General features: G+C 35.8%; 6 protein-coding genes and 1 long non-coding RNA gene across 16 annotated transcripts; 3 read left to right on the forward strand and 4 right to left on the reverse strand.

The window, feature by feature from the left end:
- Positions 1 to 1,482: 1,482 nt before the first annotated feature.
- Positions 1,483 to 5,112, forward strand: LOC147544954 (LYR family of Fe/S cluster biogenesis protein). The gene is made up of 4 exons (XM_086632752.1): positions 1,483 to 1,622; positions 2,014 to 2,197; positions 4,597 to 4,715; positions 4,874 to 5,112. Exons 3-4 carry the CDS (start codon positions 4,610 to 4,612, stop codon positions 5,011 to 5,013), a joined length of 246 nt encoding a protein of 81 aa, XP_086488878.1. The 5' UTR covers positions 1,483 to 1,622; positions 2,014 to 2,197; positions 4,597 to 4,609; the 3' UTR covers positions 5,014 to 5,112.
- A 2,187-nt stretch (positions 5,113 to 7,299) lies between these two features.
- LOC147544955 (chromatin-remodeling complex subunit) lies at positions 7,300 to 11,507 on the forward strand. Of its 6 annotated transcripts, none has more exons than XM_086632748.1 (4): positions 7,300 to 7,528; positions 9,654 to 9,837; positions 10,445 to 10,512; positions 11,190 to 11,507. In XM_086632748.1, exons 2-4 carry the CDS (start codon positions 9,663 to 9,665, stop codon positions 11,319 to 11,321), a joined length of 375 nt encoding a protein of 124 aa, XP_086488874.1. In that variant the 5' UTR covers positions 7,300 to 7,528; positions 9,654 to 9,662; the 3' UTR covers positions 11,322 to 11,507. The 6 variants fall into 6 exon arrangements, with proteins under 6 accessions (XP_086488874.1, XP_086488877.1, XP_086488873.1 ...); XM_086632751.1 differs by having other exon boundaries at positions 7,302 to 7,528; positions 9,660 to 9,837; positions 11,190 to 11,483; XM_086632747.1 differs by having other exon boundaries at positions 7,391 to 7,528; positions 9,657 to 9,837; positions 11,190 to 11,483.
- Positions 11,508 to 12,920: 1,413 nt separating this feature from the next.
- Positions 12,921 to 16,442, reverse strand: LOC147544956 (putative prolyl 4-hydroxylase 3). 2 transcript variants are annotated; one of them, XR_015223396.1, is made up of 8 exons: positions 16,018 to 16,436; positions 15,810 to 15,894; positions 14,979 to 15,076; positions 14,774 to 14,871; positions 14,049 to 14,178; positions 13,748 to 13,935; positions 13,436 to 13,593; positions 12,921 to 13,399 (listed from the first exon to the last, which is right to left on the reverse strand). XR_015223396.1 is itself a non-coding variant. In XM_086634701.1 (8 exons), exons 1-7 carry the CDS (start codon positions 16,227 to 16,229, stop codon positions 13,520 to 13,522), a joined length of 885 nt encoding a protein of 294 aa, XP_086490827.1. In that variant the 5' UTR covers positions 16,230 to 16,442; the 3' UTR covers positions 12,921 to 13,340; positions 13,507 to 13,519. The 2 variants fall into 2 exon arrangements, 1 of the variants encoding a protein (XP_086490827.1); XM_086634701.1 differs by having other exon boundaries at positions 12,921 to 13,340; positions 13,507 to 13,593; positions 16,018 to 16,442.
- An 882-nt stretch (positions 16,443 to 17,324) lies between these two features.
- LOC147544957 (Pseudouridine synthase family protein) lies at positions 17,325 to 21,805 on the reverse strand. Its single transcript, XM_086672754.1, has 8 exons — positions 21,250 to 21,805; positions 20,889 to 21,032; positions 19,544 to 19,804; positions 19,166 to 19,368; positions 18,580 to 18,658; positions 18,180 to 18,355; positions 17,984 to 18,080; positions 17,325 to 17,671 (listed from the first exon to the last, which is right to left on the reverse strand). Exons 1-8 carry the CDS (start codon positions 21,685 to 21,687, stop codon positions 17,654 to 17,656), a joined length of 1,416 nt encoding a protein of 471 aa, XP_086528880.1. The 5' UTR covers positions 21,688 to 21,805; the 3' UTR covers positions 17,325 to 17,653.
- Positions 21,806 to 22,676: 871 nt separating this feature from the next.
- LOC147544958 (V-type proton ATPase subunit B2-like) lies at positions 22,677 to 29,008 on the reverse strand. Of its 3 annotated transcripts, none has more exons than XM_086672755.1 (15): positions 28,666 to 29,008; positions 28,050 to 28,116; positions 27,488 to 27,543; positions 27,286 to 27,384; positions 26,792 to 26,851; positions 26,254 to 26,365; positions 25,929 to 26,137; positions 25,467 to 25,595; positions 25,175 to 25,312; positions 24,792 to 24,942; positions 24,598 to 24,680; positions 23,974 to 24,021; positions 23,795 to 23,848; positions 23,625 to 23,708; positions 22,677 to 23,129 (listed from the first exon to the last, which is right to left on the reverse strand). In XM_086672755.1, exons 2-15 carry the CDS (start codon positions 28,099 to 28,101, stop codon positions 22,944 to 22,946), a joined length of 1,461 nt encoding a protein of 486 aa, XP_086528881.1. In that variant the 5' UTR covers positions 28,102 to 28,116; positions 28,666 to 29,008; the 3' UTR covers positions 22,677 to 22,943. The 3 variants fall into 3 exon arrangements, with proteins under 3 accessions (XP_086528881.1, XP_086528882.1, XP_086528883.1); XM_086672756.1 differs by having other exon boundaries at positions 28,468 to 28,674; XM_086672757.1 differs by lacking the exon at positions 28,666 to 29,008 and adding an exon at positions 28,511 to 28,663.
- Positions 29,009 to 39,772: 10,764 nt separating this feature from the next.
- Positions 39,773 to 44,490, reverse strand: LOC147544959 (putative protein phosphatase 2C 60). The gene is made up of 5 exons (XM_086634225.1): positions 44,030 to 44,490; positions 43,164 to 43,581; positions 42,190 to 42,557; positions 40,931 to 41,167; positions 39,773 to 40,443 (listed from the first exon to the last, which is right to left on the reverse strand). Exons 2-5 carry the CDS (start codon positions 43,480 to 43,482, stop codon positions 40,174 to 40,176), a joined length of 1,194 nt encoding a protein of 397 aa, XP_086490351.1. The 5' UTR covers positions 43,483 to 43,581; positions 44,030 to 44,490; the 3' UTR covers positions 39,773 to 40,173.
- Positions 44,491 to 56,022: 11,532 nt separating this feature from the next.
- Positions 56,023 to 58,547, forward strand: LOC147544960 (uncharacterized). 2 transcript variants are annotated; one of them, XR_015239603.1, is made up of 5 exons: positions 56,023 to 56,219; positions 57,121 to 57,187; positions 57,279 to 57,345; positions 58,075 to 58,243; positions 58,353 to 58,547. It is a non-coding gene; the product is annotated as an uncharacterized LOC147544960 (long non-coding RNA). The 2 variants fall into 2 exon arrangements; XR_015239604.1 differs by having other exon boundaries at positions 56,083 to 56,219; positions 57,279 to 57,378.
- The last annotated feature ends 7,980 nt before the right edge of the window (positions 58,548 to 66,527 follow it).

Raw genomic sequence — 66,527 nt, forward strand, 5'->3', positions numbered from 1 at the left:
AGGAGACAGAATCCATGGTTTGTTTGAACTTGGGTTACTAAAAGATATAAGTAATGTGGTTCGTTGGGCTTTAGGCCAGTAGTTTACTTGGGCTTTAGACCTATTTGTTTCGAAAAGTTCAATTTCACGGTTATTGTGCTTATCACATCTTTGATGTATCTGTGCCATATTAATGACTTACAAAATTATTTTCATTCATGAATTTTTATGTATTCTAAGCAAAATTGATACTTGAAACTGACTGTGATATTCGGTGTAGATGAGGCGGTTGTGATCCACCGTTTAGGGAAGTTTCCTACCGATCGTAGTTAGGATTTTCCTTTTGGTTTATCTCGTATCTAGGATAAATAGAAGTTCCTATGTTCAAGGATACTTCGTAGATATCCGACCGAGGTGATAAATCTTCGAGGAGATGTTTCCTCTTTTGAGACTCATGAAGTCCAAGTTTGCTTAAACACTTAAGATCTTTAATTGTCTGAGATCTTTAAGAAGATATCGGGATTAAGTCAATAAGCATGTGGCGCTTCTACCTTCCCAGTTTAAGGCGTAAGGCATCAACCTTGCTTACGTGGACCACCCTTGTTCCTTTGAGAATCCCAAGGCTGATATGACTGTGTTGTGGGCGAAACAGTGCTGGAACCCCTTAGTTGGTCCTGGCCGACCTCCCAGTTCTGGGCGTAGGTGACGGAGCGTTGAAGGTCCAACAATTATGTTGCCTTAAGCCGAGTTGACTCGTTGGACTTCTGGTCTATTCTTAACTTATTGATGTTAGCCAACGTCTGGACATTTTGTGCATCATCACCAGTCTCGCAACTCCTTACTCGAAAGCAGAGAAACTAAGGAGTAGAAGTGACTCTCAAGTTTTGACATTAAATATCTTAAATAAGGTTGAAGATAATAGGTATACCTGGACCAGAGTTGTTTTGTGAAGCTCGATAATTCTCTTGATTTATTGAGCTCTGTGTTCAAGGGGCGATCTTGCCTGAGCTGTTTCGAAGCCTTGTCTCTTGTAACTGTGCTGATGCAATTTTTGTTTGTTGGGGCCGCTTCAGTCTGAGCAGGCCAGGTGGTGGATTCCAAAGGTATAGCCACGTATCGGATTACGCGTGACACATTTTGATTTTGTGCCTGAGGAGATAAACTTCTACTTTCATGCTTAATTTTGTGATGTCACATGTTTGATCTTCTGATCACGCGCTTTCGGCGTTGATCTTTTGGGTAACCGCCATGTTACCTTTGTTGTCATGCGTGGGGTAGGTGGCGTCTTTTAATTGCAGGGGCTAATGAGTCTTGTCGAGTCTCATTAATTCTATTCTCTAACTTGGTCAGTCTTCAGCCGCGATTTGACGCCCAATCATTATGACTTGGTGTGTTACTGAGGTTACTTTTTTCCTTCTTTCTTTAACGTCTTTCTCTCTTTGTGAGGGTCCCTTGATATTCTTCTTCCACTATAAATAACGTCATTTGGCTTTGAATTTTTTCGACAAATTTCTTCAATAACTTTTTTCTTAGTTACTTTTATTAGCTCCTCTTAGTGATAAATTCTGACAAACATCTACATTTATTTAGTGCATCTAGATGATAAATACCGAGATTCGATCCCAATATCTCATGGGCTTAGAGCATCTCCAATGCAACACTCAATCTTAGAAACTTTAAGTGCCACTTAGGATTTTTAGAGTTTTTTCTTAAACACCATCTCCAATGCAACACTCTATTTGGATCTCTATTTCTAGAGTGTCCTCTTGAGATATCTCTAATTGTCCACCTCATCAATATTTGATTTTCAACCATTAGAAATCGAGTCTTCTATATTTTCTAAAATAACTAATTATTTATTTATAAAAATAACTATGACACATAAGTAAATAAGATAAGTTTCGAGTTTTGCATTGGAGACACAAAAAAGTTGAGGATTTTTATTGACGCCACCTAGGAGTGAGAATCTCAATTGGAACTTGACACGTAGAATGAATAGAGATTTTTTTGAATTTTGCATTGGAGATGCTCAAGGGAATGTCCTACCACCGAATAGGTGGTGGACTTATATCATGTATGTTGGCTCAATAGAACAATGGGATTCCAAGAGTTATAGATCGGTTGAAATTTGAGAACCGGCGAAAGCTGAACTGAAAAATCACACCGGTTTGTAGACCTAGCCGACCAACCAGAGGGAAGGGGAAGAAACAGCATAAAGGTATCTCTCTCTCTCTCTCTCTCTCTCTCTCTCTCTCTCTCTCCCATTGTTCTCTTTCAACTGAATGAAACTCCTAACATGCTTAAATAGAAAGAGTGGTTCTTTTAAATGAAAACCCTAACTTACTTCATTTAACTTGGGGGAAATTTGAAGCTTCTTATTCAAATTACTGATAGATTTTGGGTAATTTGAAGTTTGTGTTTTTATTAATTTGTGTAAAGAGAGCTTATTGTAGGATCAAGTTTATATTTTGATGTGTGCAATCAATCTAATTCAATGCTAAGAATTTGGGAGAGACAGTTATACGTTTAGCTCTCTGTAAAGTATTGATCTTGAATGTTGCCTGAAACCCATATAGAATTTTGATAAAAGAAAAACTAAGAATGATTCAGAACTGATTAATTCATGTTCATTTAATTGTTTATAAGTTTATTTATTTAGTGGTTATGTCATGTTTTTAGAGTCTTTCAGTGACAATTTTCACACAGTAAATGTCTGGGTTCTGGCTTCCAGATTGATTTGGATACTCCTTTGTTCACTAATAAGTGGTTTTGGTTGGACTTGGAATTGGCAGAGTAGTGCCATGTTTTCGATGATTAGAGCTATTTATTTGTCTAACTTTTATGCACAGGAGATAGCTAAGTGTCCGAGAACAGTCCTATATGTAAAGAGAAGTCTCATGATTATAAGTATAACATCTAGGGCCTCTCTCGTCATTGGTTTTGAGTTGGACGCGGACGAAATTTATTAGGACATTTTGCGTTATAGAATTTAGATTTGTGTGATTATATGTTAGGAAAGAAGAAGAAGATGAAGGGTTTAGGGTGTGAAGGTTTTCCTATGTGCTTAGAGATCTTTGGAAGGTAGGTTGCAGATTAGGTGCTTAGAAATTTCTCGCCGTATCGAGGGGCAAGTTTGGGGTAAAATGCCATATTGGATATATACCAATAGAATAAGTGTGTCTTACTAAGACGGCGAAACCCCTTGTCAGTAATCCCAGAAGAAGCTTCTGGTTGATTTGTGCTACCTATGAGAAAGGTGGAGACTTTGAATCAACCCTGTTCTGGCATGACTGCTGGTGTTCCTCTAATCCTTTAAAACTTTCTCATGCCAAACTTATATAGCATTGGTAATAAAGAGGGCTTGGTGTCGGAGCACTTGGCAATGTCCAAGATGGCCAACGGCCAACCATAGAATCTTCATCTAAGGCGTAATCTTGGGAGATTGATGACACAATCTCTTTACCAGAGCCGATCAATCCTATCGTGATGTACAATAAGGAGGCCAAATTAGTTTGGAAGGGTGGGGAAGATGAGAGCCTTGCACTAAAAAAAATGCTATCAAAGACTCATCAATTGGCTTAGAGGATCCAGATACCCATATCAAGAATCTGTGGAAAAGGAACTTTCCTGCAGATGCAATTAGTGTTGTCTTTGCAAAATGGAGGATGAGAATGTACCTCACCTCTCCCTTCATTTTAAGATTTCATTTGCTGTGTGGCAGTTCTTCTTAGCAAGTTTTGCATATCCCCTGCGGTGCTCCCCAAAGAACCCATGGGGCATTTCAGCATTGGGATGAACTGCACTTTCCTAAGCAAGGCAGGAAAATGCGGTAGGTAATCCCCCAAGCCGTTATCTGGGGCATTTGGAAGGTGAGGAACAATGCAAGCTTCGAAGGGACAAGAATTAGGACAATAAAATAATTGAAGACGTCCAAACTCTACTTCACCGTTGGAGTAGAGAGGAGTAATTGGTTAAATTTTGTTCATTCCTAGATTTTTCCGTATCTTGGGATGCTTCAATAGATACATTGTAATGTAATTTCTTGAGTTCTTTGGCTGGCAGAAGCCTATTCTGTTCCACCTCAAGCCCAGGGCTTAGGGTTATATATACAAACATACAGTAGATGGAAACAATGTTATGATTTTTTCCAAAAAGAAATTTTGTCTCTCATATCCTTCGAGACAAGGTTCATATCAGCTTTTACTGCATTGACATAAATTTAACTATAAGAATTATTAGTTCGAAGCTCCTACCGAGCTCATGTCGTGGAGAATTTGCATACATAATTCAGTCCCTTCTGAAGATAAAGAAACAGTGAACGTTTAGTATTTGGCACATGAAGGATTCCGTAGGAGTTGATGCCCAATAAAATCATGTTAATTTTAACATAGTTGTGGAATATCTCCAGACAAAGGAGATGAAATATGTGTTGTAATATCATTTTTATTTTAAACAATTGACGTTTTTCAGAATATTAGGCTTGTAAATACAATCTCTTATGAATATTGTTCACAGTTGTATTGAAAAGGAGTTGATAAATAAAAACATTTGTTGGTTTTGATAATACTGTATTTCATCTGAATATACACTATACTGATTTGAAGAAACATATTTCAGAAGAGAACCGGTTATGGTTGCCTCTTTTGACTTGCAGACCTTCATTTTACGCGCTCGGGTACTGAAACTCTACAGACAATCACTCAGGGTTGCTGAACGAGCTCCTCCTCATGCTAGAGGTCAATAACATTTCTCTCTCTCTCGTCATATATGTACATGTAATATGTTCTCAGTATGCCTCCTAGACCATCATAGATTGCATAATTTAATCGAGATTTCCATAATTTGTTCTGTAATCTGTGATGAGATTTACTTGATCTGTCAATGGTTTTTACAGCTGACCTGAAAAATACAATTCGACAAGAGATGGAAAACAACCGGAATTGTAACGACAAGCAGAGAATTCGGTTCTTGATTAGTGAAGGACTAGAAAGATTAAAAGGTTTAGATGAAATGCTTGATATGCAAGGTCATTGATTGTTGTAGACAATGTAGTAGAGCACTGTACCTTATTTCCCATGTTTCGCTTAATCAAATTCAGAATTTTTGTTTATATCAATCGAGTTTTCATCCTTATATCTATGTTCGGAAGTCGAACACAGTAAAACAGTGGTGTTAAGCACACGGTCTTACTGTATTTTCACAGCTGAGAGCGATTACAAGGGGAAATCTCTATTAAGAAAAGAGAAAGGACAATTTCGGTGAGTATTCTCCCTCCCTAAGTGGATATCATGACGGCTTTTGTGCTCATAAACCTCCCAGCCCTGAAAAGGGTTTCCATCCAGCTCTAGTGTGCTAGAGAACAGATTGCAGAAAGAAAGTTTAAAGTTTGTTAAATCTTTTTTCTTGATATATCCTTTTTTCCTAGACTTGAATTACTGAAACAGGAAGTGGAGTTTTGTTTCATATAAATCTTTTGGTTGTTGAATCTGATATGTTATTTACTTGTGAAAGTAGAGTTCGTGCTAATAAAATTATCATCTAGATCGTCTTTTCTTCATTCTTACTCAATAATTTCTCTCATTTCCATTTTGTGTTTGAGTTTACTTTGCCATATAGTTTACGATATCTTGAACAAGGAGACATACCAGTGGTCGAAGATTGTGATGAATATGAAAGGGTTTTTTTCCTCCAAAAGAAAACGAAATGTGGAGTTCTGAAATAAAAGCATTTCCAATTTTCCATAGAATCCAAAATCGTAAGAGGCAGCCCTTTTGAGTTACGGTCCACAGCTAAGCCTTCCTACCATTGGCCAAATTTTATCAGACGCCCGACTCGATTGTATTGGTCTCGACCAAGTTGTCTGTCCCTCCCTCTCTCTAGTCTCAGCTATGGCAGTACAACCCTAGTACCAAAAAGTTCCTATTTCTCTATCTTTCTCTCACCCAATTGGGATTTGGTTCCATTTTTCGCCCAAGCGTTCTCAGAATTCTGTTCCGTTAGGTTAAACACGATTTGATATCTAAATATCACGTCACTCTGATATACTTGCACTACTAAGACATAGTCGATCACTACATATAAGTTGCTAAGTCACATATTTTATTTTGAAAGGGTTAACCAAAATAGCTCGTGCAGGGTCGGCCCTGACTTTTCGGTGGCCCGAAGCGAGGTCTGAAAATGTGGCCCCTTCTATCAAATTGTAAAACGTATAAATGTATTACATGAAAATCGTAAGTACCACAAAATATTTTCATCAAATTTATATAACAAAAATAGTTTTTTTGATAATTACTATCACTGAAATTTTGTTCTTCTTAAATTTTTCGATGCAAAGTCACTAATAATCGTCGAATAATCAAGACTGACAGCCACATACTTCTCAATAGATAATATAGCCAACCCGTTTAACTGTTCTTGCGACATAGTAGATCGAATATAAGACTTAATCAACTTCAACTTAGAAAAACTTCTTTCTGCAGAGGCAACAGCAATTGGTATGGTTAAAATAATTCTATAAGAAACCCATGTGTTCGGGTAACAACCTTTCATATCTTTCAAAAAATCTAGTACTTTAATTGGTCTTTTGATCTCATTCGGTAAAAAATGCTTCAACAGTTTCAGTTCAGAAAATAAATCTAGTTCGTCTATGTCATATGACTCATTATGCTTGAAAAAGGTTTCAAAGCGACCACATGAATCTCTTAAATCACCATCATCTTGGGTAACTTTTTTAACTCAAATAGAAAATAAAATATTTCTTTGTACTTCTGAAACTAAACAACTTACAACGAAAAACAATACACTTTGTTTCTAGAAATTGAATAAGCAGTCTGGCTTGACACTTTGGCTTGAAGAAAGGAAGGGATATTGAGATTTCATGATTTGGATATCTAAAAAACATTTTTGTTTCATAAGTCAAACAAACTGTTAGGGCTCGCCATTCATTTAAAGATCATCAAATTTGGTGGCCCTTTTTACTTAACATTTGTTAAATGGGGCCCTTATAATTTTCTTCGAGAGTTGGACTTCTTATATATTTCTTAAAGAAATTAATGTTTTGGTGGCCCCTAAAAATCGGTGGCCCGAAGCGACGCTTTGTTTGCTTTGGCCCAGGGCCACCCCTGAGCTCGTGAAAACGTAGTACGAACACACATCATATATATATGTATATACATATATTATATGTATATAATATATGTATATATATACATGTATATATATATGTATATAATATATATGTATGTATATATATATGTATATATATATATATATATATATATATATATATATATATGTATATATAGATACACAAAATAGGTCATGGTTTGGAAAAAAACATCTTATTCCAAATTTGGTCTTGAGAGTGGCGCTAAAACACTATGAGGTGGTGCTTTTAGAACTACCAATTCATCAGTAGAAGTGTAGAACAATCAGATTCCAGAGTTATAGGTCGGATCAAATTTCTGAACCGGCGGAAGCTGAACTGAAAAATCACACTGGTTTGTAGAACTAACCGACCAACCAGAGGGAGCGAAGAGACAGCATAAAGGTAACTCTCTCTCTCTTTCACTCATTGGTCTCTGCAACTGAATGAAAACCCTAATAGGTTTTGTATAATTAGGGCTTATTGTAGGATCAAGTTTGTGCTTTTATTAATTTGTATAATTAGGGCTTATTGTAGGATCAAGTTTACATTTTGATTCAGAACTGATTAATTCATGTTCATTTAATTGTTTATAAGTTTGTTTATTTATTTAGTGGTTCTGTCATCTTTTAGAGTCTTTCAGTGACAGTTTTCACACAGTTTTCCCATTTCTATTTCTCCCTATAGTTTACGATATCTTGAACAAAAGCCTTATCATCTTTAGAGTTGTCTGACAAACTCGAGCATCTTTCACAGAGTAGTGCTTTTCGAATAGATAGCAGACTTAATTTTGTTGACAGTAAATCACCGAAACAACTAATTCTCTGTGAAAAACGCTAAAATTCATCACTTGAGCACCATTCCAACATCAGCAACTTTCATATGCATTTTCTATTTTCTTACCCTTTATTTTGTTACATGCATCGATATAATTCTTTGTCGTTGCCTATACATCATTTTCCTAACCTACTCATGATTAATAAGTCTAATTCATTCCACTCGAATTTTCGACCATCATCACCACTTCTCCAGCTTCTTATTATGTTTATTAGGTGATTTCACTAAAAGAGTACACCATTTGACTAGACTATGATCATATATTGCAATCTCAAAGTAGAAAGGTTGTTTTTCTTGACAATTGCAAGTTTCCTTTCGTTGATTTCATAGGAATTGATGCTCAATGAGATCGTGTTGATTTAAAATGTAGTTGTGGATTTCCTCTCTTATACTACTCTCTATCGTCATTAGCTGAAATCAGAGGGTTTCAGACGAAGAGGACCGTTTACGACTTTCAGTCCAAAATTACGTACCCTTGTTGAGGACCCTTCGTCTCAAACGAAGGGGTCTCAGTTATCCATAGATAGTAGAGAAAGAGAGGCGTGACGAGGAGAGATATGAGAAAAATATGGTGGTGGTGGTGGTGTAAGATGGTGATGAATATGGAAGTGATGTTTCCCCAAAAGAAAAAGAAATGTGGAATTTTAAAATGAAAGCACTTCCATTCCCATAGAATCCAAAAAATTATGAGGCATCCCTTTTGAGTTACGGTGCTCACAGGAAGCTAAACCTTCCTACCATTGGCCAAATTTTATCAAACGGCCCGACTCGATTGGATTGCCCTCGACAAGTTTAAGCTGTTAGAACTTAGAAGTCTCTCCCTCTCTCTCTCTCTCTCTCTAGTCTCAGCTATGGCAGTACAACCCTAGTACCAAAAAATTTCTATTTCTTTCACTCAAGCGGGATTTGGTTCCATTTTTCGCCCAAGCGTTGCTACAATTCTGCTCCATTAGGTTAGATACGAGATCTTTTCTTTTTTCAATGAACCTAATAAGTTGTGGTTTTGATGGAATTGTTACATTCGGAATTAGTAGTGATTTCATAATTAGGGCAATATACATGCAGTAAAATCGAACTTAGGATGGATTTAAGTTGTTGTTGTTCATACATTATAGTGTGATTTTCCTGATAAGATATTGCCCTACAGTCTAACTTTTGATGCCAGTTAGGTTTTACTGGTATCATAGCTCTTGTTTGTTTTCTCCTACTTGTGCAGATTTGCTTCATCTGATTTTATATGTATTATTAGAAACAACTGGGAGTTTAAGTAACAAAATCATATCTAAACATGATCTGTTTATATGGGTGAATCGTCGTAGATTTTGAATTTGTCAAAAAAGTTTGATACATCATGATTTAACTAATCGGATATCCGTCGTTAAACATAAATGGCAAAGGGTTTGTGATTTAGTGAAATTTCTTCCCAATTTTCGCAAAATTAACATACAGACCATAAAATCATGAGTCCGACAAACATCAACTCGATCGGTCTACTTTGGGGATTATGTCTAGATTCTTAACTAGGTTATTCGTAGATCTAAAGGGTTCTTGGGCAAGGCTGGGGATTGAAGTTCTTAGACAACAGCTTAATTTTTTCTACTTTGTCTGGTCAATAGTTTTTGACTTGTGATTGCTAATGACTTGATTATTTGGTCTTAAAATTGATTAATTGTTGAATTCTGATCAATGTGAGTAGTAGGAGATGGAGGCGGAAGTGATAGAATCAAATATATTGTTGCCTCAGCATCTTAGTTTCAAGAAGGTGCAGACATCAGAGAAATACCCGAAAGGGCAAGCAAGAGGAAGGCATTGGAAACATCTAAAGCAAATCCTTCAAGTTGAAAATTATCAATCTTATTCTCCAAATGAACCAAACTGTAAGTTAGTTCAAGATTTTATTTCTAGACAATATGTATATTATATCATTAGTGCATAGTTTTATTAGACAAAAATGAGATATAAGTGCTTCTAATCAAGGAGGGAAATTTCGGTTCCTGTGAAAATTTTAGTGGACATGGAAATATTTCGTTCATTTCGACCAAAATTTTGAAATTTATTTCCTCGACAAGGCATTTGTTAACAGAAACTTAGGTAGGCATTGAAATACAAATATTTCAGTCACTTTGACCGAAATATTTCAAAATTTATTTCCTTGCTCCTAAGATGATTTCTTACTTGAGCGTGTTTTTCCAACAACTCTTGCACCTTGACAGACATAATACATGCTTTGGTTCCGCATCAGGATATCAGCCTCCGAAATACTTTCTCGCATATGTTTTGAATGAGAATATTAGCCAATTTTGCTAGTATATCGGACTCTGGTAGTTCTACTTTAATCAGAGCCAGATTTGTGAATAATTTTGTTGAATAGAACACTTTATTTCCGCAGTAGACAATCCATATACATTTAACATTAGCAAATTACTGATATAAGTACTAAGTTGGCAAAGCTTTTAACTGCTTCATGGTTATCCCACTCCTCAGATGTTAACATCGAGACACCGCCCTCGATGTATCCATCGAAGAAGTTTTGTGATATTACAGGGTCTGAGGTATGATTACTTAAACTCCGCAATTTACTTCTCGATACTATTTGTTTTTATAATGATTCATTCAATAGTACTGCTTAGTGCTTAGTATTTGTTTCCTTGTCTTTTTATCGTTAAAAAGAAAAAAAAATCAATTTCTAATTTATTTATACTCAAGTTCTTCCTCAAGATCATAAATACTGATTGCACGAATATACATCATCATTGTGCAACTTCAGTTGAACACGGCATTTAAATATCATTGTGTTCGGACTGTGGGTTTTATTTTGTGAGAATGATAAGATATTCTTCAATGCATTATGATATGGCTTCAAGAATGCTAACCCTCAAGCCACATTTACCACTATAAAGGCACATGCATCAACATATATTTGTGTTTAAGTAAAACCGAACAAGATCCTTATTTTCTTTTTCTGAGTTTGATGTTCCCCAGTTCACTAAGTTTGGGCTATTCGTTTAATCCCCCGGGCCAACCATCTCCGGATAATTATTCTGTCGAAAATGTTGTGGTTTGTGCTGGCGGGACTAGTATTAAGATTTGTATCTGGTTAATGACTCAGTAATATCTATTATTTAAAGAGCCATGAAATAAGTCACCATGAAATTCTGCGAAAGTTCTTATGATTGGTACTCAAGTTTATATGTATATATGTTCATGACATTTGCTTGTTTTGCTGCAGGCACCTTACATAGACCCAAGGACTAATCTTCGTTATGCAAATACGGACGTCTTCAAGCGTATAAGAATGCTTCCAAACGAGTACGTTCAGAGGTATCTGGCTCTCAGAAATGCTGCCGTAGTGCTGAAGTAACTTCAATGGTTTATCGACCAAGTTATGGTACCTATTTTGTTAAGTGATGTAAAAAAACAAGTCACCGTTATATGATTTGCAACAAAAAAGGATTCTTGGTTCTCTTCTTGGGGAGGTTCATTATCAAAAGAAACTATTACTAGATTGTTCAAAAAAATTAAACTATTACATAGACCCAAGGACAAATCTGCATTATGCAAAAACGGACGTCTGCAAGCGTATAAGAATGCTCCCAAATGAGTATGTTCAGAGGTATCTGGCTATCAGAAATGCTGCCCTTGTCCTAAAGTAACTTCAATGGTTTATGGACCAAGTTATGGATACCTTGTTCAAGTGATGTTAAAACAACTCATGGTTGTATAATTTTGGGTTATTTCTCAAATAGCCCCCGACTTTGTGACCGGTTCCTGCCTAGACCCCTACACTTTGTCAAAAATATCCAGATGACCCCCCTTTTTTACTTACCGTTATAAAACCGTTAACCAGTCAACATTTCTCTCTCTTCCATCTCATCACCTCTCTCTGCCACCTCATCTTCTCGCCACTTCATCGTCTTCTCCGGCAAGGTCGCCGAGGCCGGCCAATTTCTCGTTCGGCGACCTTCAAGTATTAAAGAAAAAAATTTATCTTCTCTCTCCTTTCTAAAAGAATTCTTTTTAAATATTTGAAGATCGCCGGTCGGAAAATTGGCCGGTCGGCGATCTTGCCGGAGAAGACGATGAGGTGGTGAGAAGATGAGGTGGCAGAGAGAGGTGATGAGATGGAATAGAGAGAAATGTTGACTGGTTAACGGTGTTATAACGGTAAGTGAAAAAGGGGGTCATCTGGGTATTTTTGACAAAGTAGGGAGCTTCACAAAGTTGAAGGTTATTTGGGAAATAATCGTATAATTTTCAACAAGAAAGGATTATTGGTTCTCATTTTCGGAGGTTCATTCATCGAATGAACCTATTTTGCTTGTTCAAGAAAAAGAAATCAAATGGACCTGTTTGGATAGATGTTGTTAGATGCTTTCAAAGAAACCGAAGTGTTACCACCTCTAGTCTGAAATTGATATGGTCCCTTGTTCTAAGTTAGAAACTGAGGCGAAAATAACGATTATTGGACTTGGACATGTAAGCTGTTCCACTTAAGTTCACTTGCCCGCCCAGGTTCTAGCTGTTCCACTTAAGCTCACTTGCCCGCCCAGGTTCTAGCTGTTCCACTTAAGTTCACTTGCCCGCCCAGGTTCTAGCCAGGGAAGTTAGCGTACTCATTCTACTCCCCTTTCGGGTGACGCAGTCCAGAACGTTCTTTCGCATGTGCACAGATGATGGTGGTTCCTGAGCGGCCACCCAGTGTTGATTCCCAATTATCCTTGACGTATTCTTCACTCACGTTCACTTACCACTTATTTCTCTGCTCTCCTTCAATAGATGAAGGTGCACTTCTTAAAGGATTAATTCCTGTTTGGTAGAGACAGAAGAGACTGAATTGAGCTCTTCGGGGAGAAATAATTAAGATTTTTCAACAGTTTAGTATCCTTTAATACTTGTTTTTTTTTGTTGAAGTGATTACATGTTGCTTTAAGTTATAATCCAAGCATCGTGACCCTTAGAATTTCAACACATTAATCCGTTCTAAACCACGTGTAAATTAAATAGTTGTACATGTACTTCTCTGAAACAAGAATACAAGATTATGAGAGGATTTCTATCCCAAATTTGGGATCTATAGACAAACAAGGAACATTTAAAAACTAACTAGTATTCTCAATAACACTACAAAATATTCTTTCTTATAATAGTATGTGGAAAGTAAGATTTTGCTTCGATTATAATTTAACCAACCTCTAAAATATATTCATTAAAATATAAATAACCCCAAACTTATTTTTCTTAGTGACAGCGGGGTTAATTTCTCAAATGAATAGCTTAATGACTGCCCTTTCGAAAGGGAAACATGAACTGTCAAACTTACAAATCTCTTCTTTGGATGCAGCTCTTCGCTCTATATCATCATTTACTATTACTACACAGACTGCAACAATAACCACAGAGACGTAAAATCTTGTTAAAGTTGAGACATTTACATAACCTCTGTGAACAACAACATCGTTATTCTAAGCTGCCTACTAGGAATTGTATTTACCACTACGGGTCACCTGCAAATTTAAAAGAATGGAATCTTTGATGAAAGAGGGTACCTTATATAGTGGATTAAACTTTGTATTCATCGACATGGATCCACTTTGTGGATGACCATTTATTTCCCTTGATCACTGGGCAACCACCTGAAACAGAAGTGAATAAAGAAATCACTTTGAAGCTTATCAAATGCGAGACCAATTAGTCGAAGAGGAATTTCATAATATTCATTGGCGAAAGACAAGTTATGCAACACTGGAATAATCTGCAGAAATGGCGTTCAGTGTTAAAGGAATATACCATGTAAACTTGATGGATCTAGAGAGGCATCCGGTCTCATGCTCCAGAAGAGTAATGCATCACCCATCCTAGGTTTAACGGAGAGACCCTTTTTCCCACATTCAGATAACTCGTTCCACCAAGATACAGAGCTGATGTTTCCTTTTGCAGATGGAAATACAGTCTCGCCTCCTTCTTCAACGTCAGAGCTATAAAAGGAACACCATAACAAAAAAAAAGCAGAGTTGGTACTGGTCTATCAGACACCTCTTTTTGGAAAGGAGGCGGATATCTAGATGAATGAAAGGAATACAATCCTTACAGATACATAAGAACAGTAGCAATTCGCTGACCCCCATTCTTAGTATTGAACTGATCAAGAAAGTAATCATAGTGAGGTTCGTATTTCTGTCCAACTTCATAGTGGAGAATTTGAAGCCCCTCTCCATGCTCTGTAAATTTTCGAGTTTGAATTATAAATTCTTGCATTGTAGTTAAATATAAGAGCCAAACGATATCAAGGTATTACACTAGAGCAGTAGACCGAAACAAGTTACAGGCCCCTAAACATGATACATATAACGAATACATAACTGTTTATCATGTCAAAACTAATGATGATAATGAGCAACTAATAGGAGAGATTAAACATGCTTGGTGTGGTCCATAGGCCTTGCTTGTCCCAAAGTGTTCGTGGGCGTATCTCACCCAAAAGCTAGCTCAAGAGGTGGGGATCGCCCTCACACTTACAAAATGACCACCACCCCTTCCACAACCGATGTGAGACTGGCACTTAAAAATTTCGTCATAAACAGCAGGAGTATGAAACTCTCTGATAGATAATGGTGGTTCTCCATGATAAACTGATGTAACTTGGACAAAAGGGCATTATTCATACTGTTGTCAGTTGATACTTCCAATACAAATTTCAATTCTCTAAGTAACGTCAAACTATTCTCATAATCTTTAAGATCATTAAGATGTTATTTTTAATGACGTTTTGCGAAAGGAAATACTATAACATTAACAAAGGTCTGACCCGCATACCTTCAGGTATGAAGGTGAAATCTGCAATCCTTTTCTCTATGCTTTTGATGATCTTATCTTGTCCTCTCCTGAGAAATGTACCGGAGCTTGTGCGCACCCTTAAAGATTGCAAGCACCGATTAACTACATCTTTCCATAATAAAGTAGAGAAAATGGTAGATTGAAAGGCCTATTAAACTAAAAAGGCAAGATAAGGGAAGCAAACCTGCTGTCTTTACTTTTACCAGTTTCACTATCGACCACAGTTGACTTCTCCATGTGAGGTTTGGCAAGATTAATTAAGTACTTGCATTCCTCCTCAGACTGCTCAAGAAAATACACGAGTCAAATTTTATTATTCTATGTCCTTATCACTAATTCTTAATCGATGACACTTACAAAGAAAAGAAATGCTAATAGACAACTTCTAAACAAAGCAAGTAATCAACATGAGAAGTAAAGCATGGGAAGATTAATAGAACGATAGCGTTTGCCAGTATATATCTACTAAAAAGCTCAATGCACGGTTTGTGCTTGAGCCTGTTTAATATCACAAAGGTCTTCTTTGGCTGCATCCAGGAAAAATAAGCTTATTAACATCTTTTGCTCCTACATTTTAAACGGCACTTGGATGAAGAGAACTGAAACATCCAATCCCAAGAATGTCAATAGGATATAATGGTTTCTGAATTCTACTGGTGTGATAGAGAATTGGCAATAAAAACATTTTTCTACTTCATATAGATACTTTCACTAATCTAAACAGGTACTAAGAGTCAATAATTAGAGGCATTGTTTCAAAGTCAATAGAAGTAAGGAAACCCTAGGAATTTACTTGGAACAGAAAAACCTAAAAGTCATATCTACAAAAAAGTTTATGACTTGTGCGATTGATCAATTGAAACAAATACTACTAGTAATTAGTTGCTAAATGATTAAGAAACCTACCAAATCTGACTACACATTCAAACAAGAAAATTCAGACTTCAAGATCATTTCAAAATGACGTCAACAATTAGAAACATTCATCAATTCAACAATTAGATCAAAATCCTACCAAGAAATTATGGTAAACAAAAGCTCTTGGTTCCCAAGAAATGATTTCCATCCATTGATCTCCTCTTTCCCCCAATCCGGCACTTCTACAATCAGAAAGTGAACAAATTTCAACAAACAGAATTGCACAAGATCCAGTAAGTGAATTCCATTAAATCATGAAATCAAAATTAGGTTAAAAAAAAGGCCACGAATTGTTCCTTAGTTACCTCTTCTTAATAAGCTTACGAGAATATGAACTGAGATCATTAGCTTGAGAATTTTCAACGTTATTATTAACTGGAAGAGAAAGAATTCCAAGAGCTAAAAGCAATAAAAGAACGAAAGAGAGCATTAGAAGCATAGCTAATACGAGAGTGTATGTAGAAGTTTTTCTATTCGCCGACCGGGAATGCCTTCCTCCTTTCGCCATTATTGCCATCTCCGATTACCTGAACCAAAAAACCCTAATTCCTTCCTTTTAGGGTAGAGGAAGAAGAATACACAGATCTGAAGTTTTTTTCTAGAGAGAGAAAGAGGAGAAGTATTTTCTTTACGTTTATATTTTTCTTTTTTCGGTTATTATCTGTGTGCAAATGTTCAAAGTTTTGAATCCGCCATAGCACGTCGGCTCCACCGTCTTGTCCAGATGGACTTCTTCTTCAATAGTTTTCTTTGCAAATGAGAAGATGTAATTTCAATTTGACCCAAATTTGTCACCAACTCAAAGTTTTAACCCCCATAATAGTCTAACACTCCAAATGAACCCCTTGACCTATTTCCCGCAGTCAACATTGAAAAGCCAATTATGGGTTTTACCTGACGGAGTGACGGTGGAAAGTTTTTTTTTTTTTGAGAAATCGACTACAAAGATCCTAAAATCAGACTCATCTACTATATTTAGTGTCTAAATTACATGGAATAAATCTTGGTGATAAACTGTTTCCACCAAGACTTGATCCCAAGACCTCATGGGCTTAAGAGGGATCTCCTACCACTACACCAAAAGGTGTGGACAGTGAAAAGTTCATGGAAAGCCCTTTGGGGCTTCGATTTTGAAACGGTAATAGTGTATAGAGAAAGAGAATGAGGTGAAGGAGATGGGTTGAGGTTGGGGTGGAAAAGAAAAAGAGGAGATGAAGATTGCCCACGGCTGATTTGAAGATAGAGAAAAAGCAAGGAGTAAATAAATGAAAAGATTAGGGTAAAAAGGAGAAGCGAAACTGAAGAGCTAAGTTAACCGACGAAAAATAAATTTTGAATTTTGGAACTTCCGACAAATATAGAGCCAACTTTTTCAAGGAATCAGAGGCCACATTAGATATAACAAAAATGAAAATGGATCAATTGACAAATATATAATAGTGGAGTAGTTAACTGAGGGGTGTTTTTGTCGGATCATCTTGTCCTTATTCTCTACACTTTGTCAAGTTTGAAGCTCATGGTCTTCTTTGTTTATTTTTTTTTTTCCAGCTAAGCCGCGTGGAAGAGCAGAAGCTCTATTCCCTCAATCTGATACACTATACCAATTCAAATCTGATAAATATATTCAGCCTTCTTATTCATTAATAGAGTCTGGATTCGATAACATTATCAAATATTGGGTATATAATACCATCATATCAATTGTGGATTTCCGAAGATAAAAATTAACTTCGTCAAATATGAGGTATGTGTTGTTTAAGTTTTCCTCGACAGCTGATCCCAGTTGCCGGTACTTCCTGTTGATCTGAATGTTGGGCCTGACTAGGAACCTCATCAGTTCTGCCATTACAGGCATCTGTTGTACCCATTGCAGTTCTTGAACGAAGCTTAGATGGTGTCGACATAGTGCTTCGACAGTTCTGATTACCCGCTGGGACTGAATTATTTCTTCGACGGAAGCTGCAATAGGAGCAAGGTTGTTATTCAATGGTCAATTCAATCAACTAAATCAATGATATATTGTTAGAGAACAAAGTTATTTCGGTAACCAAACACGAACACGGCAACACTTACTAGGGTAACTAAAAATGTGTTACAATCAAATAGGTGAGGTGCTTAAAACATAAAATAAAGCATGTCAGAATTGCGATGGAACCACCGACATAAGGTAGGGAGAAAGTGTTAGGTAATGGGTCAGAGGGTTAGATTTATATTGGCAGATCAAAATTGTGCTTGTGTGGACTTAGGGGTTAGGAATTAATAATAATTTACCGTATCGAAATTACGAAGCTGAGTCAGAGTATCAGCAAAGTCAGCAGGCGGTTGACATGAGAATCGCACATTCTCTCCGGTATGTGGATGCTTAAACCTACAATAATTCGAGTAGGAATACGAAATAATGTACCCACAAACTATCAACTTGAAATAAGTGAGATAATATTAAGAGTTTTGAGTTCTCCTTTCTTACCCAAGAGCAAAAGCATGGAGGCAAGGTCTCTCTAATTTATCAACCAATTTGGAGAGCTGGCCATGACTGCTGGAAGGGATTCTGGGTTTAATCAATGAGAGAGCCATGCCCTTGGTTCCTCCATACACTTCATCGCCTAAAAGAGGAATTCCAATATACTTCGCATGTGCACGGATCTACTTCACAACAATTTTGTTTGTAACATAAATTTCAATAAACATGAAGTGTGTTGTGTGGTAAAAAAAATTTTGGTAATTATTTAACAGTTCAAGCAATTCTTTCTGAAAGATGTAGAAAGAGCTTAATCTTTCATAGGAAATAAGTTGCATTATAAAATACATTTTTATTCATTCCCTCAGAAAGATTATTAACAAGCTGATACACGAAAGACTTGAACTACCTGATGAGTACGTCCAGTTTCTAATTTCCACTCGACCAGGGCAGAACCACCACCAGCAAGAACTTCAACTACATTGTACCTGATTTTCATTTTCCAAATTACCCCGAAAGTTAGAAGTTTTGAAAATTATCACACTCAGAAGCTAAGGTTCCTTTGACCTTTCTCCAGTATCCTCATGTGGGTCATAGACGAAAGAGCCATAAGAATCTTAGTGCTGATACGTAAGTGTCTAATCTCTAAGGTGATATTGGCCAGTCACCGAGATGCATGAGTAACATTCATAAACAATGGTTTGCTTTGTTTCTTTCTTTTTCAGCCAGATCCGTAATCGCAGTTGACTTTTGTTACAGGCAGTAGTTCAAGATGCCACAAATAAGGGTGCACTGACATGCACCATATCAATACCTCAGAAATATTAGAACATGCTGAGATTACATAATAAAATTTTTAATTTCGTTTATGTGATCTCATGTTTCATATTAAACAACACTTTTGATGCAGAAATATGAGACACTTTTTGCTCTATGTTTGTACTCGTATATTTCAGAGGGGAAAAAAAGTAGAATGTATAATGATACATAAATACCTACTGGCAGCATAACGGACGTGTCTACAGCTATGAGGTCCTGACATGGCAGTCATACGAATCCGGTTGTTCATATCACGGCCTATTGGGACTTCAATACGCCCAGAAGTTGGGGAAGGAACTCCTGAAGTTAGACTCATGTACACTCTATGGATTGTATGTAGCTTGAATTGTTCAGATAATTGGGCATGAGAATGTTCATTCTGTCACAAAGAGATGATAATGTGGAAATGAGTTGAAAAATCTCAGCTTCTTAAACCAATATAGTCGTAGACTATAGATTCTGACTTCAAATAGATGAAATAATATTACATATACATATAGATGAAATATACATTTACATATTAGTAACGGGTCGGGGCCAGGGATATAACTGACCTTTGCAACAACGAGCAGTCCACTGGTTCCTTTATCTAATCTATGCACTATACCAGGGCGAACTGATGCAACAGAAGTTCTCGAGATAACTTCATCACTAGAACTTTGACCCGAAGAAAAGCTTCCGCATTCCTCATCAGAAATATCCTCAGTCTCGGATAATATATCACTATTTAGTGTTGATATAGTCGGAAGTGTACAGTGATGCAGAATGCCATTTACAAGCGTTCCATTAGGGTTGCCAGGTGCTGGATGAACAACCTAAAAGTAACGCAGTAAAAGAACTTTATGGAAGGCAAACGGTACACAACAATGAATCTATCAAGAAATACAATCATGAGGTGACCACGTACAGAGAGATTTGACAGTTGAAGCAGTCGTGCAGATCTAGTGAAGGTACAAAATATCCTTTTGAAAGAAGAGGAAGTTGTGTAAATGGAAAACTCAGTAATCCCTATTGCAGTTTCTTCTAAAGTTTTTGGCGATCCCACCATGAATATTCAATCTCACGACTCAAAATCCTAGTTAAGTAATGAGCTAGTACTTTCATGCGTAGACTGAGGACAAAAAAATGGACTAAAACGCAAAGTACAGATGACATCTCGACAAGGAAAAAAGCTGCACTGGGTGTAGGTATTTAACTTATCAAAATGATAAGAAAGCAAGTTGGAAACTACTCATAACTTTTCTTGCACAGTCAGTGTATCCTAATTACCTTTCGAGATTCGGTATCTCAAATCATTAGGAGAGGAAGATGGAATGACAAAACCAGACAGGCATAGAAAGCTCAGTTTTATAAGTTCAAACATTTGATTAGTTAAAGGCAGAAGATGTGAAAAGGTTTACGGCTCAAGGAAAAACCACACATTTTCCACAAAGTTAAGAAAATGTTTAGTTACTTAACAATAACATAACAACAGATGTGTATTTAAGGATGAAGGTTAACACATGAAGTAGGAAGGACCGATGAATGAAAACAAGAAATCTCCTACTTTCAAGAATCAAATTGAAAAAAGGGAAAAAGTTAAAGGTTGCACACTTTGATGAGGCGAGGCTTTGCCTCAAAACAGTTGATTTGGAGAAGTAAAAGAGACACATACTACGCTACTTTGCTACAACAATTATAAATTAAGTGCCGAACAAACGAAAGACCAACTGGTCTAAGTCCCCTAAACAAAGTAAAGAAAAGGTTTTCTTTTTGTAAGTTGACATTGAGCAAACAAAGATACGTAAGCCTCACTAAGAAAACGTATCATTTTGCCTTGAAACACTACCTACCTATAATATCCCATATTACAGACAATCTAAAAAAAAAAGAAATTAGGTTTCGGAACTAAAGATTTACCATATGTGCAGGTTTGTTTACAACAAGAACATGCTCATCTTCGTAAACTATATCCAGAGGTATATCTTCTGGTTCAGCACGTAACGGTTGCAACTCCGATATTGTGCAATTCACCATATCCCCTGATCTGATTACATGTGAAACCTGCTTAGGAATATTAAATCAAGTACCCAATTAGCATAAATTTAGCTCTCACATTGCTCTCTAGTAAGGAAGAAACTTAAACCACATTTCATGAATTCTAATAACACAATGTGAAATTCAATAAAAAGAGAAGCTAATAAAAATATGAACCAGTAAAGAGAACAAGTAGTCCCCTTGGGAAGATTTTAAAAATGACAATTTGACTCTAGTTGATTACCTTATTGATTGTTCGGCCATTAACAGAAACTAAACCAGAACGAATGCTAGATTGAACTCGAGCTCTACTAATGCCGGAAATACGAGAAGAGATCCAAGAATCAATTCTAGATTTTCCGGAACCATCTGTAACAGTCTCTTCTAAGTTAATTCCAGCATAGTTGTTTCTATGGCCGGTAGGGTTTTGTTGTTCTTCATGAGATTCATCAGTAACTAAGGTTTGAGCTGATGATGAAGAAGGAGAGGAAGAGCATTTGATAGTATTGAAAACCCTAGAAGTTTTAGGGTTACGATGGAGAAGGTAGATAGAGGTAGAGTTACAGAGTGTTTTGGCTGAAGGAGATGATGAGCAAGTAAATGAGGATAACGAAAACATTTTCTCCCTTCTTTCTTGTGTTTGGACTTGTCCAACTATGTAGGCATAAGTAACTACTCCCATTCCATTTAACCAAATCCGATATGGATGTCACTTTTTCAACAATTGTGTATATCCAAATCAATAAGTACTAAAACATGGATGTTACCTTTTCTGATTGTGGATATTGTTATTTCACTTTGTGTTGTTCAGATACAAGACCTCTTATATTGTTACTAGGGGTATAGCCCGTGTCAATAGAGCACAGAAATTTCTATATTTATGTTATACAAAATTATCAAATATTTTGATCTTATACAGATATTGAAGTAATAAAAATATGTTAAAAATAATATCCGAAATTATATTGAGTTGTTTGAAGGGTTGCTTGAAGGGAGAAAATAAGAAAGAGCGAAAATTAGTTAGAGAATTTGTAGGGAGTGGGTAGTTATTTTGAGTGTTAAATATCTATCTTTTCAAATACTCTTTAAAAAGAAGGTCATGATTTACAAAAGAAAATTGGACGACCGAGATTTATAAACCAAAGTTATGACATGGCACCAAAACCTATGTCATTTGTTATATAGATTAAGAATATTCAAGCAATTTAAGTGTTGATTAAAAATTGTTCAGATATCAAGGACTCTTATAGTGTTATTAAGCATATTCGAGCGATTTAAGTGTTGATTAAGAGTGCGTTACTCTTCAGCTTTTTTTTTTTTGATTTAGCGTTACTCTTCAGCTTAAAATATAATCAGACTGTCCCTACTTTTAACTTTAACCAACTTCTTCAAACTCCTTCAGAGATTATAGAGAGATCATTATCACTCTTAATCATTTCCCATTGTCGATTAGGAAATTGAGAACCATACTCTCCCTTCTAGATTGCTAATCGAGGCTAGAAGTCTTCCACTCTCTATGCTAAAAAAGACAAACAGAGAAATAGGTTAAAGGAAAATCACCAAATGCAGTCATTTTCAAAATGAAGCATAATCTAGTCCCCAATAGTTCACCATTTCTACAAATAATAACTTCTGGTAAGAGGTACATATTAATGAAGTAGAGACAAGAGCTAGACAAACCAGGTCTTTACATACACTAAGTTATGCTGTCATTACAAAATGCTAAAGTTTTCTTGATCAAAGAATTGTGATGATTAGAAACCTAAAAGAAAAGTTCAGTAAAAAAGGGGGACCGATGGATTGTGGTCGATCGAAACCGTCCACCCATTTATTCACTCAAAATATTAATATACCGTGAAGAAAACATAAGAAAAGAACAGGCGCCACGAAGTCTAATGCAGTTACAGAGAGAGAGGGCGAGCGCAGGCTTCTCTTCGCTTAATTGGATGCATCACGACTGTAGAATGCATCTAAGGTCTTTGCTGGTATACGGTGGAGAAGCTCGCGAGGGAAGATACGGAGCAGTGTCCATGCCAAATCAAGTGACTGGAATATGTTTCGGGTATCATAAGCTCCTTGTGCTACAAACTTCCTCTCAAATTTGTCAAGGAACTCAAGATATAACTGTTTTTATCAAGAAAATCAGATAATTAGATTGTGATTGATAAAATAGATGAGAAGAAAAAAAAGTAAGCCAGTTCTGTGAATGTATTTGTTTGTGCATATGGTGTGTTCACCCAGAAGTTAGTCGAATATCAGGGAATAAGCTAAAGGATGGTATAGAATATCGTTCAGCCAGAGACCCTCCGTTACTAAGATCCATCATCCAACAAAAGTAAGAAATTCTGCATATTGACAAGTCTAGGTGAAATTTTGGTTTGCTCGTTCGGCAAAACTTGGAAGTTCAGCTAAAAATCCCCGAGAAGACAGGGTCTCTTTAGGATCTACCCTAGAGTGTGATGTAGAGGAGGGATTATCAGTGAACATGCATGTACTAATTCGCGATGTAACAAGACCCAACCACATGATTTGTAGGACCTTAAACGGTCAAATCACCCATGCAAAACCGAAGCTTGGGTAACAAATTGGTATTAACAACGATAGGAGGAAAAAAGATACCAGGTCTTCGGATGAAAGTGCTTCTTCTCCAACCACAGCTTTCATTGCCTGCACATCCTTTCCAATAGCGTAATTGGCGTATAGCTGAAGAAAACAGATTAAGAAGTTCATTTAAAAAACAAAAAAAAATCTAAAAGAGATTTTGTAGCTAGGGTCTCTATCACACTGACCTGGTTAGAGACATCAGAATGGTCTTTGCGAGTCATTCCCTCCCCAATAGCACTCTACATGTAACCAATAAGAAAAATTCATTAAAAAATACGGAACTTGTAATTTATGTAATACTGAATTTATGTAATACTGACTAGAAGAGAGTTTCTTGACCTTTGAGCCGAAGGAATGACCTTACCTTCATCAATCGGGACAGTGATGGGAGAACATTGATTGGTGGGTATATCTGTTGAATGAAGCAATAGAAAAAATGTCAGTTCAAGAACAAATCATAGATGATGATCAGTTATAAACAAAAAGTAACAGAACACCTAAACACCTAAAGCTGAAACTATTAAAAATAGAAGTGACAACTATGTCACAGTAGTAGATTCAGATTCACGTTCACCAAAGCGTTATTGTATATCAAGAGTGTTGAAGGTGTCAATACTTACGACAGTTCAGACTTCAGATATTCTGAAAGCTTGAAATGTCAGCTAAGTTGTACCAGTACAGGGAAGAAAGTCCACTAATACATTTTCTCATACATAACTTGGCAACACAGCTTGTGCTTTTACCTATTCTCCTCTTTTTTCTTATGAAAATGATAGTGCATTCCTGCATGAACTGCATAGTTCTTACTCTTCTATTTTTCTTTGCACCTAGTATGAATCTACACTTGATGGTTACTTACACAAAGGATGGAATGGGGGTTGCCAGGAACTAAAGGTATATATATATACACGTAGATCCAGTTTCACTTCATTTATGAATTAGAGAACTATCTGCAAAGTAAATGAATCGCTAGGTTATGTAAACTTACCTGTCGATTGTGAAGCTGCCTATCAATGTATATCTGCCCCTCAGTAATGTAACCCGTAAGATCCGGAGTTGGATGCGTAATATCTGACCAAGTAAATAAAATTAATTTCTTTTTAACATCACTTGATTCTTATAACAATAAATAATATGCTACTAGGAGAGTGTATGTAGAAATTTTCGTAAGTGTTGAAGTACCATCATTAGGCATAGTTAAGATGGGAATTTGCGTGATAGAACCCTTTCGGCCTTCAATACGCCCAGCACGCTCATAGATGGTTGCAAGATCTGTATACATATACCCAGGATATCCACGTCTACCTGGTACTTCCTCTCTCGCAGCAGAAACCTAATTTGGAAAAGAGTATTTTACTTCATAAAAAATATGACCCCAACTCCCTAAGACTGTATTACAACAAGACTGCAATATAGTTGTTGTACTAAATCAATTATTTGCCTAGTGGGATCATTGGCCTATAAAAAAATAAGAGATGACATTAAAGTTGTTGCTCCATTATTGTTTTTTTACATGTAATTTAAACTTATAATACCGCCGCCCATAAATTTTAAAAATAAATTACCTCACGAAGTGCATCTGCATAAGAACTCATATCTGTTAGAATAACCAGAACATGCTTGCCGCATTCATAAGCCAAATATTCCGCAGTAGTGAGAGCAATTCGAGGGGTGATGATACGTTCAATTGTGGGATCATTAGCCTATAGAAAATAATCACAAAAATGTAAGTAAAGTGTAAATGAATAACTTCAGTTCCATAACAAACCCAGAGTATAAAATATATAACCAGAAGTTGCATTTACAGTTGAATAGTTTTCCAATATTAGTGGGCCAAACTTAATTAAACAAAATTACCAGGTTAAGGAACAAGGTAACTCTCTCCATTGACCCATTTTCTTCAAAATCACGTTTAAAAAATTGTGCTGTTTCCATGTTTACACCCATAGCCGCAAAGACAATGGCAAAATTGTCCTCCTCCCCATCCTGTTTACGATATATTGTTTGTTAACATGATTTTGAGTATCGTAGAGTACCAAAAAATACAAACAGTAAAATGACTATTGACAGCATTATGAGTTGCACACAATCAATTTTGAGCTTTCATTCTTGGCTTTGCTTAGCAAACAAGCGTATCAGTGGCAAGAATTGTTGTGGGTGGTGTTGGATCATGAACACCAAAAAGAGCAAATAGATACTCAGTGAACAAGGTTCCATTGATTTGTACTTGTAAGCTCCTACACTTGTACCAGTTATGGTTTTCCTGCATTCAGTCATTTATACCAGCACACCAAATATTATGGTGTCAGTAAGCTGTACCTCCAAGAGATTTTCGGTCTTCTCCAACCGCTTTACAAGACCAGCCTGACGACAGATTTGAGCAGCAATTTCATTATGAGGAAGACCAGCAGCAGAAAAAAGTGGGATCTTTTGTCCTCGAGCAATGGAGTTCATGACATCAATTGTTGAAATTCCGGTCTGAATCATTTCTTCTGGGTAGGTTCTCTCACTAGGATTGATAGAACTTCCTGGACAAGAGAATATGGCCTCATGAGATGGAGGCATGAATATAATACTTACATTTCAAGGTGTTATGGGAAGGCTAGCAGATGAATATGAAATAGTATGTCGTCAAATTTCTCACCAGAAATATCCAGGTAAGCTTCGGGTAGAATAGGAGGTCCATTGTCAATTGGTTTCCCTGATCCATTGAAAATTCGTCCAAGCATGTCTAACGAGACTGGAGTTTTTAGAACCTGCAGAAGGCAAATTTTAAGACGATGACAAAAATTGGTCAGAGAGGAGTTATTTGTTGCTTTAGTTAGGAGTTATTTGTTGCTTTAGTTTGTCTGAGAGCGAGAGAGCCTCGGTGTGGTACACAGTTAAAGACAGTTGTTACCTTAATTTTTTAGGTTCCTAATAAGGTCAAAAGTTCTGATCTAAAGAAAGGAATACTTTTGCAATATTTGATGTTCCTTGAATTTGTCATTTTGTATACATATTTGAGATCCACGTGAGATATACAATTACATTAAAGATCTATCTATACGAATTTAAAGTTAGCTCCCAGTTTAAGAAATATAACGAAGTAAGATTACATAACAAAACGATATCATAAAGTAGACCAACACAAGGCGGGGGAAACAAGTAAGAGGAGTGAAGAAAAACAAAAAGTTCCATACCTCTCCTGTAAATTGCACGGTTGTGTACTTGTTGTCAATTCCTGAAGTTCCTTCGAAGACCTGGCAAAAACAATATCGCATAAAAAAGCCAAAACGTTAAAAACATGTTGGTCTCCAAAGAAGTACATGTAAAAGTATAACAGCAAACATATGCTAATACAACCAATCAACCATTTAGTTTGGAGGCAGATGCATATAGATTTAGACGAGGGATATGCGGTATATTATACAAGAAGCCTGCTTAATGGGAAATGAAGGGAAGAATGAGCAACCATATAACTCAGAGAGGATCATTATAGGACAACGGTGTAGGACTCTGTCTGGGCAACAAGAGTTTTGAACATGAGAAGTTACAAATGCAATATGCAAGCAAAGATAACGTAAAGGACTCCGAAGTCAAACATGTCAACATACACAACTTAAAATTACTAAGAACAACTAAAAACCCCTTAAAATATGAGGTATTGATAATAAATCAGGGATAGCTTGACAACCTGCACAACTGCTTTCTCTCCATCAACTTCTAGGACTTGACCACGTCTGGTAGTTCCATCTCCCAAGCGAATATTGACAATCTCCTGATATTTGGGACCCTGAAACGATTAAAAAGTAACGTCAATGACACTGCACACCACATCCCTGCAGCATAAGTAACAATAAAACAGAATAACCAACAGGAAAATGCAATAGTTATACCTTAACTTTCTCTAAAATAACTAGTGGTCCTGCAACTCCAGAAACAGTTCTGTATTCTGAAATTCACAAAGAAAATGATGATTTCATCATCAGTGATCCATGTTATCTTAACTCAAATATATGAAGTGAGATAAAATACACACTTAGCATACAGAATATAGTCAAGCTAGTAGGTTAATCCTTCTCCTTAAGTGATGAATAAACAGTTGAATAAAAAATAATATTACATAAGCTCTTCACTTGGGTAATCTAAATTCATGAGTAAACATGGCCCAGGAGATTCTAGTTCGTAATTTTGAGTTCCGAGCAACTAAAGATCTAATGAAACTGAGATAGGAAGCTCCCTCTCCAATTACCAACACAAAAGACGGCTAAAAGTATATAGGATATATGGAATATCAAGAGTCCAAACCAATGATATCAAAAGCAAAATTTTGCAATAACAATGAAAAACAGTATAAAATGTGATATATACAAACAGATCTAGTAGACGATTTTTCACCTTCTTCAAGATAACACGACTTAATAGTTTGAAAAAGAAAAAGTATTAGCGAGAACTTACCCATTCCAATCTCCAGAGATCCCTCGTCCAAGTCATTTTGTAACCCACCCATCTTCAAGCTGATAACCTAAAGAAATTTCAAAGAGAAGATTTCGATAAAGCTTATAAAGATAAGAAAACATGAAACATAAGCTTTCTTAATCAAATTGAACCCTTAACCTAGGCATAGTCTACTCAATGAACGCAAGGGATGAGTCTCACAAGTTAATTGTTAAAATCAATTAAACTTAAATCTTTCAATTTCAAATACGAAATCAAAAGTAACAAAAGTAGAACAGCATCTTGGTACTTGAACAGGGAAATCAAACAGGATCTAAAGCTTTCCCCTAAAAACTCCAAAACTCATTTTTCTCAACCGAGCAAAAGAGAACGAACATTGATTTTCAAAACCAAATTATTTCAAAAGAAGAGAACAAACCTGAAGAAATCCCTAAAAATTATCAAAAAACTAACAAAACTACCCGATTAAACAACGGAAGTAATGGAATTGATCGTCCAACTTAACCAACGAAAATCAGCAAATTCAAACACCAAAAATCAAGTTGCAGGAAGTGCGTTGAAAGATTGAAAAGTTTCGGAGATTAAATTAAACGATAAGATCTTAAAAATTACTTACTTTTGATCCGTCAGAGCAATAGAAGTGAGCGGTGAAGAGAGAGAGAGATCTGATGGACAAGAAAAACAAACCAAACAACACAGCAATCTGAAATCTCTATAGCTGCTATTATTATTAGTATTATAAATTTATTTATTTTTCTTCTTAATATTTATATTTCTTTTTAGTAGTAAACTAAATTACTTTTATACAATGATAATGATATATTCCAATTCTCAAAAAAAAAAAAAAAATGATATATTCCAATGACATATAGTTTCGTGGCCCCAATTAGGGTTGAATCATAATGGGTCGATTGACCAATAAGGCAATAATAAGTACACCTTCAATATAAAGGTCAGGCAAATTTTACTTTTACAAACTCCTTCTTGTCCATTATTTTTTTTGTTGGAAGTCCATTATTTTATCTAATGGGTGCTTCTAAAGGCACCAGACCAAAAGGCTGTTAGCATCCATCTCTGTTAGCACCAAGCTCAATCGCTCCTTTCTCTATTAGCACCATCCAACTATGTAGGCACCAGTCAAGTGGAGGTAACCTTATCCCCTCCATCCAGTCTGTCTAATTCTATTAAGTCACGGATTAGCCAATCTGTTACTCTTCACATACTCACGGATTGGTTAATTCGTTTCTCTTCACATACTCACGGATTGGTCAATCCGTTTCTTTTCACATACTCACAGATTGGCTAATCCGTGTGTTTGGTTGTGAATTTATGGATTGGTGGTTAAAACCTGGACTCTTTTGTTAGTTGAATGATGAACAAATCACTCGGATTGATGGTTTCGAATAAAAGAATGGTCGCGGGTAAGTGTCGTTGTCGTTGCCGTCGCCGGAGAATGTTGCATTCTTTTCTAGAGTTTTGTTTTGGAAGAAAAATTAATTGTGATTCTTTTTGTTTTGAAAGAAGAAGATGGAAGAAGCAAACGAAGGTGAACGTCACCCACATTAAAAATCGATGCTTATAGAGAACTCGGGTCAATGACCATTGACCCGAGTCAATAAAATTGCCGGATGCTAACAGATTTTTGGCCCGGTGCCTTTAGAAGCACCCTTATCTAATTCAAGCTATATTTTTTTCTTCTCTTGTTTAAAGGAACTTTAAGCATTTCATTAAAAAAAATGAAATTCAAGCATAGAAGTAAGCACAATTTTAATTTGGCTTATCTTTCCACTATTAATATAAATAAGAAACAACATGCTTCCTAAATAAAGATTATTATAAAAATAAAGAATTGTACATTTGGATCTGATCTATACTCATATTAATAAGAACATGTATCGTGTCAGGTTTTTGTGTTTAAGATAGGACAAAATAAGGGTAAAAGTTAAAGTGTTTTTTATGTTACAACAATAAAGTTAAAGTGTTGTTCTCACTTGGTACAGTTTCATGTATACAAAGTTTATACTTAAAAGATATAGAATTACATCCACATTGTGTGGTTGTCCAAAACTCTCACATTTAGTCACGATATCATAGCAAATTTTCAAAGAGTAAAAGATCGTATCGGCGTTCAACCATGAGAAGTTGATGGATTTGATTATTATTGAGGAAATATTTCATTCAAAAAAAAAAGATAATCAAGGAAATTGGAAACTTCCTCGAACTTATAGACATTATATTTTAGGGTATGTTTGATACGTAGAAAACTATGTGGATGGAAAACCTAGTTTTCCTTATGGAAAATAAAATCAAATTGTTTAAATGTGAAATCAAAGTTTAAGTGTTTGATAGGGAAGTTGGAAAATCAGGAGAGTGCCTTTAGAAGGTTATATAATATAATGTTAAGTATTTGAGGGATGCCTTTAGAATTTCGGCTTCTTTTCTTCCCCAAATCCCATCGAATTTCAACAAACCCTAAGAGTGAGAGAAAAAGCGCAGAGCACAGAGAGAGATGAAGATTGAAGAACTACAATCAACATCTAAGAAGCAAAGAAGTTATCTTCTTCTCTTCTCCAAATCGTTTATAGTTTGTTCAGCTTGGTTAAAGCATAACTCCATTAAAGCAAAGGTCGGTTGAAGCAATGGCCGATTGAAGCAAATCTTAGGGTTTTCTTTTGTTTTTTGTTGTAATTTGTTCGTATTCTTCATCCTTGCAAAGCTCGGTTGAATTAAGGTTTCTATTTGTTCTTGGTTATAATTTGTTTTTCTTGTTCATGATTTTTTAATTTGTTTGTCTTGTGATTTCTGATCCTTTAATGGTGGAAATCTGAGAACAACTTTTTACTTATTTTTGTGAGTGTTTTGATAAATTGTAGATTCTTACACCAATTTATGTGGAGTTTCCAGAGAGGGACATGATTCAAACCCTAAAACTCCCCTGTGTTGACAATGATTCTAGAGAGAGAAGAGTGATTCCAAGAGAAACGAGAGAGAGAGAGGGAGAGGGAGGTAGAGGAATGATCAGTCGAAAAAGAGGGAGAAGGGGAGAAAAGGATGGGTAATGAATTTATACAAATACCCTCGAAAGAGAAGAGATAGCGCAAATTTGGGACGTGTGGGTGAGAAATGGGTTTTCGTATGTAAAAGGTGGTGAAATATTTTGGACGATTTTCACACTTTTTTTCCATCAGAATTTGACTTTCACACCTTAAGTGTCCTACGAAACAGTAGAAAGTTAATTTTCGTAAACTTGATTTTCCCACGTATCAAACGGGCCCTTAGGATATTATTTTAGGGGAAACATGAAAATCTTCAATGTAGAAATTTTAGTTAAATGTTTTCATTTTTCCTTTTATTTCACCAAACTCCCGCTACCAGTTCTTCTCCGTGCCGATAAGGATCGACGATAAATCGTTATTTTTGACGATCTTCAGTATTTTTTTTTTCAATCTATCTTTCGTACCCTCTAACAATACCACCATTTATCTCATTTCTCTCTTTCTTTGTAACTCTCTCCTCCATTTTTCTCTTTTCTTTCTCTTCCTCCATCTCTCTCTTACTGTCTGGTAGTGGGAACCATCTCCTTCGTAAGAACATAGAGATAAAGAAAATGGTGGTGGTGGTGATAGTGGTGGGAGGAGAGAAGAAAGAAGAAGTCCAGTTTAAGAGTTATTGGCATAGATAAAAGAAGTGGTACGGGGGGCTTGGAGAAAAATTAGATCTTTCACCCTATAAATTTGCGCCTTAGAATATCTATTTGTTTTCGAAAAACATAAACCGGTATTTGTTTAATATTTTAAGTGAAATTAGGAAACTCGTTAGTTTAAAATCAACCTCAGAGCGTCTCCAATGCGGAACTCTATCTTAAAATTCAGACTGTCACATATGATTTGTAGAGTTCTTCTTCAAAACCAATAAAAAACTCAATTTAGATCTAAGATTATGTGGGGATAGTTAAATAGAGATATCTCAACCGTGTTTTTCTTTAGATATCTCTAATTGTCTAACTCATCATTATTAAAATTTAGACCAATGTAACTCAAGTTTTCATATAGCTTCAAAGTAACTAAATATTTCTTTACAAATGTTATCATGCCACATAAGTAAACAAAACACGTATAAAAATTAGCAAGAAAAAAAAATTTAGAGGATCTCTATTTTGCCACATAATAGAGGTGATGAAATGGAAGAAATAGGGAGACGACGTTAATGTTCTTAAAACTTTTTGGAATTAATTTCATTTTGGTCCTCAAGGGTGGTTTTGGAAACAATTGTTTTTTTTCTCTTGGGGGCCAAATCGAATTGTCTCATTGTCTGGCACTTATAAGGACCAAAATGGTGAGTTGGTCACAAATTGGAGGTCCAAACAAAGTTAACACAAAAATAATATTTTTTTTTTGCATCAAAGCAAATGTGTTGTTTGATAAGGTTCGAGAAAAATTGTAACTCATCATTCTCCTTCCCAATATAAGGATTTTCCCTTCTCATAGGGAAACAATTACATCACATGAAATTAAATTCTTGAAATCATTTTAGTTCAAATAATTAAGATCTGGAGATCTCATAGGCAATGTCTACTCATGTCGGTGAAGGAGAAAACCTCAAATCGTCTGGATCTATAACCCCATATCCAGACCACCGACGAAGGGGAGCCCCCCTTCGCTGACAAGAGTAGAGAGCGGGAGAGGAGAGGAGAAGAATAAGGAAGAAGGAAATCTTTTCAGTTAAGGACGCTGGCCGACGCGACATTTTAAAGAAAGAAAAAGAAAGTGGGGGGGAATAACCCTCAAACTTGATTTTTAAAAGGGTCAATGGGTGTAAGACCCAAAATAATGTTCAAAAAGGGTTTAGGGTCCAGTCTTTCCAAAAAATGGGCTTTTAATCCTTTTGCAATTTAAACATAAAGACCCTTACTATATAAAATCAAATCCCGTCCATATCTCTGTACATATTTCGCGCTTTTTTTTTTTAATTAGGGTCAGACCAAAATTGAAACAACATTTTTGTTGCGTGATTGGGGGGATTAAATAGGAAATAACAGATATTCCCAAATCAATTTTCTCTCTCTTCTTTACAGATTTGGAAACCAAATCAATTTTCTCTCTCTTACTATGTAATTTTCTTTTTTGATTCTAATCAATATTCTCTCACTTAACTTTCATATTTGGAAAGAGTATATTTTCTGGGATCAATTTAGCGTGATTTGGGAGTTAATATACAAAACGTATATATCACTTTCTCTCACTTAACTTTCAGATTTGGAAAGAGTATATTTTTCTGGGATCAATTTAGCGTGATTGGGGGGTTAATATACATAACGTATATATCACTTTCTCTCATTTAATTTTTTTTTTACTTATACATAACCAAACATCCCTTACAAATTATGAAACATGTTCATAAATTATGTACAATTTACGAACATAACAACAACATTTGTTTTCGTTTTTACTCATACATAACCACACATCAAATACAAATTATGAAACAAGTTCGTAAATTATGTGTTATTTATTACAAAGAAACCATCATTTGTCATGCATACAACGTAATTTATCCAATATTTCACATTATTTATATTAGAACTTAATATTTTTTACACAGGTACATTGCAGTATCTTGTCAACTATCTGAGTCATTCAACAAACAACAGTTGCACGCTTTAAATCATTCTTGACAAACGAATTGAATCTTCTCTGACGGAAATCGAAATAACTGTCCAACTTTAGTAAATATTTTATCGCAACCATCAGATTTTAGTTTCGTTGTCTTACTTAGGTTGGATGATTCTGTAGGAAATTTCACCAGTAACAGCAAAACTATAAAAAGCAAAACATATACATTAGTCAACAAAACATATAATTTACTAGAAACGACTAATACAGTAAATTATGTATAATGTTTTATAAAATTCATCATGTGTTGGAGACTACAAAACTTTAGTTAGAATAACAAGGCTACTGTTATGTAAAAAAATAAATGTAAAGTGCAATAAATTACATATAATTTTTGAAACATTACACACTGTTTACCTTCTGTTACAAAAAAAATGTTCGAAATCTTTACTGGTTCAAATGTGTAAAGCGCAATAAAGTACATGTCATTGTTTGAACAATACACATTGTTTACATTATGTTACAATAACATCGTACGGAATGTTCTCTGGTTAAAATGTGTCATGTTAAATAAAGTACACATAATTTCATATGAATTACACATCGTTTACATTCTGTTACAAAAAAACGTATGGAATCTTCTCTAGATCAGAAATGGTATCGTTAACGGATCTGATATCAAGAAATGTTCTAAACATCAAGATTTGTAACTTAAATCTAATGAAAAATAAAAGAATACATGGATATAAACATAACATAATCGAAGATAATGAATTAGTAAACAAGGATTTAACATTAACATCATAAATCGGTTACGAAGATCTTAGAGAGAGAAAATCATGAATAATTATGAATATTTGAAAAGATGATACAGAGATGAAATCGATTATAATGAAAATCATAAATATCTTTAAAGATGGTAATGAAAACCATTAAAAAGATAGATTAAACTTGTTACTTTAACCTCATAAGCAACTGTAGATCTCAACAATGGTACGAACCTGAATCTTTGATGATGAAAATCGAAATAAACAATGGAGTTTTCAGCTGGTCTAATGAAGATGAAGAAGATTTCGAGACTCAATAATGGAGGTTGAAAAGAGGATTCGATTTTACAGAGAATGTTCGTGATTGGAGAGAGAAAGTGAGAGATAAAATGGAAAACGGATATTTGGGGATTTTGAAAGAAAACCAGATTTTGTTTATATAGAAGGTTAGATTAGGTATTATGATTTCATATAAATTCTAGGGATTTGTGTTTTCTCTAGAGATGGATACACATGGACTAGATATCCATTTATGTTAATATTTTGATTCATAAACCTATTTTAGGATTAGAGAGGATTACATCTATGTTTAAGTGTAGAGTTTTAGACCATAAGCTCAAAATTTATTTTTAAAATAACTCTGAAGTCATTAATTTTGTCCAAATTTGGTCATAAATAATTGACCAAGTGAGGATTGCAAAATATGCTACCTTCAACAACTTTAACAATTGCCTGAAAATCTCTCATTTAGATTTGCCCAGAAATTGAGCGATTTTTTGGTGCCTTGACTTCAACCAATTTTGGTGGTTATTAGTACCCGATAGACTTATCATCTAGATTTACCATCTTGTTGACCGTATCAAATAAGACAAGGAGTAAAATGGTAATTTTACCCATGCAAATTACTATTACCGCTTGTCTTATTTGATACGGTCAACAAGATGGTACACCTAGATGGTACATCTTTCATTTTCTTTATTAGCATTATTTGGATGGACGAATAGTGTTTCACACTTGCATTTGAGCTCCAAAAGTAAACTCTTAATTTAGAGAAGATGCAAATTGAGGGGCATTTTGAGCTCCACCCTTGGAGATGTCTAAACAATCGTAGATGGGAAAAATTGTAATAATCTACCTTTCACTCTTTCTCTTTGTTGAAAGTCAAGAGTGCTTTTAGTTTGTGGGCAGAAGGTTCATCCTGGTTATTCATTTACCCGGTCTACATAGCCTAATAGCTTTAACATTCACTTAATTTTGGAGTTCTTGTTTTACAAATAAATTAGGAAAGTTCTAAAGGCTCTTGTAACTTTTAAAGGCGCCTCTTTCACTCACAAATTCTATCTCAAGGTTATAGAAAAATCCTTAAGATCCATCATAAGGGACCTTAAAGTCTATCTAGATTATCTTTACTTTAGTGCCTAAGATGATATATGATAAATTTTGGAGATTAACTATTTCTATAAGGAGTCAAGCCCAAAGATCAGGAACTTAAGAAAAGATACATACCACTGGACCAAAGCCTCATTTGTAATCTGAGAAGCTATATATGTGAACCCCCTTTGGTACATTCACCAGCCCCAAAACCCTCAATCTTGTCTACTCTGTTAGACCCATTTCTTATCACTGCAACCTCCTCCCCTGACTAATTTTTGTTGAAAAAAATGGGCCCCCAGATTTCGAAGTGAGAGATTTCAAGGAAAGAAACAAGAGAAAGAGAGGGCTATTTCAAAGATAGGGACAATGAGATCTTCATGATAGAAAGAGAGATTTCAGGGATAAAGATGAAAAGAGTGATAGATTTCATGGAGAGAAAGATGGGGGATTTTCAATGCGACTATTAGAGCATCTACATTGCAATGCTCATTGCTAGAAATTCTGAATTTCACATACGCTCTATAGAGTTCTTTCTAATTGTCCAAGTAATCATTTTTAAAATTTAGACCAATAAAGATCCAATTTTTATGTATTTTGAAAATAACAAAATATTTTTTTACAAAAATTATCTTGTCATATGTAGACAAAACACTTTTTGAAATTTGTATTGAGACACACAAAAGGTGAAATATCTCTATTTTTTGACACGTAGAAATGAGAATCTTATTTTTTTTTTGTTGAAGAATGAGAGAGAATCATATTTGAGATTTGACAAATGAGACTAATAATTTTTTTTATGAAAGGCGAGATAATTCAATTCTCACATTTACTGGGTAAGGTATTATGATGGCGGCGGTGGTGGCAGCCGGGTAAGGTAATTCCAATTTTCGCCTCGAAGTAAGATATTTCTCAACTCTACCACCACACCCCTTTTGCGGCACCTCCACTTAGCCCATTCCAAGACTGTGTGCCCTATGGCGGTGAGCACCACAGGCAATGGAGTCTGGTGCTCTTCTTAAGAGGATACACCCTTCTCTAGCGAGACTTTTTAAAATTATGAGGCCCAAATGCGTCATAGTAGACAATATCACTAGCAATTCAGAAGGCTAGTCCGCACCATCCTATAACACGGGCTATATAAATGAGTCAGAGAAACTTTTACATGCAAACAAATTTATCATCACAAATAACTCTAAATTTTTCACTGAGTAAAGTACAAAGGTATCAACTTAAGACCTATAAAACTGAAACCCAGAAAAGAAAAAACGGATCTAACTAAAAAGAGAAAAAAGAGCTAGAGAGAGAAGAGAAGGAGAAGGAAGATTCAACAGAGATTTTCACCAGAAACAGCTGTTAATGGAGGTTGATGAAATTGGAGTTTAGTTCTACAAACAGGACAAATAGGATTTGTAGATAGCCAAGCATCTACACAATTAAGATGAAACCCATGATTGCAATTAGGCAAAAATCTCAAAAATTGACCAACTTCAATTTCATCTAAACAAACTGCACATTCTTTTCCATTTAATTCTTCCATAGCTATAATGTTTGGTAATTTCTGCAATTCCAACATTGATAAACCTTTGGGTAATTGAGATTTCTCAATATCATCATCATCTAGATCTACTGTTGATTGATTTTGTGAACCATTTGACCTTGAAAAAGAAACACAGAACAAAATACATACATACATTATAAGTACCCCAATCATTCCCATAGCTAGAAGAAAGCAACCTAGAAAGATATACGCCAACATGCTTCCCCTTTCTTTCTTTTTCAAGTTCTAGAGAGAGAAAGAGAGAAACAAACAGTAGGTTTGGTTTTAGAGAGAGAAAAAGAGAGAAACAAACTATGGGTGTTAGAAAGAAAACAGAGAGATTGAGAAACAGTCAGTGGGTTTTAGAGAGAGAGCAAGAGAAGATTCTTGATGATGGTGGTAAAAGGAAAGCTGATGTGTTGAGTACGTGTCAACAGTTAATTTCTGAAAAATGAAACGAAACGATATTTTCCGAACGCGTTTCTTGGAAAATAAGTAGGACTTTAAATACTACTACTTCATAGTTGTAAAAGTCAAAATTGGACGGTAAAAGATAGGGTTATTTCTCAAATGACCCCCAACTTTATGACCAGCTTCCTGTTTAGCCCTCTAAATTAGCAAAATATTCATATGATCTTCTTTTTCAGGTTCCGTTATAACACCGTCAACTAATCATATTTTCTCTCTCCTCCATCTCATTTGTTCACTCTGCCACTTCATCATCTTCTCCGGCGAAGGTCGCCGACCGACCAATTTTCCGGCCGGCAACCTTCAAACATAAAAAAATTAAATTAAAGTCTTTTTTGCTCTCTCTCCAATTTTTTTTTCTTTCCTCTCTCTCTCAAGAACAGATCTAGAGAGAGAGAGGAGAACATACCAGATCTGTTCGTGAAACCTCTCTCTCTAGAAAATATTTAGAGAGAGAAAGGAGAGAGAAAAAAATATATATGTTTGAAGGTCGTCGGGCGGTGGCCGGCCGGCGACCTTCCCGAAGAAGATGACGAGGTGTCGAGAAGATGAAATGACAGAGAGAAAAGATGAGATGGAGGAGAGAGAAAATATGACTAGTTGACGGTGTTATAACGGAATCTGAAAAAGGGGATCATATGGGTATTTTTGCTAATCTAGGGGGCTAGGCAGGAAGCTGGTCATAAAGTTGGGGGCCATTTGAGAAATAACCCTAAAAGATATTGTAGTATAAAATCACAGCCGTAATTAATGAATAAATTTGCAAATTTGATGACGTGTACGGATGTGATTGAAACAGTAAAATGGCAGCAAAATATGGTGATAAGAAATACACTTGTACTGTTTGCAGCTGGTGTTAGGTAAGGTATTGGTTGGAGAATTTGAATTTACTCACAAGTTTTGCTAAATGGGGGCACATCAATGGAAGTTTTGATATCCTTCTTTCAAACAGATTATTTACTTACCAAAAGTTATATGGTTGTAAGAAATGACAACCTACCAAGAGTCAAGTAAGGAATCTAAGTTTGTAGTAATTGGAGTTCAAATTTGAGTTTAGTTCAATGACTCGATAGATATTATATTAAGTATGGGTATCGTTAATGAATTATCAATTGAACTTGTCCTTTTATTTTCAATGAGTGAGAAAGTATATTTCTCATTGGGAAAAAGTATATTTCTTAATCTCCCATTCAGGTCATGAATGAATCTCCAAACACAATACATAATCTATAACAACAGACTATAAAGACCACAGAAGAGAACTTCAATTCCCAACCTATATATACAAACTTCAGAGCTATCCTCTGAGCACGATTCATCGTCTCAAAGTCCAAACATTTGTAAATTCAAAAGCTTTTCATTGGTGTGTCATTTTCGCCATGCTCGCGGGCAATGAACGCATTGTTAGAAATCTTCTTGTCATTGTTGGCAACAACTCCAAAAGTGAATTCTTGTGGCAAAACGTTTAAAGGTTCACAACTGAAAGTAGAAGATGTCGTGAAAGCAGGGGCAAGAGCTGTATAGGTTGGGTTTGGCAACCCAAACCCAAATGGTTGGGTTGGGGACATCGAACTCCCTTTAATAGACTCAATATAACAACCAATTTTGACAGGAATTCGAGTCGTGATTGAATCATATAGAAATGGTTTTCACATCAATTATTTTCACACGTATCAAATAGACACTTGGTAACTTTACCCTTACATTGGTTCTACATACCTTAATTTTTCTAATATAGTTGATCTCAAACCTGTCCGTGTCAAATTTATATGTTTTTAGCAAAAGAAATAAATCAGAGAAGAAGCATTTTTTTTAATCTAATTTTACTTGAGATTGCACACAAGAATTCGACATGTACAAGTAAATTGGACATAACTCAGATGCAAATCTATATAAGAACTCCGCCTAAGACAAGTCGTGACATCGGTAAGAACCCTCATCGAGATCTATTTACATGTAGAAGAGTGTCTAAATGGGATGTCTATATCATTCACCATTGTTATAGACTGTTTACAGTTTTCACCATTTCAGAGCTGACATTGAGTTACACTATTTCTTCTACTATATTAAAATCATCCACAAACTGTAACTAAAAAGATAGTAAAACAAGTAAACTAAAAGAAGAGGAGATGAAGCTTAGATTTAACAAAACATAGTTCACAATTTACAAAAATTTAAAGATTTTAACCCCAGAAATCTGCACAGCTTTGAAGTTCTGTTTCTTCTTTTCTTTTTGCTCAGAAACTGATGGCTCGATTACTACTTTTTTACTCCAGTGAGAATTTCTGCACTATCCAATTAGAGAATCGAAATACTCCTCTTCTCTTAGTATTATTGGTACAATTAGCGAACATGGGTTTAATTTCTCAGGTTGTACTAGGATCTGTTGGAGTGGTACATGGGGCGAGGGTGTGTGCTGGGATGTTAATTCCACCTCCTCTTACCGACACTGTCGGGCCTTTTACTGTGCTTGCCCTGCTGACAAGATTTGAATCAAGAAATACAACGATAACTGTAATGTCATCGTGGAAATGTCGACGAACTCCTCGATCTATCTTCTTCAGGTCTGAATACCTCATTTCTCTTTTCTTAGCAGCTTCTTGTAGTGCAGTTTTTACAAGTCTTTTAGCACTTCCCTGCGTGAACAGGGAGATAATAAAACCCAAATTATGATTTGTTGTTCAAAGATTAAGCACTTCAAGAAAATATAAAACTGAATCGAAAGAACAACATAGGGAACCAATAATAGAGAGTAACCCAGAAAAGACGGGGCAAAGAGTTTCTATCAAGGGAACTGGTTTTTCGATTGCTGCCGTAATGAATAGATTGATCTTAGCTTATTAATTTAAACCCAAAAAAGACTATAGATTACGCACTTCTAGAGGAAACCAACTTTAAGCTAGTTCGGGCAAGTGTACTAGTAGTTCTGCCTCTAGAACCATTTTATGAGAGACCGAATGAAATAGGAATTCCGATGTAAAACCATATGCATGCTCCCATGTTCAAATATTTATCAGAAAGCAAGTCTATTCTTAAAATCTGTGATACAACGCAACCAGTTTTTCGGTACTAGTTAACTTAAAAATGGGGAGTGGAGAAACGTTGTATGGATAAGTAACTTACATTGTGCGGATGATTCTGAACCATATCGACGGCTTCCTGATTGGTGAGGTGTTCCCAGAGCCCATCAGATGCAAAAATAATAAATTGATCGTGGGGCTGTAGTTGATGCTCAGAGATTGATGGGTCAGCACTCAATATGGGTCTTCTGAAAGGTTCTCGGAGCCGAAACTTAGCATACAAAGGCTCCCTGTTGAACTCAGGCTTTTTCAAATATACATCACCTATAGATCTAGAGATCTGCAGCACAAAATTTTACATTATGGTATTTGTACGTAAACCTAAAAAAGAAAACAAGTAACTCGGCACACGTGATAATTCTGACAGAAGTTAACAGAAATGATTTAGTCATGTACTACAAATTTTCCTGAAACATCTCATTGTTGCACAATACACATACAGCGGAAAGCTTTTTCAAATTCTACTGTTTGGAATATCAGCCATGAGCCCATGAGTATCACTGTTTAGTAACCAGAACTAAATGGGTGGGGCTAGCATATTTTGGCGTATTTGCCCTAAGAATCATCACAAGTCTGGATTAAAATAAGCAAACAACTAGCGTCAATATTAAATGTCAACAAGACCTGTAAAGATTGGGTACAGATGACGCCATTAATGAGAAACCCATAGGGTACAAAGGTAAATATAGCCCAAGACACATATATCGAGGAAGTCTATCGACTATCAAGTAGTGTTGGTTATTGCTAGTGCCCGCCCCAGATGCTCAGGCTTAACACTTTTACCATCAAACTCCTATCCACCTTAGGCTGGCGAGTGACAAGGTAATTCCTATATGTTAAAGAAGAAGATTTGGTCCAGAAGTTTAACATTGTACATTTCTAGCAAGGTCTGCCACTCTCCATATATGAAGCTTGTCTATTTTCTATCTTTGTCGTCATTTATGTACCAACATTAGTTCTCCACAGCAACGAAGATTTAATCATTACAAAGAATTCAATCTTCAACAGTTCATCATCTAGAGCTTGTCCATTTTTTCCTATCCATGGACGCAACAAAACCAACCCACCCAAGATATGTTTAGGAACCTAAAAGTTCTACTGCAAGTGCTAATTTGAAACGAAGCACAAACTGATTATCCCATATATGGAAGAAATAAAACACATTACAACTAAATTCACCAGCTATTCAAAAGAATTAGCTGCTTATAGAATCTAACTAATGATTTTGATTCTCAAATCCTAATAAGCTTTAATAAACGAAGAGATGTTTCCGCCAAAAGCAACAGAGAGACAGAAAATTACCTGAATGAGGCCCTTTACACGCCACACGTTGTGCTTTAAAACTACAATCTGTGGGTCATCAGGATGTGAAGAATGAAGTTCCTGCCTCACAGACTCTATGCTAGCATTGTGCTCTGCTGATAGCTGAAGTGCCAGAACCTCCCCAGTTGCTTTGACCTGCCTCCCTAAAACAGCACGTGAGTCTCCAAGATTTGCAACATAAAGGGTCCCACCACATATCACGCCAACTAGGCAGCAAGAGCCAACAGCTGCAATCTGAGGTTTTATAGGCCACTGTTTAGTAACTATAGAGAGAAACCCCTCTTCCGTTGCCTGATATGCTTTCCGAATCACATCCACAGACATCGACTGTTGCTCAGTGGTAAACCCTAAGAAAAGGATACAAATAAAGCATTAGAAGCGAAGGCTAAATTCTAAAATGTTTATATCAACAAATTAACATTGTAAGTACCAGTCAAGCTAAAACATTAACGTTTTAAGGTGCTTCAGCTGTGCCTGCACCTTGGTGACCCTATATTCGTCCAAGTTGGATAGGTGGAGAGTATGAGTTCCTAGGCATCCATCCATTTTAAGTTGGTTGTTAGGGACAAGTTTTACTCATGCGGTTCATATGAAGTGGTACCACCAGTGCTACTCAGCGAATCATCGGCCGAGTCATGTAAGTGGCATCCTATTAGTTGGATTAAGTAGGTCAGTGAAGCCTCTGGAACAGCAGGACTTACCATCGATCCAAAACAGATAATGGACCTTCACGCACACAACAACTCGAAGGTGGTGTAGAATTTCACGTGCTCTGAGACAGTAATTGCATATCGATCATCGACCGAATACTAGTTGTTATATAAGTTCCTTAGGGCCCCTTGTAAGAGGGATGTCACGGGCAAGTTCAACAATCGCGTTCGTATTTCATACAAAATGACAAATTTAGTTACATTTAGGAGAAAGAAAATATCAGTGCTGTTAAGAATTCATACTCTTTAGATTGTTGAAGAGATTGTTGTTGATGAAACGTGACGTCTCAGGCCCACCATGTCCATCATATACTCCTACGAAGGTTCCATAAGGGCCAGACTCGAGCAAGCTCAGTGGACCTGACTCAATTTGACTTTGATCCTCAAGCAAGTTATTGGCCTGAACAACTGCCATCGAGAACTCTCCAGTCAAGTGCTGTCCAGTGTCTTTGTACCACAGAAGCCCGTCCTGCCGACCAACCGCATCTGAACCCTTTTGGACGGAGCGTTCCGTTGACGGAAGCCAGCAGGCTCTCAGAAAGTCCATCAACCCTGCTAACATCCCTCATCTCACCAAAAAATCCTCCAGTTTTTCCACATTTTGGATTGATATACTATTGAAAATACAAACCCCAAAATCCCAAAATTTTCTACTTTTTCACTGCAGAATCAAAAGGAAACACAAAAGATCAACAATTATGAAAACCACAACAATTATGATGAATGAAGAATCAAAACCCACCTAATTTTCATAATTGCAGATAAAACAATCATTCTACTATGAGAACAACAAAAAAGCATTAAACCTATAAACCCTTTCTTTGTCTAAAATCAGAAAAACTAGAATATCATTAAACAAGATAACCAAACAGCATATAGAAATTCCGAACTAGGGAGGATTAGAGGCAAAAGGGGTGGGGTGTCAAATCTAGTCCACTTCTATACTTGTTTAGTCATAACTTCTCAACAATTCAAGAAGATAACTATCTCATTAAAGAACTAACACCCACACCTCCATATTCAAATTGAATAAGTACCCAGATATTAAAATCACCTTTATCCCCAAAAATCAGTAGAAAAATTAGAACAAGAAATGAAATACATCGAACCTGATAATTCGGCTTTTTTTGGGTTTCCCCTGATCAACAACAGAGTTCTTCTTGTTGTTCTAATACAGCTGGCGAGAGTAGTGAGGATCTGAATGAGAAGTAAGAAAACAATCCATGTGGTTCTGAAAGCGTTAGATCTGAAAGAGATCCATCAAATCAGATGATATAAATAGATGATGATAAGGCTTTCTTGTTTTGTTTGCTCTTTTCCTTTTTCCTCTTTTTTTTTTTGGTTTCAGTTGTTTAGTGATTGCGAGATGGAGTTTCTTTTAAAGAGAGAGAGAGAGAGAGAGAGAGAGAAAATGATGAATGAGTGAAAGTGTTGTTGTATGTGTCGATTGGGGCAAAACTGAAAGGTATCGTCTCTCTAAAAAGGCGTAGCAGACAAACCTCATTAAAACCAGCAGAGATAGAGCTTCTGGACAGCAAAGCATAAGCCACCAATGGGCTCCACGTAACCCATTTTATTAATTAAAATATATTACAAGGACTTATTATTAATATATTACATTTTCTATTCAGTACTATAATTTACTACAAGCTTATTTCTTTTTTTACCCTCTTATTACTCACTCCTCAAGTCAAAGGCCCGAAAAGAAATGTTGAAAGGAATCCCTCATTGTGGAAGATAGGAGTGTGGTGCTCCTCTTAAGAGGTTAAACATCCTTCTCTAGTGAGGCCTTTTAAAACTGTGAGGTCCAGGTGTGCCAAAGCGGACAGTATCACTAACAGTTCGGAAAGCACCATCCTATAACACCTAAGTTATTGTTTTTAGCTTTTAAAAATTCAAGCTCTCATCAAATTTAAATACCAAACTGAAACGTTTTTTTGCTTTATTTATTACATTGATATGGTATAAAAGAAAAGAAAAACAAAATTAGCACACTTGATTTTTTTTTGCAGTGTCTGGTCAAAGCCATGCAAAATGTTAGTCTTAGCATAGGTGGGATAAACACCAGAGAAGTCAACTTGCATATTTGGATTGAGTTAACTAAATTAGTTGGACATCATAACGAGGGAACTAGTTTACAGTATACATAACATGGAGGAGTAGCCAACAATCATTGGTTGGAGTAGTAAAAGGTTTAGTCTTCCTCCTTAAAGGAGTATGCAGCAACAGAAAAGTTACAATATTTTTCTGGTGAAATGTTGTTAGTTTAAAATTCCAAAACAAAGAAATAGTTGTTTTTCTTCCTCATGGTTTTGTTACCACTTTTAGTTTTCAATTTTTACCTTTTATCCTTTAAAGTGTGAGAATAGTCCTACATGGAACGGGGTAACTAGCAACCAAGAATATAATATATAAGTCCTTCTCCACTGACTGCCAATTGATTTTGAGTTGGATGGCCACAAACTTAACATGGTATCGGAGCTAGACTCACACGCGATAGGCTTAAAAGTCACGTGCACCACGCTACCCGAAACAAAATAAACATATGTTAGGCTAACTACGCCACACGTGAGAGGACGTGTGAGAATAGCCCCACATGAGAAAAGGGGTAACTAGCAACCAAGAATATAATGTATAGGTCATCTCCACTCATTGCCAATTGGTTTTGAGTTGGATGAACACAAACTTAACATAAAGTATTTATTCTAGATGAAAATGGTATTATTGATAGGTGTTTGATTTATATCTACAATTTAGATCATATTGTAGTTATTTTCTTCGACAGTCGCATACATTTAATATTACAACCACTAATCAAAAAGTAAAGTTGAATTTGACGTGATTACATGAATATGGATCCAATTGTTCTCATATATAAGAAATAGAGGTCAGACAAATGAGTTGGTAAAAACATATATACGACCAAAACTATTCAATCAAGAATACTTGTTGTTTTAGAAGCAGCTTTGTTCGTACTATTCTGAGTTGCATTTTCTATCATCAACTTTGCTCTCAAAGTCGAACATTTTAAGAATTTTGTGTTTTGACCTGTTTGTGTACGCGAGTGGGCGCGCTCGCGAGGGGAGAGGGTGTTGAGATACGTGTGTAAACACGTGATAGAAGAGAAATATCAAGATGAGGAGATTCAACGATCAAAATGAGTCCAAGATATTGGAAGATTCTAGACGAAATAAAAGATACGAAATATATATGTTCTTATATTGAGATATTTCTTCTACCTATTTACTGGTAATATTAAATAAAGATTATCTTGTTTCTTAGTTTAGTTTAGAGAAACAATAAAACCCTAAACCTTAAATTTTTTCCATAAATAAGATATGAAATCTATGAGTTAAGTCATTCGTTTAAATTAGTTTACATTCGATTATTGTAACGAATCACTACAATTGTGGGTAACAAAGTATGTAGCCATTGTGGCTTTATTTGAAGACGTAGGTCGTGAATGACTGAACTTCGTTAAATATGGTGTCGATTTTTGTGTTCATCTATTCTCCGATTATAATACAATCCTGCATTTAACTTCCTTTTTTCAAATTAATATCTGGAAAAACTCACTCCTTTTCTATTTTCTTGAAATTTCTATTTCTTCTCTTACTCTTTCAACTCAAACCTCCATTATCAAGGTCGTCAATTTTTTTTTTCAAAATGTGCATATATTTAACCGACCAATACGAAATCTGAAGATGTTAACCAAAAAAAAACTTTAAATGAATGCTCCTTTCCTATGATGACCTCCATTACGAACAAGATTTTTCTTCAAATCTTTTTTTTACGTGGAATACCCCGGAAAAATTTAAAGACCTCTGTTAATAGAGGTCTTGCTAGATAAACATGGAAAGAAAAGATGATGAATATAAAAAGTTGGGATATTTTGCTTAGGTTCAAAGAAAAATATCGACTTTAGCATTTGGGTCAAGAGTATATCAGTTATAGGGTTTGAGTCACAAACTAACCGTTGACCTAGTTGACTAGAGACTGTCGTTAACAACTGTTAGTTTGTGACCCTAATGCTAATGTTGGTTCTTTTTCATTGACCCTGACGCTAACTTTACTTTTTAATTATTGGAACATGGACGTCTTAAAGGAAATTGGTGAAAGATGTATGGGTTTCAGGGGTGTACACATTTCGATGGAGAACTTGTCAGATTTGAGAGCTTGTTAGACGTATAGCAGATCCTTGTCCTAAGCTAGCTCTTCCACCATCGCTAGCGCTGCAAAAGCACGAAGCCTGCCCGAACCTGCCAGTAGAGAGTCATTGACAACGACGACCTACCGTTGTAAAAAGACAAGGTGTGTTAGCATAGGTCACACCATTGGGTCTACTGTTTAGCAGAAGGTCCTTCAATGTATCAAGGAAATAGTCGTAAGAACTCGTCTATGAGAATTCCAGAAGGCAACGACATCAACACTCAGAAATAAAATGAATCCCACGTGATATTTATGAAAAATATTTTGGAAAGTATAGTGAGTTACACGATAAGAAAGACGAGTGTCATGAGAACAAAGAGAAAGGGATTTAGAGAATTTGCAGGGAAAAGAACCTCATATTTCGAGGCACTAGTACAATAGTTTTCGTATCGGAAAGACGCAGCGATTTGAGGGTGTGCGTTAAGTGCAGAATAAAACATGTTCCCTCTGTGATCGACGTATTGAATTCAATGCACATTTATGTTTTTGAATTACATTGTACGTAGTTTTGCTAGATTGATCAATTTGTTTTTACTTTGGCATTTGTGGACGGTAGAAAATCACACAATTAACAGAAGGTCGATTGGTGGGCCGCTGACAACTTGGGCTTTAGACCTCGAGACTGATGAAGTTCTGGTTGGACTTGTAGACAGACAAAAACAAGTAGAAATCGTGAAGTCTTGGGGACACCGGGATGGTGTCGGCCAAGGGCACTCCAACGGTAAAGTCAACAAACTATAAATAAGATAAATATTAAATGGTGGAATGCTGAGGGTGTCACCGTGTTGTATCGTGAGAGGGTGGCTCGACACGTAGAGTGGCCGGAGCTTCGACTCTACGGGATTGTTTGTCGGGTTCGTCTCTTGGAGCAGGTCGGGAGGTCGTCTCGATCAGAGATTCCAACAGAGTTTCAAGTGTGTTGAAGCTTGAAGATAAAATATCGTCGTCTAGACCGATTTACTAGAAGATTATTAGTGCAAGAGAGGAAACAAGTTCAGTAGACTCAATAGAAGATTATAGATAATGGAGAAGTGAAATGGATTGCCGATTCTAGAAGAGCTTCAAGTTTACTGGAGTTCGGAGGTAGTTTATCATCGTCTAGATTACAGATTAGAAGGTAACAGGTGGGAGAGAGAGAAGGATATTCAGTAGGTTTCTAGGTGGTATTCGATGCCCTTTGGAGTCTGAGTCTCCTTCTATTTATGGGCGACTGATGGACTCGTGGAGTCTATCAAATCCGAAATAATTGGGGTCGGGGGTGACTCCGAACCCTAAGGGAGACTTGTTCTAGCCGCCGATATGTCGTCTATAGCAACTTGACCGTACAATTACGCCACCTCGACTTTAGACTCTTCGTAATCTGAGATCGCTTAAAGGTATTCGAGGAGACGTGGGGTTTTCGAGTGACTTTGTCAACGAATACGTGGCGAGATCTCCGGAGTTGAGGTTGACTTGGTGATTGGCAGGCTCGGTTGAGGGCGACCAAGGGGTGCTTGGAGTATTGTTACTTTTAATGGGTTATTGTCCGTCTAGATGGGCGTTCACAAGGGCTTAGAGCCGTTTAGACCTCGAATGTGTCGAATTCCACGTTGGAGAGTGTCCAACTAGTAGGCGAGTGGGCTGGACTCAAGTGGTATTTATTCGAAGTAGGTTGGGCCTAGGCGATGTAGGCCTATTACGATGTTTGACCATTACAACATTACAATTTACTTCTGAGATATTTAGTGTTAGGGTCAACGTAAAATACCGACATTAGAATTTGAATCACAGACTAACTGTTGTTAACGTTCGTTTCCAGTCAACTGGGTCAATGGTTAGTCGGTGATCCATACTCTATAACTGATAAACTCTTGACCCAAAAGTTAATTTCGTTACTTTTCTTTGATCCTAACATTAAATGTCTTTACAAAATTAAGGGAGAAGATACAAAGTACAAAACACAATAAAAGAAGGAAAAACACAAACCAGCAAAATCAAAAATTTTAAATTTGAAATTTTAGTATGTATAAAAAAAATGTCAACGGTTGGTAGCCCAAGTGGTTCCAAGGTGTTGACATAAACTCCAGAAAGCTCTGGAAGTCACAGGTTCACATACACTTGGAAAGCCGGGCAGATAGTTCACTAAGCGAAACACTTGCAAAAAAGAAAAAACAAAAAAGAGAAAACCCAAACACTTGCATCATTTCAAATTTGAAGGGTAAGAAAACGTGTAACGGTGTGTGATTAACTGTTGAAAAAAGTCAAAGCACTTTCATAATAGTTATGTTTGGTACATCCAATATGGTTAAAATAGAGTATTTCTTATAAGTTAATATCTTTTCAGAAAACAAAAGGGTACAATATTTTTCTCCAGAGAAGATTTTGTGGCTACTCCACTAAATGGATTCCATTTACGTATTTAACCTACAGAAACTCGAAAACTCTTTCTTCTGTCATCCATCTTGTTTTTTTAGAGTCTATACTTTTATTATGAATTCATTTTTCGGATCAATATATACTGTATATATACATAGAGTTAATTCCTATATGGCCCCCTACTTTGTGACCAGCTTCCTTTATGGCCCCTTTTTTTCGTACATTCAAATATGGCCCCCTATTTTCAAGTAAATGTCAATACTACCCTTCTTAATTCTAAATTTAAAACATTCAAAAAATGTTATTTCCACCTCACCTCTCTCTCTCTCTCCACCTCATCTCTCTCTACAACCCACCCCTCTCTCTCTTTCCAACTCACCTCTCTCTCTCTCCAACTCACCTTTATCTTCTCCGATTAAAGTCGCCGGCCGGAAAATTTTCCGGCCGGCGACCTCTAAAAAAAAAAAAAAAAAATTTTTCCTCTCATCTCTCTCTCTCTAAAAGCTCCGGCGAAGGGAAACCCCCTTCGCCGGAGCCGTGAACAGACCGATCTGGAGAGAGAGAGAGGTGAGTTGGAAAGAGAGAGAGGTGAGTTGGAAAGAGAGAGAGAGGTGAATTAGAGAGAGAGAGGGGTGAGTTGTAGAGAGAGATGAGGTGGAGAGAGAAAGAGGGATGAGTTATAGAGAGAGATGAGGTGGAGAGAGAGAGGGGTGAGGTGGAAATAAATTTTTGGGTTATTTCCCATATGGCCCCCTACTTTGTGACCAGCTTCCCGCCTGGCCCCCTACTTTACGAAAAATACCCATATGGCCCCCTTCCGTTATAACACCGTTACTCTCTCTCCTCCATCTCTTTTTCTCTCTCTGCCATGTCACGCCACATCATCTGTTACGCCACCACATCACCTTCTCCGGCAAAGGTCGCCGGCCGGCCAAATTTCCGGCCGGCGACCTTCAAATTAAAAAAAAAAAAAAGTTTCTTTTTTCTCTCTCCTCTCTCTCTCACTAAAATTTTTCTTTTTTTTTCCCCTCTCTCTCTCTAGATCTAGAGAGAGAGAGGATTGATCCGTCTTGAACGAATCTGTTCAAGGTCTGAACGACCTTGAATGGACCTGTTCAAGGTCCGAACAGAGTTCGTTCAAGGTCCGAACAGACCTTGAACGGATCAATCCTCTCTCTCTAGATCTAGAGAGAGAGGGGAAAGAAAAAAAAAAAAATTTTAGAGAGAGAGAGGAGAGAGAAAAAAAAACTTTTTTTTTTTAGTTTGAAGGTCGCCGGCCGGCCGGCGACCTTTGCCAGAGAAGGTGATGAGGTGGCGTGACATGACAGAGAGAGAAAAAGAGATGGAGGAGAGAGAGTGACGGTGTTATAACGGAAGGGGGCCATATGGGTATTTTTCGTAAAGTGGGGGGCCAGGCGGGAAGCTGGTCACAAAGTAGGGGGCCATATGGGAAATAACCATAAATTTTCTTAAATGTTTTAAATTTAGAATTAAGAAGGGTAGTAATGACATTTACTTGAAAATAGGGGGCCATATTTGAATTTACGAAGAAAAGAAGGCCATAAAGGAAGCTGGTCACAAAGTAGGGGGCCATATAGGAATCAACTCATATACGTATCATGTCTTTGAAGAGGTAACACATGGGGTGCAAAAGGTATTTTCAATTGGATTATACTGTAACAATAACCTAGTAATATCAAACTAGTAATAGAAGGTTCAATTGCCCTTACAATTTATAATTTTATTTGGTCAAAGAAAAGATAACAAAATAAGATTTCTCCCCCAAGAATCGACTGTCTGGCATCATGAGCAAGCAAAAAAGTTTTTGCTTGAAGTCAATCCTTTTAACCTCTCCATTTTATACCAGTATTGAACCAATAACACAACATAATAATAATTTTGTATACTTTTTTTTGTTGACAATAATTTTGTATACACTGGAAGAACTTTTTTTTGTTGAAAGACACTGGAAGAGCTTATTAGAAAAATCTGCATATTTTTTTGGGTGGAATCAATCCCTTAACCTTTCCCTCACCGTCTAGCAACTAAATTGTAAAGCTAGACACTCATCAACATATTCTAATAAAAAACTGGTTTTATTAAAATTCACCCATGATTAGAATGAGTATCCCACCGATTCTTTGAAAAGGCATCTACACGTATCCTTTATATAGCGTCTCACTTTCTAGAAGGCATTAATTTACTAATAACCAATTAGGAGTATGAATTTGTCTCACACTATGTTAATTTCCATTATAACGAGACTATATATTATACATTTAGTTATGTCTTATTACTTTTTTTTTCTTTCTTCATATCTAATAAAGTGTTGATCAAGTATCAAAGGTTCAACAAAAGAAATCAGACTATATGTATATTACTCCTTAAATATAAGAGTTATTTCTTTTTCGACCCCTACTTTGTGACCAGCTTCTTTTTTAACTTCATGTTTTTCAAAAATTAAAAAATGATCCCCTTTTTATAAAACCGTAAGTTAACTTTAACACCTGATATTTTTATTTCATTTATTACCCTTCTTCTAAAATTAATGTTTATTTGTTCTTACTATCTTCTTTTATTATTACCCTTCATCTCAAATGGAATAAAAAATCCAGCCCCGAAAAGAAACCAAACAAGATTGAGCAATCTAAGAAGCCAAATAAGCCAGTAACACGAAATCATAATAAAAGATTAGCCACGAGAAAGCTCTGTGAAATTCTCCTTGATTGAAAAGCCAAGTATCCAATGAAGATAGCATATGAACTACTGAAGCAACAACATCTGTAAACCATGACAATTAAGAAAAGGTGAATCAGATGATCCAGTATCATAATCCCCAACTTCCTTTCTCGTAACCGGTGGGATGGAAATAATAAACTCTACAATTTCACCAAGTTCTCTCATTCCTCCAATGTGAAAGTAACACGCATCAGGAAACCCTGATCTCAATTTCTGGTGTAGTTCAAAATTCAGGAATCCTAGATAGTAGAACTCAGAATGTGAAACGATTGGAGAGAGAAAGAGATTGAACACAAAAAAAAGTCAATTAAAGGAAATATTAAGCTATGGAAGATTATCAAAATCGATTTTATCGTGAAGTTGTAGAAAAATTAATAACTTGTTATGTCTTGAAAGGAAAATTCGATTCGTTTTTTACAGACACAAATATTGTATGTAAAAAAATCAAAATCGACAACTGTGGGAGTCTATGAGAATAGCCCCACATGGGAGAATGTGTATCTAGCAACCAAGAATATAAGGTATAGGTCCCCTCCACTCATTGCCAATTGGTTCTAAGTTGGATGACCACAAACTTAAAATGGAATCAGAGTTAGGCCCACACGTGTTCCACGTCGCCCAAAGAAGTACACGTGTTACGCTAAAAAAACGCCACACGTGAGGGGACGTCTGAGAATAGTCCCACATGAGAGAATGTGTATGTAGCAACCAAGAATATAAAGTATATGTTCTCTCCACTCATTGCCAATTAGTTCTGAATTGGATGACCACAAACTTAATAGAGTCAAATCCCCGACCTCTTAATCCAAAGTCAAACTAATTAATCCATTGTGCTATGAATTTGGTTTCAAAAGAAGGAAATGTGGTTTAGCTAAGAAAAGTATTCGTTTTTAATATATTAGCTGGTATTGAAGAGGGGGAAATTGCTATTGTTGAAGAAGGTGGTATTCCTGTTTTGGTTGAAGACATGCCAATAAAAGGAAAGGAATTTGTTGGTATTTTAGTGATAATATAAAGAATAGAGGGTTGATGGTTAGGGGAGGTATAATTCCTCCACTTGCTGCTTTAACTCAATATGGAACAACTAGAGCTAAGCACATGGTATTATCTTAACCCCATTACTAAGATCCATCACTCTTTAGTTTTCACGAAACACAACATAATCTAAAGGTATAACTCCATTAATACCTAGATGTTTTCATTAAGACCTAATTTTAGAAGGAGGATAATAAAGGAAAGAAAAAGTTCAGAGGTTAAAGTTAACTGACGTTATAAAAAGGGAGTCATTTTTGAATTTAAGAGACATAGGAGACTAAAAAGAAAGTTGATAACAAATTAAGGGGCCAAACTAAAAATAACTCTAAATATAATCTAACTTTAAGAATATTTGACTACAAGTAGACTTTCAACTAAGTTGAATTCCACAGATCCGTCCTTCCCCGATTAACCCATTCCTAAACTTAGGCTTTATTCGATCGGGATGACTATGACATGAGTTATACGCTTTAGTTGTGTTACATGTTTGTCTAAAAAGACAAAAACACCACATCATCAAACTAACTCTTTACCCTCCTTTATCATCTTTGACATATGGGTTGGTCTGATTTGGGGTGGGAATCTGGCAGGGCTGGAGCGTTTACGGGTACCTATCATTCAGGATCGGGCATTTAACAACCAAAGTCCGAACCAAGCGAACTTAATCAACGTACTCGGACACCCACATAGAGGTACTAGTCTGCGAAAGGTTGTACGGGTTTCGGGTAAGCTGACTTTCTAGTAACCAAAACAACATACTCACTCCAAGAAAGCAAACCATAATTTGCATATCAAAATGAAAATGAAAAAAAAGTTATAAATGGACATAGGCCGTTATCATCTCGTATAGAAACTTTTTAATTGACATTTTAGTTTATTTTTAATTGTTGTTCTTGTAATGTTGAGTACCTTTCACTCCTTAAAATGTGATCTCCTAGAATATCAACTATTTCAATTATTAGCATAGTTTTATTTTTATCTTTTATCGACCATTCTAATTCAGAAATGCATCACAGTGCATTTGAATCTGTCTCTCTCTCTCTCTCTCTCTCTCTCTCTCTCCCTCCCTCCCTCCCTCCCTCCCTCTCTCTCGTTCTCACTGACCTCTCGGTTGACCCCTCCATCTCACTCGATTATTCCATAGTAACTGTCTTAAGAACTATTGTAAGTTGTCAAATAACTTATATCGTGTTTAAAAATAAACTACATGTAAATGACCGAGAAATGCATAAGGTAATTCTTAGATACATTTTTACATAAGAATGTTTTTTTTTATAAATTAGTCTTTTTCACCCGAACAAATTCAGTACATAACTAATCTTTGATCATTTCAACAATGTTTTGGTTTACACATTAATTTCTAGACTTCATATACTATTTTTCAACAAAAAAAAAGACTTCATTTACTATATTAAATACTATTAAGTGACTATTAAGACTTGTTGTATCATGGACTCTCGGTGGTATAATAGGGAGTCTCTCACACATAGTAGCTAGTTTTTTTTTGTTGAGTACATAGTAGCTAGTTAACAATGGGAGCTTGAAATTTTCAAATTAACATCTGCCACCAGAAATGTTTTATCTTTTAGAGTTATTTCCTATTTGCCTCCTACTTTGTGACCAACTTTCTTTCTGGCCCCTTATTTTTCATAAATTCAAATATGACCTCTTTTTTTTAATGTAAATGTCATAACTACCCTTTCTATAAATATTTTTTCAAAATAAAATTAATTATAACACATGAAATTCCACCTCACTTTCACCTCACCTCTCTCTCCACCTCACCTCTATCTTCAACTCACCTCTCTCTCTCTCTCCAACTCACCTTTCTCTTCTCCGACGAAGGTCGCCGACCGAAAAATTTCTCGGTCAGCGACCTTTAAACATAAAAAAAATCTCATCTTTCTCTCTCTAAACACTCTGGCGAATTGGTTTTCCTTCGCCGATCTGTTAAAAAACAGACGTTGAAGGTTTGCAAGAACCAGTTAATGGTTTGCAAGAATCTGTCACTGGACGAAGAGGAAGAATTTGTTAAGGGTTTGCAAGAACCAGTTTTTGTGGAGAGACTAGAAAATTATTGATGATTATTTAATTAAGATTCTACCCAAGTATCTAGAAATGTTCCGAATTACTAATTCGGGTGGGAAAAGGAGTTCTATCGAGAATGAGCTTGTTTCATGAGATCCTAATTTGACGATTTCTGTGATTGAAAATTTAGCCAAGCAACAACAATTTAAAGAGCCGCATTTTACGGGATCCTAATTTGGTTTGTTTCATGGGATCCTAATTTAGCGTTTTATGTGTTCGTTGCCGTCGATTTGGGTGAGATCTTGGGAGAGATTTAATGAAACTTCATACGAAGTGTTGTTTTAGAAAAAGAGAAATAGAAATCTCTCTCTCTCTCCAAATACATTGCCGTCGATTGGGTGAAATCTAGAGAAGAATTATGAACGTCACCAGATACATTGACATTTGATTTCAAAGATGAAGGTTGAGTTAATTCCATGTGGTTATCTTCCTTCCTCCATTGATAGAAACTTCTTATCATCTTCCATTGTGTTATTTTCTTCTTCTTCCTTGATAAGTTGTACATTACCATTTTGTTCACCGACCCCTCTTAGATTAAAAGAGAATACATCTATATAACAAATCAGGTTGGTTGTGACTAGGACAAGCTGAGTAGGACAAAAAAAAGAGTAAAAATTGCCACCTAGGTCAAAATACATTCATGATACATCCAATTTATTCAACTAAAAATGACCATTCAAATCCCGATCTTCAGGTAGGAGGGCGTTACAAAACCATTTCTCTTCCTCTCTTTAACATTCCCTCTCATCACTTCTTCCAGAAAGATGGTCCAATTCTCTGAAAGGGGTATTTTCTTTTATTCAAACGTCCCTTTCTATTCATCTTCTTCTTCTTTCATCAAAACATTTCTTTCTCTTCATTTTCTTTGTTGAGGTAAGTTCATTCAAGGAAAGCCTTAACCCTATTTTCTTATACAGTAGTTGTATTTTAATCTGTAAGATTTTTGTGGTTCTCTGATAGTTTTGTTTTCTGAGTTATGTTTGTTACAATTAAAAAGAGTGGTTTATTGTTTTTCTTATGATGAAATTGTTGTTGGAAGTTGACGATGGTGATAAGGAATTTGTTACTCCTTGTACCTAAGAGTATGTGAAAATTTAATCATTATATTTCTGGTTTTTTCATCATTTTTAGGTTTGGCCATCCTGTAAAGAGAAGCCTATACTTCTATTTCATTAAAAGCAAGCTATTTCTCTAAAATCCTCATTGAATGCCATCACTTTTGATTGGATTATATAGGAAATTCTCTTTACTAGAGTGCTGTCCTTTTTTGCGTATGTGAAGCTCTTCCCACCTAATGTGATTATGGATAATGAAATTGCATTGGTGTTACTACCTTAGTGGTGTTCAGGTTCCACATTTGGCCCCAATTAGTACCAACAAAGAGGGTGACAAATACATGTATAATTTATGGCAGAGATATTCTTGATTCATCTTCATTAATTTTTTTTATTCCAACTGATAATCAAGTATCAAATTTTTCGTGGTTTCTTTACTCATTTGGATTTTGTCAGTAACTCATTTCTCTAGATTTCATTTGAAAATATCTACTCTTGATTTCGACTCACAAACATGGGAAACCTAGATAGTATTTGTTTCTCTTCCTTTTATCTTTTTCTTCTTATTTCCCATGTGTTCGTTCGCCGTTAGTTGTTTTCTCTCTCAAAATTAATTTTGGTCTGAGATTGTATGACATTGGTAAACGGAGTAGAGGATGATAATATATAATGGAGAAATTTGGTGTAAATTGTTCATACCATTGTCTTCTTTTCTGCAGTGGTTGAAAATAAGCTAATTTCACTGTTTCTCTTCCCAAAAGTGTGTTTGAGGTAATCCGACATTAAGTAAGTGAGAGAGACTTCCACAAAGAGGATGATAATATATAATGGAGAAATTTGGTGTAAATTGCTCATACCATTGTCTTCTTTTCTGCAGTGGTTGAAAATAAGCTAATTTCACTGTTTCTCTTTCCAAAAGTGTGTTTGAGGTAATCCGACATTAGGTAAGTGAGAGCGACTTCCACAAAGAGGAAGAAGTGAGTATTTATGTTTCTTTCATCGTCAATTTATTTATTCAGATGTTGAAATAAATGCTTGTCTTTGAGTTTTATGTACTGCTTGTACAAAATAGCCTTTGAATTTCACAACATTGAGATTGTAGGAATTAAGTTCATCCATATCTTGTTAAGTATATTTTGAGTTCACAATTAGTTTAGAATTTAGATTAGGTTTACATGATTTTATATTGCATAACTTATCTTATATCACACATTTTTTTGTGCTAGATACTAACTTTAGCCAAACCTTTTATACCTTGAAAACATGATCCTGTAGACGGACATAATTCCTACATTCTCAAAGCTATAGAAATTCTTATAAAAATTGATTTTTTGTTTTCATTTGAAAGGATCCTTGACCACCTTGTAATCTAACTAACATCAGTTTCAGGCCAAGAAATAGAATTGCGGAAATTCGGATCAATTGAGTCCAAGGAGAAATCTTTTGAAACTCTACAACACACTCTTTTGAAGAAAGAACATGTTGACTACTTAGACCTTTACTAAATGTTACTACTTCCATATTACATAAGGTGTTTCCGCTACATATATGTGAAGATCACTTTTATTTGAGCAATCATACATTATTTTTATTGCCTAAGAAAAATTCTGACTCTACTTTTTTCCATAGCATCCAATAGTTGAGTAATTTACCTATTTCAATGTTTTTGTCAGATGTTGGAAGAAATATGAACATTGATACAACATGCCGAGGTGAAAAAGAGAGCTTCACAAACAGAGATCCTAGCTAAACACCAAAACAGAAAGTACTTGCACCAAGAATCGCCACCCCTTTCTTGGTACTTCTTTTTCCTGGTCCTTCTACCTTGACTAGGTCTCCAAGGTAATGTTGTTCATGTACTTATTTTATTGATTTCAACATTTACGAAGCGTGAAGGAATAACTTGTCGATGCACTAGCTGAAAGCAGCTGAAACGGTATCTTCTTTACAGGTATACTGTTAGTGATGGTGTCCACTTGGTGTGCTAAGGCATTAAGATGTTGATATATTTCCATTAAGAAGGGTGAATCAAATAACAATACCTCTTCACTACTGGAGCAAGAAAGGACCCTTTTAGAAAAAAGAAGACTATTGTTGAATGCCATGGTGATAAGGTTATCAATGCACCAAAGGGTTCTTCTAATAGGTAAATGTTCATTAACTTCAAATTTCATAGATAGAAGACGAGTTGTAGTTAAGATTTCGAGGTGATTTTATGCATTTATAGTTCTTGTATTTTGCATTTTCTTTACCTTGTGTTCCTTAAAACAGTTTGTTTTGGTGAATGTTCCTCATTTGGCGCGATTGTTTAAGGTTTAGTGACAATGTCATGGAGTGGTTTTGAAAGAATTTTTTATCCCTAAGAAGATTTTTGTTGTTCTTTTTCTTTGATCACTCTTGCCTGATATCAGATTCCTCATATATATATATATATATATATATATACATATGCATTTATATATATACATGTATATATACATATGCATTTATATATAGATATGTATATATATATGTAAATATATATATGTATATATATATGTATATATATATGTAAATATTTATATATTATATATATCCATATTTATATACATATTTATATATATATATATATATATGTATATATATATATATATGTAAATATTTATATATTATATATATCCAGTCATACAATCGTTACGTAGTTAGTGCACGCTTATGTTGACAGTGATTTACTTCGATTTATTTATTTATTTATATTAAGATTGATTGTTATATCTTCAAGTACTAAGAAGTTTTAGCCCCAGTTCTCTTTTTCTTTTTTTTAAGTATTGAAGTACCCGTGTCGGAGGCACGGGTTATACCTAGTATTATAAAAAGAAGAAATTTCGCAGAAAGAAACCCTCCACCGGAATATGAAGATCTAGGAACCTCTCCAGGGAAGATCTCGATTTTTCACTAAGGATAACAACGGTTATGCAGAGCCCGGTCATGACCCAACTAACTTCATGATTTGGTCAATGTTCCATTTGCGACCTACTAGCTCGGTCATCATCTCTTTATTTACCTGCTATTCCCGGTCAATCCAAAATTCAGTTACTATAATTGTGCCAGAATTCAGCGTGTCATTCTATCATTCACCAATAAATCAGACTCCTTCTGCATACCCTTACAGATAGTAAGAATTGTACTAGCATTAGTCTTATTGTTCATGATTCTCGGGCAAAATTCATTGAAGCTAAAGTAGAAACTCACAGAGCTCGCACAATTGAGGAAAGCGAAGCCAAGGCTATACTTTCAGGCATACGTTGGGCGGTTGACCATAAATATATGCACGCCATTATAGAAAGCGACAACTAAAGTCTAATCCTTCATCTTTAGGACTCCAGAAAAACAATTAATTGGCAATCTGTAACTCATATACAACAAGTTAAAGATCTCATACCGTCTCTCGACAACATTCAATTCTCCTACTTCGTAAAAACTCAAAATAAACCAAAACTCGCGAAATGGCTTGGACAACTCAACGCAGTAGATTCTGGAACTATATCCCAAAATTTATTTCTACTATGTATCGCAACCGTACTCTTATTTATTAGTTAATAGTATTTGTAACATTCAACAAAAAAAAGATGGACTGTGTGGGAGAGTGGAATAAACGACCATATGTTTTCCCCTTATTGTTTATTGTCAACCTAAAACCCTGTTTTATTCAATTTATCCCTAAAAGTTAGATAAAAGGTTTGCTACTCCTATTTCTTAAAATGAATCATTTAGAAGTACAAATATATATATATATATATATATATATATATATATAATCAACTTTTATTACTTTACTTATCCTTGTCAAACTTCCTACTTTTCTTCGAAGTATCTCTCTTTTCCTCGTACTATGGAAAATGATCAACTGCCGAAGACTCGGAATGGAGGAAACTGGTTTAAAATTGATTGTAATTTTCGTTTCTTCAGGGTTGTTTTCTCTCTTTCAAGTGTTGTAATCGTTTTGCTTCATAAATAATACTACGATTGCACTTTAAAAAAAAAACTTCCTACTTTTCTAATAGTGTTAGAATTAGAAGTGTTTTTCTACCTAACAATAAATTGCGTTTTTCTAATAGTGTTAGAATTACAAGTGTTTTTGTGCCCAACAATAAATTACCTTTTTTCTTCTTTTTTAATGCAATAACGTCCGTATTATTCTTCAACAAAAAAAAAACATCGGCATTAGACAACAAAATTTGTGTGCAAACACTGAAGACAATGATGTAAGAGTTGGGTTTTTTGTCCTTTTGAATCCAATACTTGAAATAATAGGAAACCAGACCCAATTTCAAATAATATTTGACCAAAAAAATTATTTTGTAAAAGTACAACCTTACCCCAAAATCAGCGTAAAAAATATTTTTGAAAACTTCTGAACAAATGTTAGTTCGCTCAAAACAATTTTGTATATTTCTGAACAAATTTGTACACTTTTGACCAAATTTGTTATTGCTCAAAAATTGATTTGCAAACATGTTTTGCATTTTGTCTTTTGCATTTGACAAACTCAGACTGACACTAACATTTTGTCTAAAGAATTTTTCGATTTATCTTGTGAAGAAAGAAATGGTTTACGCATTTTTGTTTCTTTCCAACATAAACATTTAAACTAATGTATTTTTTAGTTTGTCTTTTGAAAAAATTAAAATGTTATGCATATTATCTTTTTTATTTGACGAACTCATTAACGGAGAAATAATATTTTTGTTAATGCACTATATATGCTGGTAACAACATAATTATATATGTTATCAACTTTTGTAACAAGTCAAGACAATTATATATGTCGTCAACATTTTATAATAAGTCATAACGTTATTACATATGTTGTCAACAGTTTTTAACAACAAAATTATATATGTCGTCAACAGTTTATCACCTTTTTTTCTCCGGCAAAGGGTTGTTCCTTCGCCGGAATCTATATTTCCATCCTACTACAAGTGTATTGTTATTTTGAAGATTGCAAGAACAGTGAAGGGGATAATCTCTTTTAACTAAAATTGTTTCATTAAATCTTCGAAGGTCTTCTTTTGCTCTTAAGAGACATCGCAAACCCTAATTTTTCGTCATCATCATCCTTCTTATCATTATCATTATCTTCCAGATCTGGATACAGGCAATCACTTCATTTGGAATTCCACAGATTAGAGAGAAAATGGAGAGAGAGGTTTTACAGAGGAAGATGTGAAATATAATAGCCCCTATTACCGGACGTGAACTTCACCGGTCACCATGCACATTTGTCCCGGTAAGTAGTTGTTGGGTTTTGTCCCGATAAGTAGTTGTTGGGTTTTGTCCCGATAAGTAGTTGTTGGGTTTCTAATCGTATTCGAAGTACATATCCTGTGTTAAATCAAAAGGACAACAATCAAGAGGACAATAATCAAGAGGACATCAATCAAGAGGACAACAATCTATATGATGAAGATCGGAGTTTCCTTGTTTAATCGACTATGGAAAATATTACGATTAGGCATCTCGCTATCAATCAGTAGTCCACGAGCCAACCGATTGCAACTGCAGGAAAACTCGCACACTCTCCATTTATCTACTTAGTTTATATTTTATAATTATGTTCTAGTTAATAATTGTGTGACCTTTAGGGTCTTTTCATCTTTCATCTTCAGGATCTTTTCATCTTTCTTCTTTGTTTTTCGTTAGAGTCTAGTCAATTTCTCTCACCTCATGAGGTACTTTACATTCGAAGTTCTGAGAATTTACTTATGTAACTCTCATGTCGCTGAATCGAGAGGAATAATCAATTATCCATGTAACTTGTGATTTAATCACTTATGAATGAAATATGGTTTCAATGGTTTCAAAAAAAAAAAAACAACATAATTATATATATTGTCAACATTTTAAAAAATGTCACAAAATAGTTTTTTTACAATATTATTTTTTGAGTGGCCTAATTTCCTATTTAGACCCATTTTGTGAATTTTCCACCAACAATTTATTTTATAAACACCGGCTTTGAAAATTTAATTGTTCTTAAAAAGATTAGATTGGTATCTATCTAGGAATCTTCTAGCTACTAAATTGCCAAAATTTCATTCTAGACAGATAGATTCTTTCAATTGGAATTACATGTATATGCTTGCTAGGGTTATCTTAATCTTCCAATTTCCCACCTTCACCTTTTATTAAGGACAGACATCTGTCTATCCGACCCGTCTGGGTTACCCGATCTGGTCAGTTACTCTAGGGATTGATTTAGATAAACATAGTTATAATTTAGATAAACTACGATATCAATTGTGTAGTTTTTATGTATACCAAAATACCTCGTCTATAAATGCATGTACTATTGTCAATTACTATTTACGAGAAACTTATTTATTTAACCGTCTCTCTCCAATCTCTTTAGACCTCTTGGTTACTTATCTCTCCCTTTCACAATTGATCAACCCACATAGGTTCGATGTTTCACATGGTATTAGAGCACGGTTCGATAATTTCTTGATTTTTTTAAAATGACTTCTAATGATCTGTCTTCTGAAAACATCTCTACAAATCCTTCTGCCATCTTTGATATGCATCACTTGGATTCCCCGACTACTATCCTGATTACCCCACTCTTAAGCAGAGATAACTATGTGTCTTGATCTCGTGAGATGAAGATGATTTTAAGAGCCAAACATAAACTCGATTTTGTTGATGGTTCTATCACTAAACCCTCTTTTAATTTCTGACTTGCGCGCTTGGAAACGTTGCAATGATTTAGTCGCCAATTGGATAGTAAATTTTGTTGCACTAGATTCCGTCAATTTTTTATGATGAATCCACTTTCGAGATGAACTTCAATCTTTAATAGTAATCGACCCTTGCTTATGTGGACAAGGAAATCTCTCCTTGATCGGATGAATCAAGATCGTGTCGTGGAGTTCCTTCAAGGACTTCATGATCGCTTCTCCCCTATTCGTAGTCAAATTTTGTTGATAGATCCCTTTCAATCTCTCTTAAAAATGGATAGTCTCGTTAAACAAGAAGAAACTCAACAATCCATTATGCATGATACTACCACGGGTCCTGAGGCTGCTGTCCTAGTAGTTCAACGAATCGAGAACACTCGGTTTGATCGAAGTGAACGGACCGAGAAACCTCAGCCAAAGAGGTCTCGACCTTATTGTGAATATTGTCACTTGCATGGTCATCTACAATCAACATGTTACAAATTGCATGGTTATCCACCATGTTCAAGACCGAACTCAATCACGACTTCGATTAAGAACGAAAATACCCAACAAGGGGTGCCTTTAGCGACCACCATGACAACTGAACAGTTGGCCTTCAATAGTCTTTCAAACCAACAAAGAAACCATGTAGGCCCTCCCAACATCAACAACACACAAGCCGATCCAAACATCAGTCTAGCAGGACCCAACGAAGATTCGGGTGATTGGACTTGGTGATCAACTTGACGTTCTCTATTTTCTACTTACGGAGCCTAGGATTTTTTCTATTTCTGTTTCTAGTAGTTCTAGTTCGTTTGATGTTTGGCATTGATGCTTATCACATCCTTCTTTAGGACGTTTTCAATTATAGCTATCCTTACACCGAACAACACCATCCCTTCTCTAGAGTGCGCTCAACGAACTTCCCTTTCTGTCACCCAACTGCCCGACCTATCCCATTCTGATTCAACGATTTATGAAGGCACCTCACCTTCAATGTTCTCTCCTGATCCTCTGGCCCACTTTGAAATTCATTCATACGTGACACCGGGCCCTATGCCTTCGACCCATCTAATCGATGCTACTGATTCGGGCACCTCTTCGTCACATCAGGTATTCCTTTCTTCCGTCTTATCAAACTGAGCCTACCTCCTTCAAACAAGCTATGACTTCAACACATTGGCGCGAGACAATGTCCAAAGAAATTGCTACCCTTGAATTTAACAAAACATGGACGATAACTGCTCTACCGCCTGGTAAACGCCCCATTGGCTGCAAATGGGTCTAAAAAACCAAATTTAAATCTGGCGGTTCTAATGAGCGATACAAAACTCGTCTCGTAACCAAAGGTTATAATCAAGTTGAGGGGCTTGATTATCATGATACTTTCGCTCCCGTTGCAAAACTTGTAACCGTCTGTGTCCTTCTTTCGATTGCCGCCATTGAGGGTTGCCACTTCACCAGCTGGATGTCAATACCGCCTTCTTGCAAGGCAACCTTGATGAAGAGGTCTTTATAAAACCCCCACCTGAATTCTCTACTAAGGGGGAGACACGTGTCTACGAACTGAATAAGTCCCTCTATGGTCTAAAATAGGCGTCCAAACAGTGGTTTCTCTAAATTTTCTTATCTTCTTCCAAATAATGGATTCTCCCAATCTTTATCTGATTATTCTCTATTTTTCTACTCCCACAAGTCTACTCGTATTTATTTCCTTGGTCGCACTTTCTCCCTAAAGGATCTTGGTCGTTTACAACATTTTTTAGGCATTGAAGTGTCACGATCTTCTCAAGGTATTTTCCTATGCCAAAGAAAATACATTCTTGACATTTTACCAAGACTGTGGACTCACTGCTTCCCGTATCTCTGCTTCTTCGATGGAGCAAAAATCTCGTCTTCGGTCTTTCGACGGTGAACCATTGTCGGATCTGTTCATTTATCAACGACTTATTGGCGTCTCCTCTACTTAACGGTCACTCGACCGGATATCTGCTATCCAGTCGACACTCTCAGTCAGTTCATGTAAAATCCGACAAATGTAAAATTCGACAGATGTCTACCTAACAACTGCTCATCGTGTCCTTCGTTATCTCAAGGGATCCATTGGTAAAGGTCTCCTACTTTCGACAACCAACAATTTGACCATCTCTGGTTACAGTGACTCAGACTGGACTGGTTGACCTTTCTACTACATGATCCACGACTAGTTATTTAACTATGCTGGGTTTCTAGTCCCTTTTCTTGGAAATGCAAGCAACAACTTAGGTACCTGACCCGGTTAGTTAGTCTAGGGATTGATTTAGATAAACATAGCTATAATTTAGATAAACATAGCTATAATTCAGATAAGCTATGATATCAATTGTATAGTTTTTATCATTTTATGTATACCAAAACACCTCAACCCTACTTGTATAAATACATGTACCATTGTCAATTAATATATACAAAAAAATAATTTATTTAACTGTCTCTCTCTCATCACTCTATACCTCTCGGTTATTTATCTTTCTCTTTCACAATCGATCAAACCATATAAGTTTGATATTTTACACCTTTCAATCTATCTACTATTCCGATTCATGAGGAAGTTCATGCATTTGGAACTCATATATGTTATTGACATTAATAGTAATGATGTGTTTTATATAATACGTACGTAAAACGTCTAGCTTGTGACAATTGGCCCTCTTGAGACACTATAATCACAAAATTTTAGTTGATGTAAAAAGAAAGGACATTTTAGTTCATTTGGTCTTCATCTATTTCAAGATTAATTGTCTGGTTGGTTTTATATACTCTTCCACAAATTTAAACATATAATCTCAGAGGAGAGAGCTCCACTCAATGTGGAAGAAAGCAAGTTGAAAGGGGTGAAAAATCAAAGGAGGAAGAGAGAAGGAAAGGTTGTCGTCCAAAGTTAGTTATTGCGTTCACTAACAAGGACATTTTACATCGATTGATCAACTTCTACTAGTGGGTCGGTTGAGGCGAATCGACAACGAATGAGCGGAAGGTGATTTCACACCATTCCTTAAAATTTCGCCCAATTCTGACACCCGTAACTTCGGTTTTGCCTGTTTTAGTTTGTCACCTTTATACTTGGCCGCATCAATTTCTTTTACGTATTTTTCAGCCAAATCCTCCACATCAGGAATTCAGAAATTGTCCGGACGATTAAGACAGTCAGATTGTCCTTACAGTTAACATATCGAGTATTGAGTGACTGTAGAGTTCGTACCTCCTTCGAGGCAAGACGATCATCTTTTATAGGTTCTTTTAACCGACTGTAGAGAGGCGGTAATGATGAGGCAGTTGAGATCTACCATGTTGGATTGAAACTGCTATTTGTTGATTCTAACATATTAAGATTCTTCTTTGCGGTTATCCTGTATCTTAAATATTTTGGAGTTACCTTGTTTAAAGAT

Source organism: Eschscholzia californica, unplaced genomic scaffold, assembly GCF_041429995.1.
Source record: "Eschscholzia californica isolate CP2 unplaced genomic scaffold, dmEscCali1.0.p SCAF_4, whole genome shotgun sequence".
Lineage (NCBI taxonomy): Eukaryota > Viridiplantae > Streptophyta > Magnoliopsida > Ranunculales > Papaveraceae > Eschscholzia > Eschscholzia californica.

Bases quoted from the DNA above. Each gene is read 5' to 3' on its own strand.
- LOC147544954 (XM_086632752.1), top strand. From the start codon at position 4,610: ATGGTTGCCTCTTTTGACTTGCAGACCTTCATTTTACGCGCTCGGGTA. The intron at 4,716-4,873 runs GTCAATAACATT...TGGTTTTTACAG, and splicing joins AGCTCCTCCTCATGCTAGAG to CTGACCTGAAAAATACAATT.
- LOC147544959 (XM_086634225.1), bottom strand. From the start codon at position 43,482: ATGTTAGCAGGGTTGATGGACTTTCTGAGAGCCTGCTGGCTTCCGTCA. The intron at 42,558-43,163 runs GTATGAATTCTT...TCCTTTTCTTAG, and splicing joins TCTCTTCAACAATCTAAAGA to GGTTTACCACTGAGCAACAG. The intron at 40,444-40,930 runs GTAAGTTACTTA...CTGTTCACGCAG, and splicing joins TTCAGAATCATCCGCACAAT to GGAAGTGCTAAAAGACTTGT.
- LOC147544957 (XM_086672754.1), bottom strand. From the start codon at position 21,687: ATGGGAGTAGTTACTTATGCCTACATAGTTGGACAAGTCCAAACACAA. The intron at 21,033-21,249 runs GTAATCAACTAG...ATTCCTAAGCAG, and splicing joins ATGGCCGAACAATCAATAAG to GTTTCACATGTAATCAGATC. The intron at 19,369-19,543 runs GTCAGTTATATC...TCTTTGTGACAG, and splicing joins GACTGCTCGTTGTTGCAAAG to AATGAACATTCTCATGCCCA.
- LOC147544956 (XM_086634701.1), bottom strand. From the start codon at position 16,229: ATGGCAATAATGGCGAAAGGAGGAAGGCATTCCCGGTCGGCGAATAGA. The intron at 15,077-15,809 runs GTAGGATTTTGA...TTTCTTGAGCAG, and splicing joins TTGTTTACCATAATTTCTTG to TCTGAGGAGGAATGCAAGTA. The intron at 13,936-14,048 runs GTAAGGATTGTA...TTCCTTTTATAG, and splicing joins GCTACTGTTCTTATGTATCT to CTCTGACGTTGAAGAAGGAG.
- LOC147544955 (XM_086632748.1), top strand. From the start codon at position 9,663: ATGGAGGCGGAAGTGATAGAATCAAATATATTGTTGCCTCAGCATCTT. The intron at 9,838-10,444 runs GTAAGTTAGTTC...CCCACTCCTCAG, and splicing joins TTCTCCAAATGAACCAAACT to ATGTTAACATCGAGACACCG. The intron at 10,513-11,189 runs GTATGATTACTT...GTTTTGCTGCAG, and splicing joins GTGATATTACAGGGTCTGAG to GCACCTTACATAGACCCAAG.
- LOC147544958 (XM_086672755.1), bottom strand. From the start codon at position 28,101: ATGGGTGGGTTACAAAATGACTTGGACGAGGGATCTCTGGAGATTGGA. The intron at 26,852-27,285 runs GTTGTCAAGCTA...TGTTTTTGCCAG, and splicing joins GAGAGAAAGCAGTTGTGCAG to GTCTTCGAAGGAACTTCAGG. The intron at 25,596-25,928 runs GTACAGCTTACT...TATCGTAAACAG, and splicing joins AGACCGAAAATCTCTTGGAG to GATGGGGAGGAGGACAATTT.